The sequence below is a fragment of the Medicago sativa genome, chromosome 7, assembly GCF_051527215.1.
Source record: "Medicago sativa cultivar Bolivia chromosome 7, Bolivia_mono, whole genome shotgun sequence".
Lineage (NCBI taxonomy): Eukaryota > Viridiplantae > Streptophyta > Magnoliopsida > Fabales > Fabaceae > Medicago > Medicago sativa.
Genome location: NC_140755.1, coordinates 77,713,601 through 77,782,493, shown reverse-complemented (window position 1 = coordinate 77,782,493; position 68,893 = coordinate 77,713,601). Strand labels below are relative to the sequence as shown.

General features: G+C 35.0%; 1 protein-coding gene, 2 long non-coding RNA genes and 1 pseudogene across 3 annotated transcripts; 3 read left to right on the top strand and 1 right to left on the bottom strand.

The window, feature by feature from the left end:
• The first annotated feature begins 12,187 nt into the window (after positions 1-12,187).
• Positions 12,188-13,656, top strand: LOC146908768 (uncharacterized). The gene is made up of 2 exons (XR_015020492.1): positions 12,188-12,404; positions 13,216-13,656. It is a non-coding gene; the product is annotated as an uncharacterized LOC146908768 (long non-coding RNA).
• A 3,683-nt stretch (positions 13,657-17,339) lies between these two features.
• On the top strand, positions 17,340-18,586 carry LOC146908767 (non-specific lipid-transfer protein-like). Its single transcript, XM_085727104.1, has 2 exons — positions 17,340-17,760; positions 18,335-18,586. The coding sequence occupies exons 1-2, from the start codon at positions 17,402-17,404 to the stop codon at positions 18,342-18,344; spliced, it is 369 nt and encodes a 122-aa protein (XP_085583230.1). The 5' UTR covers positions 17,340-17,401; the 3' UTR covers positions 18,345-18,586.
• Positions 18,587-22,060: 3,474 nt separating this feature from the next.
• Positions 22,061-26,570, top strand: LOC146908766 (uncharacterized). The gene is made up of 3 exons (XR_015019220.1): positions 22,061-22,510; positions 23,150-23,789; positions 26,025-26,570. It is a non-coding gene; the product is annotated as an uncharacterized LOC146908766 (long non-coding RNA).
• Positions 26,571-58,804: 32,234 nt separating this feature from the next.
• Positions 58,805-60,142, bottom strand: LOC146908765 (uncharacterized; annotated as a pseudogene).
• Positions 60,143-68,893: the final 8,751 nt, after the last annotated feature.

Genomic DNA, 68,893 nt, shown 5'->3' with positions numbered 1-68,893 from the left:
TAATTTCATAGTTTTATGTTAGTTTCACTTCTTTGTTTTAGCTTTTGTTTATGTTAAGGGTGTTTTTGTGACCTTTTAAGGTTCGTTATGTTAAAGGACTTTTGCTAAGTTGTTGTGTCTTTATGTGGATTTGGTTATTTGTTGTTCTTCTTTGAAGAGATAGAATATTTTGTGCAAGAGTTTTAATTAGTACTTATTGTCCATTCCCATCTATCTCTTTTCACAATCACTCGTTTTCTTCTTTTTTTATTACATATGGTATATATAATATGGGTCTTGCTAACCACTGCCCTCAGGGCAATGGTTAAGGATTTAGAAATGGAAATAATTTATAAATTTTATGTAAAAAGTTACTTTTTAAACTTTCAATGTCTTGAATACATCATTTCCAAGACAAAACTTCCTTTTTAGACTTCTTAACCATTGCCCTCAGGGCAATGGTTAGCATTTCCCATATTCATTTATTAACAGGGTTGGAAGGAATGAACATAATATATAACTTTGGCAATGGTTAGGTAGGTCAATTTGGTTGTAACATTCCATTATTCATTTATTAACATTCCATTATTCACAATTCACATGCATTTTCAAGGGTACGAAGCAATTGAGGAAAAAATGTATGATATTTGATATTGCTTTTGGTTAAAGCAACTTCTTTATTTTAAACAATATTTTAATTATTCAAGTTTTTGTCCACACTTCCCTAAAAAAAAAAGTTTTTGTCCACACTATATTTTTGTTGTACACATTCTCACCACCATTCTCTTTCCTCCATATCCTTCACTCATCGACCAGCTCTCATCAGTCATAAAAGTATAAGGTAGTGGATATTTGATGTCCATGTATAACTTTTGTTGTAACAAAGAATACATAAAATTGGACGCATCTTATGGTCCAATTTAATTTGCTTCATCATAATAATACTAGTAGACACAATTTAAGAAATAGAGAGGACCCTACTTCGCCAAATATCACGAAATAGAATTTTTAAAAGTTAAATATTGTATTAACTTGGTAAAATAAACAAGTTAAATATTGTATGAAATATTTAAAAACCATTCATATAAAAAGTAACATGTTCGAATAAAATAATTAATTAAAAACTAAATCACTTTTAGCACTAATTTCTACAAAATTTGGAATTTGTCTTATAAACAAAACAGATGTCGTCATGCTAATCAAAGAAGAATTGAAAACCACAATTTTAGATGGCTTTTTTTGTCGTCGACAAATCAAAAGTTTTTCTAGGATAACGGTCAAAGTCACTCGTCCCACCTAGCGGCACCTTGATTACGTTTAACTCGAGCAGGATTAAGTCATGAAGGTCCACTTTTATATTTTCAAATGGTGACAACATATCACGTCATTATGAGAATTATTTTATTTTAGTGGGGTTTATTTGGATGAGCATAGAATTAATTTGGCAGTTTGTACGAAAAGAAAAAGAATTTGAGTTGACAATTGCCAGCAGCTTGCCTTTATTACGTCAGCTTTTTAATTTGGTGAAGATTATTTGACTTCCTTATTAATTCATTGATGACTGGGGATTAAGCCATCAAGTAATGGAATGTGGCATTTGAAACTAAAAGTGATTGTGTAGTTACTAATGAGTTTGATTAATGGCGAATCGTTATTGAGAATTCGAGTATGAAACATGTTTAGGACGATTATCGATAGAATCTCGGATTATCAGGACTTTTTTCATGAAAATTGGAAGATTAAAACAAAAGAAGAAGTCTTGTGAAAAGAAAAAGAAAACAAGACATTTTAATTTTAAATATGGCAATGATTGCGAATTTGTTCCTATTTATTTTTTATCCGGAGAAGATCATAAGTGAAGATCAAAGGCGTGATGCACCAATATGTGGTGGTTTTGTGCTGAAGCACAGTGGATCCTCACTGTAGCAACTTTGTTCTTCATCGGAGTGGGATGGTGTAACTATAAAGACACTACAACACTCTGGTCAGTGAGGTCTTCAATGTGCTTTGAAGTTTTACTCAAAATGATTGTGTGTACATATTTTAGTGGTGGAACGCTCTATTTATAAAATTTTGATCGTGCCACGCAGACATAAACAATATGGGATTTTGCATCGTTTACGGCGCATGGCCGAGAGACCGTTTGATTGTTTTGATACCTTAGATTGGCTCCAAATATTTGATCAGTTAGAGAGCATAACTCTTCGTTGGCGTATGTGGTATGTCTTGGACTCAACGACGCAACTATGGATTACGATGGGGATAGCTTTGGCTACCACAAAAATTATTTCTTTTACATGTTTAGCGATTCCAATAAAATATATTTAACTATTCCAAATAATTTTATTTGTTAAAAGATAGGAGAAATAAAATACTCAAAAGACTATGACTTCAATTGTAATATTCTAAGTATGGGACACATACTAGAAAAGGGCTTCTCAATGCAAATGAAATATGATTATATAGAGATTCTTAACTCAAATGGTAGAAGGAGCTTGAAAGGAACCTCTATCACAAAACATAACTTTTTAAATCCAAATCCATGTTTCGGATGCATAGTGCTTCTCTGCAGAATTGTTTGATGATGAATCATGGATACGACATTTGAGATTTGGTCATCTAAATTTCAAAAGCTTGAGTCAATTGAAGAATAAAGGTATGGTGTATGGACTTCCCTCCATTAAAATTACAAAGAAGATATGTGAAGATTGCTTTATCAACAAGATGCATAGAAGTTATACACTTTGATGTGTGTGGCCATTTTGAGAAATCATCACTCAGTGCAAGCCATTATTTTGTTTCATTTGTAGATAAATTTAGTAGAATGATTTTTGGAGGGGAATTCGCTCAATTTTTAGAAAATTCAAACTACTTGTAGTGAAATAATATAGAAAAATTATAAGATAAAGTGAGCATAAGAAGTTTGGTCAGGAAGGAAGCTACTAGTAAAACACTGTAGAATCTTTGGCTCACTATGCTACATGCATTTACTTGATGAGAATAGAAAGAAGCTATAAGATAAGAGTGAGCCAATATTTTTGTTGGATATCATTTTGTTTGGGTCATACAGACTTTATAATCCAAAGAAAAACAAAATTGTGATCAATAGAGATTTGGTTTTTGATGAAAACAACAATTGGAACTGAGGCAAGCAACCTAGTCATCAAGAGAGAGTACTTTAACACGGAATCATATATGATTGCTGCAAAAAGGAAGTCTGAGATATCTAAAAGGTACTCCCTCCGTCCCAATTTATAAGCGAAAAATACAAATTCACACTTATTAAGAAAACAAAAATATAGTAGTTTGAGGTATAATTTTTTGTGTTCTTCTTGGAATAAGTTTCATGGAAAGATGTAAAAACAATTCTTATTGGCTAATGATTATGGAGAGAAGTAGAAAGGAGAACAAATTGAATGCAATTTGCATTTAATTTTACTTTGGAAAAGATGATTTTCTTGAAATAACATAAAAGTTGGTCTTTTTTGCTTATATTTTAGGATAAAGAAAATGAGATTTTTTTGCTTATAATTTAGGACGGAGGGAGTACTTCATAATTTGGTTTGTTAAGTAGTGTGAATATGAATTGATAGGTGTAGCAGACTCATATTGGCGTGGAGATAAGGTTGATAGAAGAATAACAATGGGTATGCATTCTAATTTCTTGGTGCTCAAGGAATTGTGGTGCTACTCTCCTCACGTGAAACACTTGTAATAAGATCAAAGGTGTAATATAGATTAGAGATGATAGGAGTAGGTGGGTGGTATGGGACAACACATAATGTCGTCAAAATAACGTAAGTTTTTTTTTCATAGTTTTCAATATTTTTTCTATTGTTGTGGATTGTTCATTTTTTGTCGTAGATAATTTATATTTTAATAAAGTTTATATAATTTTTTAATTGATAATTTAAATAATATTATAAAAATGATAAAATAGTTTAATTAAAGGGTAAAAGTGGAAGAAAAACCTAAGTTCAAAAGAGTTGTCCCCGTTATATATTGTTATAAACAAAAATATATTTTATTGAATTGAAAATTTGAAGAATTAAATCTATAAAATATGATGATAATTTTTTGGGTTAAATATGTTTTTGTTCCCTAAAAATATACCAACTTTTTGTTTTAGTCGCTCTAAATTTTTCTTCAACTTTTAATCCCTATATAATTTTCAAGAACCAGTTTTGGTCCCTCTTTTTAAGTCAACTAATGTGTAGCTTTTATATTTTTTTAATGAAATTGTGCATAAATATGTAGAATATTGTAAAAATCTCTCCAAAAAAATAGATTTTTTAAACAAGATATGAATTAGATATAAATTTTTAACCGCCAAAAATATAAAAATTCATATAATGTTAAAAAGTTCTATTTTTTTGGAGAGATTCTTATAATATTATAAACTTTTTTGAAAAATTTTAATCAAAAATATGAACTTTTCATATGATTTTTTCAAAAGGATAGACCAAAAGTGAAGATGGAAATTTTTTAAGGTTAAAAATGATAAGTTGATATATTATAGAGATAAAAAATACATTTAACCCTAATTTTTTTTTTTTTTTGAGAGCGCCCATGTTTATTCGGTTTCGAGAAAAAGGAAGTGTTACCCGTAACAAAGGAGGCAATATTTTACTACTAAAAAAAAAGAGACAATATTTTAGTAAAAACAAAAAAAAGCTACACTGTTCCTTAAAAAAGTAAAAAACAATACTGTCAAATGTTTTGTTGTAATTGCTCAAAAAAAAAAAAAAGTTTTGTTGTAAATATAATGCTGAAGAATTTGGCGGCTGCAAAATACGACCTTTGTGGGGTCACCAAATCTAAGTACATTGTCGTGATTATTATGGTCATGTTCATAGGAATATAAACCTCAGAGTCAGCATGTCGGGGTATTGGGAAGAAAATCTATGTGGGCCCCAACAACTCGCGTATGTCATCATCATTGACGTGATTAACAACTTTTATGTATGAAACATGTTAACTTGTGCCTAAGGACACGTGTTAAGGAACCTGAAAGAGTATTTTTGCATTGGAAAACATAGTATTTTAATGGGTAGTGTTAACTTATGTCTTCGTGGCACATGTTAAGAATCTAAAAATGGAATTAAATAATAAATTTTGTCTTGAAAAGATAAGATTTTAAATTTCAAGAATATTGAATGCACAATTTCCAACAAAATATTTCCATTTTTGGCTACTTAACTTGTGCCTTGAGGGCACAAGATAACATTTTCATATTTTAATTTATAGAAGTTAATTGTACGACTTTTGATATGTACTAGTTTAGAGACCCGGCGTTGCCCGGGTTAGATATTGAATAAGTTTTATAAGTTTGTGTGCACGAATACACGTGTCTGTATATTAGATTGAATTTATTTAAATTTACAATTATAATAATATCATAAAAATAAATATAAATGATGAGATGAATGTTCAATGCAAGAATAAAAAGTATAACAAAATCAATAATGAATTAGTTCAAGTGGTAAAAGTTTTGGGTCCCTTTAAACATGTGGTCATGGGTTTGTTTCGTGGCCCATACGTATGAGAGAAAAAAATCGATTGAAAGAGAATAAAATTGGTGTTTGGCAAACCTGAAAAAGGAAAAATGTTAGATGAAAAGAATGTTTGGGGTTTCTGCTTGTGCTCAAAATATATAAATACGTGATTAACAAAAATTTATTTATTTATAATTAACATTTGCATTAGAATATGCTGCTAAAAGATAACATAATAACTAATCGAACCTTTTTTTTTATCAAAAATAAAAACTAATCGAACCCTTTTTTTCCTCAAACATAAAAACTAATTGAATGATACAGTGCTAAAAAATTAATAATAACTAATTGAAGTTTCTTTTCCTAAAAACAAATAAACAAATTGAAGTCTTTTAATCATAAAATAAGTGAAGTCTTTTAATCATAAAATAAGATCATACATGTAAACATTGTTGAAAGTATTTTGTGTAGTTTGTTGAAATATTTCTGCTACATAAAATATTAGAAATTCAAAAAAAAATTAAAGAAAATATTGAATGGATAAGATCAAAATGTTGTTGAGATATTTATGTTAAATAAAATATTAGTTTTTAAAAATAGAAAAAATAATAAAAATATTGAGAATGAATGTGGAAGTGGCACGTGACATAAAAAACCTTACTTTATATATATATACTATTGATTGATTGATGTGTAGTTTGTTGAGATATTTCTCCTACATAAAATATTAGAAATTCAATAAAAATTTAAAGAAAATATTGAATGCATAAGATCAAAAGTTTGTTGAGATATTTATGTTAAATAAAATATTGGTTTTTAATAATAGAAAAAATAATAAAAATATTGAGAATGAATGTGGAAGTGAACGTGGCATAAAAAACCTTACTTTATATGTATAGTATTGATACTATTGATTGATTGATGATTGATTGATTGATTGACGTGTAGTTTGTTGAGATATTTCTGCTACATAAAATATTAGAAATTAAATAAAAATAAAAATAAATACTGAGTGCATAAGATCAAAAGTTTGTTGCGATATTTATGTTAAATAAAATATTGGTTTTTTTTGACAAAAAATAAAATATTGGTTTTTTAAAAATAGAAAAAATAATAAAAATATTGAGAATGAATGTGGAAGTGACACGTGGCATAACAAACCTTACTTTATATATATACTATTGATTTAGAAATAAGGACATGAAATGATAGTATAGGTGTTATCATAAAATGATAGTATAGGTGATTAATAATATTAAAACGCTACTGGTGAAATAATAATATTTTAGGACCTGAAATATTATTATTAAAATCAAAATGCTACTGATTAATAATATTGAAACGAAAAGGACCTGAAAAATTAGTATATGTGATAATAGTATAGGTGATTAATAATATTAAAACGCTACTGTTGAATTGAAAAGAGAAAAAAAAAAGTATAGGTGTTAATTCAAGGACGTGAAACAGAAACAATAGTATAGGTGTTAGTTCAAGCACCTGAAACTTGTAGGTGTTTGTAATGGATGCCAAGAATAATAGTTCAAGGACCTGCAAAAAAAAAAAAACAATCAGTAAACTCACTCGTAGGTGTTAGTTCCCTCTTATATTATATATAAAAATAAAAATCTAAGCATAAGTAAAAGTAAAAGAAACAATAGTATAGGTGTTTGTCAAACCTGAAGAAAGAAAAATCTTAGATCAAAAGAAGGTTTGAGTTTCAGTTTCTGCTCAAAATATGTGATTACGTGATTAAAAAATTATCCTTTATTTATAGTTAAAAAAAAACAAACCGAAGCCTTTTTTTCCTCAATGAAAAAAACTAATTGAATAATATGGTGCTAAAAGAGATAGTAACTAATTGAAACTTCTTTTCCTAAAAAAAAGAAATCTTTAATGGATAGTATTGAAAGTATTATATATAGTTTGTTGATACATTTTGGCTACATAAAATATTAGAAATTAAATATAAAATTAAATAAAAATATTTCAGGTCCTGAAATATTATTATTAAAATAAAACGCTACTGATTAATAATATTAAAACGAAAAGGACCTGAAAAATAGTATAGGTGATTAATAATATTAAAACGCTACTGTTGAAACGAAAAGGAAAAAAAAATAGTATAGGTGTTAGTTCAAGGACTTGAAACAGAAACAATAGTATAGGTGTTAGTTCAAGGACCTGAAACTCGTAGGTGTTTGTAATGGATGCCGGCAACAATAGTTCAAGGACCTGAAAGAAAGAAAAAACAATCGGTAAACTCACTCCTAGGTGTTAGTTCCCTCTCATATTATATATAAAAATAAAAATCTAAGCATAAGTAAAAGAAACAATAGTATAGATGTTTGTCAAACCTAAAGAAAGGAAAAGCTTAGACCAAAAGAAGGTTTGAGTTTCAGTTTCTGCTCAAAATATGTGTTTACGTGATTAAAAAATTCTCCTTTATTTATAGTTAAAAAAAATCAAATCGAAGCCTTTTTTTCCTCAATGAAAAAAACTAATAGAAACATCTTTTCCTAAAAAAAAGAAAGAAAAAAATAAAGGAAGATTTAATGGATAGTATTGAAAGTATTATATATAGTTTGTTGAGATATTTTGGCTACACAAAACATTTGGAATTAAATATAAAATTAAATAAAATATTTAGTGAATAAGATCAAAAGTTTGCTGAGATTTTTATGTCAAATAAAATATAGAAAAAAATATAAAAATATTGAGAATGAATGTGGAAGTGACACGTGGCATAAAAAACCTTACTTTATATATATACTATTGATATATATATATATATATATATATATATATATATATATATATATATACACACACACACACACACTATTGATTATATATACTATTGATATATATATATATATATATATATATATATATATATATATACACACACACACACACACACTATTGATTGATTGATATTGATTGATTGATTGATTGATGTGTAGTTTGTTGAGATATTTCTGCTACATATAATATGAAGAAATATTTGATTGATATTGATTGATTGATTGATTGATGTGTAGTTTGTTGAGATATTTCTGCTACATAAAAACTCTTAATGTATCAATAGCACATGTGCATAAAAATAAATAAAAAGTAAATTATATGAAACATATAAAAATTTACTCTTTATTTGAAAAAACTCTTAATGTATCAATAGGACATGTGCATAAAAAATAAATTAAAAAATAAATTTAAAAGTTCAACCTCTGTTAAAAATTTGGTATAATATTTTAAAATCAATTACAATATGTATTAACTTTAAAATCCTAACTAAATTATAATATTTTTGGTAGAATGAATTTTTTAGTGGATATGATGAAAATTCAAAGAAATATTTGAAAATTCGAAGAAAAAAATCAGTTTTAAAAAAATAGCAATTTTATAAATTTGAAAACTGATAAAAAAATTAAATTTATTGGAAAAAAATTCTAAAATTGAAGTAGATATTAACTAATTAAAATAAATATTTAAAAAGTAAAGTGAAGTATTTAATTCCCTAAAAAAAAGTGAAAATTCAACGGACATGATTGAAAGTATTATATTTTTTTCTTTGAAAGGACGATTGAAAGTATTATATGTAGTTTGTTGAGATATTTTTGTTACAGAAAATATTTGGAATTCGTTTAAAAAAAATAAAAATATTAAGAATTCAATAAAAATTTAAATAAAATATTTAGTGGATAAGATCAAAAATTTGTTGAGATATTTATGTCAAATAAAATATTAGTTTTAAAAAATAAAAAATAATAAAAATATTGAGAATAAACGTGGAAGCGACACGTGGCATAAAAACCTTACTTTATATATATACTATTGATATTTCTATAATGAGTTCCTTAACATGTGCCCTTAACATGTGCCCTTGAACAGAGATGGATACATGAGAATATGGCAGGCCCATCGAAATATGCAAGGCCTTGGTCCAGGGCATCAAACTTTTCCATTTGGTTTTTCTCATTTCTACCTCGAATTTTCTTAATTAACTCCCGTTACCTTATCACATTTTTTAAATTTCACAAAACTCAATCTTTAAAGTTCTCTCAAATCATTCAACATCAAATTTCTTTAAATACAAATCAGTCATCACTCCAATAATAAGTAAGTTTTCATAACTCATTGCCATTGACATTTTATGTTTATATGTTACATTTTTCCTTTTAAATTAAAAATATTTTAGCTATAAGGTAATGTAAATTTTGATTCTTTTGTAGTAAATGTTTTCATTTTTATGCTATGAATCCTTTTTTTTTTATGACAAGTATGTTATGAATCCTTGTTAGACTACATTTATGTTGATTAAATATTTACATGTTTATGTTTTAGTTTTTTTATTTTAGCGTTTATGTATATTTTGCACTTTAAGTGTTTGATGAAATGTTTGAATGAATTTTTCATTGATTGTTTTTAATTTTTTATGGTGTAGATCTGCACCAATATACAATTATTCAGTAGATCCGAACACGAAGTTAGATGCAGTATGCTACAACGGTGGAAAGCTCAATTTGTTCAGGGTTCGGGTCAATGTCACATTAGTAGATCTTAAGGATTAGTTGGATCAAATCAACAGATGACTCGACCATAGAGACATAAGGAGGGTGGACAGTGTTGGGTATCAACATCCATCGATCGACTCAGTCAGGATATTGCAGTTCAGGCAGATAATGCTCAAGAACGACGACGACGTGAGGAGCATGTTCTCGGTATTTGATCAGCATAGCATGTTATCAACATCGAGTTAGATATTTCGTTGCAGAGATATTCTAAAGAGTTTGATTCAGCCAAATGAAGATGTTAGGTTGTATTAAATTGTATTATTATGTAGTGTCATTATTTTGTTGGAATTGATTTTAATTCAAGGTATAGTTTGCTGAAGAAGTTTGCATCAAAGTGTATTATATTTAGTGCCATGGTTTGTCAATGTCTTTGAAAACCCAAAAGAATGGATAGAACACATGTTGTATTCTACCGAATCAACTATATAGGTTCTCACATCAAATTCCTTCGTATAAGATGAGTGTGAAAAACGAGAATGCATTTTTAAGATGTTGTTTTCAGCTTGATCATGCTTCTATGTCAATTGAAACTTGTCAATTGGCAGGGTAGTAGAAATAATTCCAAAAGAATATATTGGATTGTATTCCTTTTTGTCACAACTCATCTTATATGAGGGAATTCATGTGAGAACCAATGTAGTTGATTCAATAGAATACAAAATGTGTTCTCTTCATTCTTTTAAGTTTTCAAAGACTTTGACAAATTTTTACACTAAGACTTTATTTGGGAGTTTGGAGAGGAGGGGAAGGGAATACTTTGGAGGGTAGGAAATATAGGAGAAAATGGTAAAATCTTTCACATTTTTTGAAAGAGTAAATTTTTAAAAAATGATAAATTAATGTTTATGATTAATATATTTTTAATTTTAAGAATATTATAACTACATAGATTAAATTTGAAGAAATCATGTAACTCCTCCATTACAATTTTTGAGTTCCCCCAAATGAGAAGAATTTTGATTGTGAAGAAAAATAAACCCCCAAAGCATTCCCCTCTCAATGTCATCTATTTCTTCTACTTGCTTCTTCCTTTTTGTCCTAACCCCTCCCCTCTCTTCCCTTCCAAACTCGCAAACAAAGCCTAAGTATAAGACACTTCAATGCCAACATTTTGAGCAAACAACCCTGAATTTAATTTTAATCCAACATCATGATGATATAACATCCTTAGGGAGAATTTAATGTAATACAACACTTCGTTTATTGCCTGATTTGAACGGAGATGAAATTAAGCAGTAAATGTTAATTTATCGTATTCTATTGTTTTTGAATTGATTTTGCGTACTTGTGTATTTTTAGTTAGAATTTATTTTGAAAATGAATGAATTGGTCTTTCTAAAACATACTTACCATTGAGCAAATGAACGTGTTTAAAAAATGCAGTGAATGAATGTAGTGGTAGCCAATGATTCCAATGATTGATATTATGAAAAATGCACGTTTATGTGCTTAAGAAAACAACAATTCTGCCTAAAATTGTTGTTCTGTTATCATACCTAAAACTGACACATGTTAATTGTTGTTGGATGTCAGCGACAGTTAACTCCTACTGGGTACCAACACAAGTTAGCTCACGTTGGCTACCAAGCGACAGTTAACTGCCGCTGAGGTTAATTAGGAAAATTTGGGGTGGGTTTTGGATAAAAACTAAAGGGAGAAGATCAATTTTCAACTTAGAGAGGCCATATAATTAAAAAAAAAAACTTGAAAACTAAAGGGAAGATGTTTTATTAGAATATATAGTGCGAAAAAATAAATCCCCTATTACTTACAACTTGAAACTAAAAAAAAAAATTGAAGGGTTGCAATTTCTTTCGTCTTAAACAAATCCTAGTTAGGATAAGAGAATATAAAAAGATAACTTTTTCTCACCCTAAGGTCTTCTTGCACACTCTTTTTATTCTCATTTCACCTTCGATCGGATTTTATAATGCAAAACGTATTTGACATTTTTCATATTATAAATTTTGATATGTATTTTTCTCTTAAAAACTACTTTGTATTATACCAAAACCAGTGTTTCCACCTTCAAATCCAAAATTCCCTATATACGTTTTCCAAAATCATACATCACCTCATCACCTTTCATGTCTTCCACTCGAATATATACCTCCAAAAACACCCTCATTTTGGCGAACGTGATTTGATACACCATTCTTAGCACCAACGCACTCGATACACACTATTTTTGTTTGATTGTAAAGATAATATGACCTTGAAAGCATTCTCGCTTAATTTCTAATCATTTTTGTTTTAATATCAAGCTCACTGGAAGAGGATGCGACTGAAGGATGATAATGTTGTTGAGGAAGGCCAATCATATATATCTCTTCATCCAAAGTGAGATTTGGCTCAGGTCTGATATTTCATGTATCTCTGCATTTTATTCTATATATTACTGGGACATTTCGAATATCTAATCTGAATCATTCCACAGATTTGAATTTTATAATGTGAAATGGGTAGTTTCCCACCCTCTTATGCGTATGCCAACATGTTTATTGGGCATGGAGTTAGGAACATTTCAAATTATATAATCAGAATTAGACATAAAACACATTGAGATTATATAATTCAAATTGAGCATTTTCCACCCCCTTGTTTGTATACCAGTATGCTCATTTTGAATGGTGATGGGGTGTTTCAGATTTCATAATCCAAACTATGTTAGATTTATTAAGATTACATAGTCTGAAATTCCCCAATAGCAAACCAAAATATTCTTGTTTTTACCATGATCCTGATTCCTGACATAAGATTACACATTGCATATGCATGATTTTAACGTTGTTGATTACAATATGAACATGCATATCAGATAACAGATTTAGCAATTTGTTTTACCATAAACAACCTATATGTGTTTACCCCCCAAAAAAGTTTAATTCAAAATATGTACCAAGGAAGGTGGATTGTTTCGTACACTCAACCTATATGTCTCTATTTTCTTGAGAACTCATGCTTTATATTATCCTTTCATATTATATTTTCATTACTATCAACAAATGAAAATGGAATTCAATCAATGCATAATCAAATATTAATAACAAGTTTTCATTCTATGGTTGTACATGTGACGTTCATTCTTATCTGCATGTGAATATGAATTTTCAAAATATTAAAATGTATATTAGCATGAAAGAATTAAATTCATTCCTCCATTTCAGGCGCATGTATTCTAATGGACCCTGATTTTAGCAATTTGTCTGATTTGCAATGCTTAATTGTGAGTATTAATGCAATGATGAATATTCAATATTTACCAAATGCAAGAGATAAAACATATAACGTAGTTGACAAAAAGTTTTACCAAAGACCAAGACGAGTCCCTTTAGTTGTGACTCATTGACCTTATTTTGATTCTTTTAATAAACTCAAATACAATATGTATCTTAGGTGATAAAGGGAACACTGGTCAATGGATATTTGGATATATCTACTCAATCAACCAATTGTTGTGTATTTCTACAATGGCCAAGGGTAACATAGGTCATGTACTTTTTTTCTTTTTTATTACAACATAGATCATGTACGTTATATGACAAATAGAAAAATGTGTCATGTTTGAATCAAGCCATTGATATTGATGAGAGCTTTTACATTTTTTTCAACAATTTTTCACTAGAATTTCCAATTGAGTTGGACAACTTTACTCTTTATGGAAGAAGTGGTGAGTTAGTTTGAACAGTGGACTTCCATACACGTTAGTCTACCAATATATTTTGCAGTGCTAAATGAACTACATATAACAGTAAATGAAAGGCAAATGGAGGGTGTTCATGGGAGCATTTTCGTCATTAGCGCCACTACAACAATGTCTGTAGTCTTTGCAACAACGACTATCCAGTTATCTATTATACCGACAGTGACAAATCTAGCTGAAATTTTATTACGGGTATAATATATAGAAAATATAAAATATATTTGTAGAAATCTTATCTTTACATTTTTTGTTGTTAACAAAACTCTGTGTTTAGTTACTATAGAGATTAAAAGTGTGAAAACAAGAAAAATAAATAAACTCATGAAAAAAATTGCCTTTCATATTTCTACTAATGCTTTTCACAAACAAACTTAATTGGGCTAACTAAAACTATATTTTTTTTATGAACTAAACTATATTATTAGAGTAGCTAAAATAAAAATAAACTAACTAATAAAAAAATTAAAGAAAATTGGGTAGTCAATGCCACCCCAACGTGCCAATACCCTCTGCCCATGTATACGCTATAGGACTACACAATTCTAATGTGATTTGGACGCAGATAGAGGATTGGTCGTAACCTTCACTAGAATGTTGCAAGTAAACCTTAATTGGAAGATTATATTTATGAACAATGATATGATGAATTTGGTTAGATGTCTTCTTTTCTCTCTACTCATTGTTGTACTTTTGAATACCTATGACCATTTCGTTAGTATCCCTAAATTCTGATATAAGTCTATTATTGGTGTGTCTTTCAATGATGCTAATGATGGTGCAACTTTGCTTTCTTTACATCATACATTTTTTATTGTTGTTATTTTTTATTTAATAAAATTTTCAACTTTTTTTTAACCTAACACATGATTTTAGTAGTAAAAACTTACGAGTTTATGATGTAACATCTGTTATTAAAATGTGGTTATGCCATTTAATAATTACTTTACTCTTACTAGAAGTACGATAGGTAAAGTTTTTTTTGAACCTACAATTAATTAGGGATCTGAGAGATACATATTTGAATTGATTATAATATACAATCTTGAATATTTGTTAAAAAATTAATCTCAAGGATTGGCAAAGAATATTTCAGCTCCACTTTTGTTTGTAAATCAAATGAAAACAATGATAACCATGGAGAATCATTTACTAATGAGTTTTTGAATGACAATCAAGTGTTCAGGTGTTTCAAACCAAAAGTCGAGGCTTAAAAAACGATGCTCATGTTAATGAGTTTTTGAATGACAAACCACAAGTTGAGGCTTAAAAAAACATGTCCTATGCTAATGTGTTTTTGAGTTATATAAAGTGTTCAAGTATTCCAAACCATAAGTTAAGGCTAAAAAAATGATGTCCTACAACGCTAATGAAAAAATTGATCAAAGAGTTTGGTTATGCAATAGAACAAAGGTAGCAGTAAGTGATTCGGCAAGTATCAGAGAAACTATCATTCCGGGTATAACCACGAGCAATATAATTCTCATAACTAGAATGTATATGGTACAAAGTGATCCGGTATTAGAAAACAATTTTGTTTGAATTCGGATTGAATATTGTATTTTATTTGGGTACATCCATATGCAAGTTCTTCGACGGGCATAATGTGATCATAATCAATTTCATACATCTTATACAATTCTACAACAGATTTGCATGTATTAACCGGTAATTGACAAGTTGCATAACATCGTAAAACTATCCAATTCATTATTAATCAATTTCATACATGTTGTACAATTCTACAACAGATTTGCATGTATTAACCGGTAATTGACAAGTTGCATAACATCATAAAACTATGAGTAATGATATTTTGACATCCATTTAATGACAACTTTGTTGACAATCTTGTTTTTCTCACTTCTTATTGGTCAAAAACAATGGAGAGAGAAAAAGGAAGAGAGAGGATAACAACATCATGTGAGTATGAGAGAGAAAGTTGTCCAAAAGTTGTCAAAAAGTGGCTGTCAAAATATCATTTCTCTAAAACTATCCAATTCATTATTTCTTTACATATCCATACTTTCAATTTTAAACAATTCACGAAAACTCGGTTGCCATCGTTCAAATATATTTGAGTTGGTTATACAACCCTGTTTTGTTTTTGAAACAAAATTTGAGCATGATTTCTTTCACACCATACACTTGTCTCAACTACAATTGTACCTCATTATGACCCAAATAACCCTCAAATATTTTCCATTGATTAAATACTTCTCAAAATACATTGTATTTTTTATTTTTTTTATAACAATGGTCCATGTTAGCTAAATTTTTTTAAAAAAAAATGCAAATAAAAATATTTACCCATGCTTGGCACGGGCTCCATACTAGTTATGTATCAAAGGAGTTGATGATGACAATTGTTTGTTATACCTATTATAGAAGGAAATGCAAAATTAAATTAAAATACACACAAACATTTATTCCCTTTGTCATTTTTTATCAAAGGAATTGATATGACAATTGATTGTTTTACTTATTATATAAGGAAATGCAAAATTAAATTAAAATACTAAGGGTCATGTTAACCAGTGCCCTGGTTAAGGAAGTTAAAAGAGAAAGTTTTAAATTAAAAATGTCACATTTTATACTTTTATGACCTTGAATGTATAAGTTCCAATTACTACATTTGGCTTCCTTAACCAGTGCCCGGAGGCACGGGTTAACACTTCCCAAATACTAATACTAATCGACATAAATACAAAAAAGACAACTTCTTCAAGCTTTGACGTGAGAGCTTCTCTTTCCTCAGCCACTTATATTTCCATATATTTTTAAAAATGAGTTATTCTTGGAAGAAAGTAAGTAATTATACATTTTGTGGTAAACTAAATATGAGATGAAAGAGTTTGTGTTATATGATTTTCAAAAAACTCAAATTCAACTCGAAAATATCTAAGTTACCATTTCGAGTTTTTTTTTTTTTTTTTTTTTGAGATTTGACTTTTTGAGTATATTTCTGCATTAGTCTTTGATAAAAAACAAGGAAAACCATTTAGTCTTCGAAAAAAGGAAAAATATATCAAATTTGGTTTTGATGAATCACAAAAATGAATGAAAGTAGTCTTTCTTTTTCCTTCAGAAAAGTCCCTATTTGGAAACTAAGCATTTGCCCAATTTTTTTTTACCAATTAATTAAACTCAAGTAGTTAATGAGTTTTACTCAAAGACAAATTATTTGGAAGAATTTGAATCATATAACTGAAATATTATTTTACTTTCTTTTTTTTTGAAAGAGAAATATTATTTTACTTAGTTGGTGCATAATGTAGCGTGTTATAAATTTTAAAGTAGCAAATTTGGTTCCTACCAATAAAAAATAGATGAGTTTGGTCGTGTTGGATATTTACTCAATATTTTTTTTTGTCGAGAGTTTAATGGTTAAAATTTTACCTTTAAAGGTGAATAGGTGGGAAATCCGGCTCAAACTCCGATACCTTCATATATAATGTAATATTGCTACCAATTAAGCTATACTGACAGAGACATTTACTAAGATTATGATGGGTATTAAAACTCTCTTAAGTAGCCATATATTCTATATAAATAGTCCTCAGATATGCACCATAACATAATCATTCACCTCCATACACACTAATTGCATTTCCCCTAAAAAAAAATTGAATTGCATCCAAATTTTCGAAATCATGGCTAGCTCAATGCTTGTTAAGGTTATTTGTTTGTATATGATATGCTTGGTTTTGGGCATTCCCTTAGCCAATGCGGCCCTTTCATGTCCTCAAGTTGAACACATTTTACAATTCAGCCTTGAATACGCTAGGATCCCACCTGGTGGTCGTCCACCTCTGCCTGAACAATGTTGCAATGAATTTAGGACTCTAAATGATGAAACCCAAACTACCCCTGATCGTCAAAATGTTTGCAGGTGCTTAAAATTACTTATAACCCACATACCTGATATCAATATTCCCGTCCTTGCTTCCATCCCTTCCCAGTGTGGTGTCGACTTGCACTATGAGATTAGCTCTAACATGGACTGTGACAAGTATATATCTCCATCAACCCTCTTTTTCTATTTCTAACATACATTTTCCCTTTATATTTTGTTGATAAATACCCTAAATTAATTTTCAACAAATAACATGAAAATAATATGCATTCCCTAACATATTATAAGTATTCCATAAAATATATGGTAATTTGTCATGTTGTTATACATTTACAATATTTTAGGGCCAATATGACATGAATTATATGTTACAAAAAGTATTATGAATTACATTACAAATTATTTTTAGATATTTTAGGAACTAGAAGAAAGTGATCCTTGAGAAACTATAATATTTGGATTCTTGTTACTTTCTCGGGTAAAATCTTATTATTTTGTTTTAGTCCCTATTATATTTGGATTATGTTGAATTAGTTTCTATAAGATATATAGTAATACATATTTAAGGGACTAATGTAAAAAAAAAGTAATAACGAGAAACAAATAATGAAAATTTTACTCGAAACAAAAAAAGAAGTTACATAAAAAATGATTAAGAATATTTGAAAGATCATCATTTATTTTTTTATCAAAGAAAAAATAATGACATTTCAATAATTACTCATTGCAGGGTAAATTAGTATTGAGGAGCTTGCAAGGCTTGCACTGGATGAATAAATAAGTACTTTGTTTGTGGTTACAACCAAGACAAACAGAATAAACGAGATGGCTTTACTATCACAAAAGAAAATAAAATAGGATGCTTTGATTATATATATATATAATAAATATATATCTCTGATTGTTATTGAATCCCCATTAGGGACCAATGTACTATGAATTTCAGTAAATAAAATAAAATCTGAAATGTTTCAGCTCAAAATATTCATTATGTCACATTTGTATTCACAATCATTTGTATTTTTTTCAATTAAACAACGATTTATTTTTTTATCAACCAAGCCAAAAGTCCAGCCTGCTCAAGGAGAACAAAGCTAGACAAACAACTATCAAGAGGGGTCGTATATATGCGGAAAAACCCTAGACCTAAGCAACACCCGCTATAAGCCAGGCCACTCCCAAAACCTTCACAAACGCTGCCTTAACAAAGAAAAATCAAACAGGACCAAAACCGTTGCTACCCAACATAAAACACCTTAACAGTCAAGGCAGTCACTCCACCAAAATCCCAAGCATAAAAAACCCATATCCTTTTTGTAAACCATTACCAAGGTTCCAACACCACTCATAATACATCCACGTGGAACTTTTGGCTTGGCTCAAACTCCATCGCCACGAGACCACCTTAACATCATCTATCAAATCCTCCACAACTAAACTTTAATCTTTGAAAATCTTATCATTTCTAAATTTCAAAATTACTCAAATTATAACATTACTAATCATCAAGAAACCTTTGCGAAGTTTGTTCCTGTTTGTTTGCTTCCCCACTCAACACTCCAAATGATGAAACAAGTTGGGCGGTGTGATAAAGTTGAAACCTAGCCAATTCATAATCCCCCGCCAAACCAAAGAAATGATGTTACAATGCAAGAAAAGATGAGTTGACGTTTCTTTGGAAGCTTCGTGTAACAAACGTTTTTTGTTAGAATTATTTTATTTATTTATTTTATGTGTGATCATATGTGCTTATTTGTTTATGGGTAGTGTTAACTTGTGCCCTTAGGGCACATGTTAAGAAACCTAAAAGAAGAAACCTTCTCTAAAATTTTGTGCATTTAAATGATTAAAAAGTTAAATATTAAATGCAATGCACACATTCCAATAAATTCTTTCTATATTTAAATCTTTAACTTGTGCCTTGAGGGCACAAGTTAACATTTCCCTTTGTTTATATGTGTATTTGGATTGAGATTAGTGGATTTTTATCCTAGAAGGGTATTTTAGTCATTTTGGGGGCAAATGGTATTTTGGTAATTTGGTGAGTAAGGGTAAATTAGTAATTTTATTTAGAAGTTTATTTTACCCTTAAATAGGCCAGACAAGGCCAAGAAAAACGGCCTATGATAGGCCATATGCCAGACTTAGGCTTGTAACTTTTTTCGTAGTCCAGGCTCAGGCCTATCAAAGTCTGGCCTGACTTGGCCTATTCCCACCCCTATGGGTATGTTGAATTTTATGGAATTGATGTGTTTATATGCTCAAGGTTATACTTATATGTTCTTCTACGCCAAGTTATGGAAATGGAAATGAAGCAGAGCACATTGTGTCCTAATACAAATCTGTTATAGCCCAAATTCTAATATATATAATCAATCTTCCTTAAAATATATATATATATATATATATATATATATATATATATATATATATATATATATATAATCTATCTATCTATCTTCTTGAATAGAAAGATATTTGAGAATCATTGTGCTTGATGAATTATTAGCATATTTATTTGCTGGTAGTGTTGTTGTTCAACTTGTCTTTAGAATCATGAACGTAGAAAGATATTTTATTTTCTTTTGTGAAGCGAACAAAGAAAGATGCGGGGATGCATTGGACTGTCAATTTTAGTAGAGTGTTCAATTTTTGTATTAAAATACCTGTCCAACATAAGTAGGAAACTGAACACTTTTTCAAAAGGATATCTGTCTGTTGTGGATTTTCAAACTTATGCCTTCCATTTAAACTTTTGTAATTACAATTTATCATTTTTCATAATATTATTTAAATCTTTAATTGAAAAATTAGTAAAATCCCTTTGTAATGGAAACAATTCAGCTACAATAGGAACATTATAAGTTAAATCTTTATCTGATTGTGGTATATTCCAAAAAATTTATAACCAAATACGATGAAATAAAAATAAAATTAAACACAATAGAACAGCAGAATTTGGGGTGATATCTGATGTTGGGTTTGGGGTATAAGCAATGCAAAAAAAAATAAAAAAAAATAAAAAAATACAATATGAAAGTTAAATCTTTGTCCGTTTACACTACATAAATTTATTACTGGACGACGTACCTGTCAAAGAGGGAAAAACATTGTTCCTTTGCACCAACCCTCTCTACATTGTTCTCTCTCTCATCTTATCTTATCTATTATTATTCATTTTCATAATTCTCTCATAAAATATAGAAAAATGCACTATAGTCATGATGACTATACACGCACAAACATTAATTTCCTTTGTCATTTTGTATCAAAGGGGTTGATAGTGACAAATTGTTTGTTTTACCTATTATATAAAAAAATGAAAAAATAAATTAAAATACCCACGCAAACATTTATTTCCTTTGTCATATTATATCAAAGGAATTGATAATGACAATTGTTTGTTTTGCCTGTTAGATAAGGAAATGCAAAATTAAATTAAAATACTAATGCTAATCAACATAAATACAAAAAAGACAACTTCCTAAAGCTTTAACGTGAGAGCCTCTCTTTCCTCAGCCACGATTTAAATTTCCATATATCTTTACAAATGAAGAAAGTGAGTAACTCTACATTTTGTGGTAAACTAAATATAAGATGAAAGAGTTTGTGCTATATGATTTTCAAAAAACTCAAATTCAACTCGAAAATATCCAACTTACCATTTCAATTGTAGTTTTTTTTTGTTTTGTTTTGAGATTTGACTTTTTGAGTAAATTTCGGCATTACTCTTTGATAAAAATAAATAAATAAGGAAACCCATTTAGTGTTTGAAAAAAGAAAAAATATATCAAATTTGGTTTTGAAGAATCACAAAAATGAATAAAATTAGTCTTTCTTTATTTTCTTCAGAAAAGTCCCTATTTGGAAACTAAATATTTGGCTAATTTTTTTACCAATTAATTAAACTCAAGTAGTTAATGAATTTTACTTAAGACAAATTATTCGGAAGAATCTGAATCATATAACTAAAATATTATTTTACTTAAGATAGCAAATGTGGTTCCTACCAATAAAAAATGAGAAATGCTATATGGTGTGAAACATTTAACCCACGACAACATGTGATAAAACGTGGCAGTGTTATTATAGTTTTTAAATAAACAAAAGCAAGGCATGGCTAACAGTAAAATCCAATCTGATGGTTGTTGAGCGTTCGCCGTTTTTCGTTGCCACTTCATTCGCACCACCAAGCTTTTTCCAGAAAAAATAGATATGACTTTTTGTCATGTTGGATATTTACTTGAGATTTTTTTTGTCAAGTAGTTTAATGGTTACCTTTAAAGGTGAATGAGTGGAGAATCTAGCTCAAACTCCGATCCTTACATATATAATATTGTAATATTACTACCAATTAAGCTATACTGACAAAGACATTTACTAAGATTATGATGGGTATTAAAACTCTCTTAAGGAGCCATATATTCTCTATAAATAGTCCTCAGATATGCACCATAACATAATCATTCACCTCCATACACACTCATTAAAACACTTGAATTGCATTTCCCCTAAAAAAAAACTAGAATTGCATCCAAAATTTCGAAATCATGGCTACCTCAATGCTTGTTAAGGTTAGTTGTTTATATATGATATGCTTGGTTTTGGTCATTCCGCTAGCCAATGCGGCCCTTTCATGTCCTCAAGTGGAACACACTTTACAATTAAGCCTTCAATACGCTATGACCCCACCTGGTCGTCCACCTCTGCCTGAACAATGTTGCAATGAAATTAGGACTCTAGATAATGAAACCCAAACTACCCCTGATCGTCAAAATGTTTGCAAGTGCTTCAAATTACTTATGGTCGAGCTACCTGATATCGATATTCCTGTCCTTGCTTCCATCCCTTCCCAGTGTGGTGTCGACTTGCACTATAAGATTAGTTCTAACATGGACTGTGACAAGTATATCTCATCAACCCTCTTTTTCTATTTTTAACATACATTTACCCTTTATATTTTGTTGACAGGTACTCTAAATAAATAAAATGAAAATAATATGCATTCCTTAACGTATTATAAGTATTCCATAAAATATAGGGTAATTTGTCATCTTGTTATACATTTACAATATATTAGGGACAATCTGACATGAATTATATGTTACATAAAGTGTTATGAATTACATTACCTATTATTTTTAGATATTTTAAGAACTAGAAGAAGGTGATCCTTGAGAAACTATAATATTTGGATTCTTGTTATTTTATTGGGTAAAATCTCATTATTTTGTTTTAGTCCCTATTATATTTGGATTATGTTGAATTAGTTTCTATATGATATATAGTAATGACATATTTAAGGGACTAATGTAAAAAAAAAAAAGTAATAACGAGAAATAAAATAATGAAGATTTTACTCAAAACAAAAAAAGAAGTCAAATAAAAAATGATTAAGAATATTTGAAAGATCATCATTTATTTTTTTATCAAAGGAAAAATAATGACATTACTACAATTCTTATTTTTTTTATTATCCTTCAAAAAAAAATTTATTACATTGCCACTAAATTGTAATCGAAAGATCATTTATTACTTATTGCAGGGTAAACTAGTATTGAGGAGCTTGCAAGCCTTGCACTGGATGAATAAATTAGTAGTTTGTTTGTAACCACAATCAAGACAAACAAAATACACTGGTTACAACCAGATGGGTTTACTATCACAAATAAAAATAAAATAGGCAGCTTTAATTATATTTCTCTGGTTGTAATTGAATCCCCACTAGGGACCACTTGTACTATGAATTTCAATAAATAAAATAAAATCTGAAACATTTCTGCTCAACATTATGACTCCATTAGGAAAAAGATTCATGTACCACTCTTTTGGTACACCCTTTTGGTACACCCATGACATGGCAATAAAATATAATTAAAATAAGAAATAGATTTGGCAAATTGAAAAGAAAAAAAAGGGGAAAAAAATAAGGAAAAAGGAGATCTTTGTTTCAGATCTTTGTTTGTCTCTCTCTCTTCACTCACGCCATCCTTTTGTCCATCGCTCTCCGCCTGTTGCTCCGACGACCACCAACTATCTCTCCAATTCTCTCCGACGGCTCCATCTCAACCCTCTCTCCGATGGCTCCATCTCCTTACCCATTCTTAGGCGACGGATCTCTCCATCTCTGCCTCAACCCTCTGGCGACGGCCACCAGCTATCCTTTCTCGCAGTAAACTCTCACAGTAAGTTGCTTATTGAATTTCTGTTTTTTTACAGTTTATGCTTTATGGGTTTTCGTTTTTGAATCATTTAGGCCAATAGTTTTCATATTTGTGTAAATTGGTTTAGATGATGTTTTAATCTGGTTTAGATGAGTTGTACTAAGTCTCATGTGAGTATGTTGAGGATTGAATATGTGAATATGTTGAAAATAATTAAGTTATTTTGAGGATTGAGTATGTGAATATGATAATTTCTAAGATTTTTTGTACAAAGCCATACTCTTAAATGTTGCTGCAATGGATTAGAATGCAGTTTTTGTGGTTATGATATAGTTGTACAGGAAATGGATTAGAATGCAGTGTGTTTAGTTTTCTTATTTGATCTTTTGATTTTGGTTTATGTGTATGAATTGATACCATCTTGTTTTGATTTAAACTGCATAATCAAGGTAAAAAATATTCTGTTGTGCTGTGAAAATATCAACTGATACAATTTCTATGTGGTTGCTGTATTTTTCATACACATCAGTTGAAAGAATTCACACTCTGCAAAGTATACAATGGAAAAAAATTACTGTGAAAATGACACATAGACTTGATACGTATAGAATATAGAATATAGATACATTTGATCTTGTGTTTCCTTTTTCAGTGATTATATAGTAAATAGTGTACTTTATATAGATAGTGATTAATGCTAAATGTTATCAGTTTGGTATATGGATTAAATAGGGAACTTTATATAGATGGTGATTACTATGCACACTTTCTTATAGATTTATAGCAACATGGTCCATCATGATTGTAGGTATCAGGACTACAAATCATAACCATTTTTTAACAACTATTGAATGTGATTCATTCTGTTTCCAATTCTTATAATAAAAATGATAAACATCTTTGTTGTATTATGTAAGGATTGAAAATTGAGTATGTTGAAGAATTTGTTTCATACATATCCAGTAAAAAAATGAAGACTTTTTACTGCTTTGTACATATCCATAAATAGTATTGCTAAACTCCCTGCAATTTCATGATCACATATCTGTTTTTTTGTGCCTTCATCGTTACTACTTTGATCTTTGTTCATCTTCCTCTTTAAATGTGTATTCCAAAAAAAATTTATGTCATTGTCTGTCCTTTGTGGAAGATATGAAGCTATAGCAGCCCATCTGATGCAATCATCACATATAAATATATAGTTTCGTGCTATTATTTGCAGCACACCTGATCTTTATTGTTTTGTAGGTTATTATTTCATCATGATACACTATACTATATATTGTGATTTGAAAATATGTTAATTATAGTTAGATATACACATATATATATATATATATATATATATATATATATATATATGATTATATTCAAATAAATTAGTTAAAGGAAAGTAAGATGTAGGAAGGTGTGAGAGGAATGAATTAGGTATAACCTGTTGCTCAAAAGTGCTTGGAGGTGAACAATCATTTTCTCTTCATGATCTGTGAAGTTACCTCGTTTGATACGTGGTCGAAGATAGTTTGTCCATCTAAGTCTGCAGCTCTTACTACATCTCATCAAACGTATTTAGTATAAAAACAAATTAAATCAAATGAATTAGGTTTAGATGTATTATTGGAAGAGTGAAATGGCTAGTCCATCTTTTTGTGTGTTGAACTTATAGTGTATTAGTGTATTGATTTGGGACAGACAAAGAACATGGACTGAGATTGCCCGAAGATCCATTTTATGAGCAGATGGCTGCTGAGTTTTCCAAGTACCAAAACTCAATAAATGTGTATGCATTCAGTGATAAGTACACTGACATAGCCTCCTTAGGTGTTTTATTTTCCTTCAATTTCTATGTATTTTATTTTCCTTCAATTTCTATGTATTTTGTTATGCCATTCTATTTTTAAACCTGTTACTCTTGATTAGAATCTGGAAGATTTCTGATTGATATATTTGATGATTCTTCAATTGTGGCAGTGTTTTATGATTGCTTCATGACATGAGTTTATGGGCTTCAACTATGATTTGATTATAAACTGTTACTCTAACTCATTGATCTATTTGACTATGAACTGGTCTGTAGATGCTCAAAAAGAATTCAAAAGTTCTGTGTTGATTGTAGTAGCTATATCTGTAAACAATCAATGTATCCTCGTGTCCTGATGTAATTCTGTCAGCATTTGCGGTCTTCTAAGCATATAGTCTTGCGTGTTGATGATCTTATACTTGAAGTAAATTATGTTTTTTTTCCTGTCTGTGTAGGAACTCTGGCAAAGTACGATGTTGGTCAAGTGTATTACTATCCAGCTTTCCAATCAGCCATAGGAGAGACCTCACAAGAGAGACTGCATGGGAAGCATGGATCATATGCATTGCAGAGATACTTAGTAACTAGTTATCTATGCTGGATTGATAGAGTTTTTCGGTGATTAATGATGATCTAGCTGTCTACAAGGCCAAATAAATTCGCAAAGCATGGATCACAAATGGAATAACACCTATGTTTTTCTTGAGCATGAGGATTTAATTTCTTGTAGATAATATGCATTGCTACAATTAATTTGAAATGTTGTTAGGTGTTTCTATAGAATTGGTTTATGCAAGGTAGAGGTTGAAGTAGCTTTGCAAACAATGTTGTTAGTTTAAGTACTTGTCTTGTTGTATTTTAGCATTACATGTGTACTAGAGGTTACTTCTATATGGTGTATTAGCATACTAGAAAGTGTAACCATGTATTATTAGCTCGAATTAGGAGCTTGTTTAATGACATACTTAGTAAACAGTCTCAATCGGTAAATAGTCCTATTATCTTTCTTGTGTGTTTAGGTTTATTTTAATGTTATGAGGTGGGTAAATAATCACAATCAATAATTTTAGTCAAACGTACAAGATACTTCACCTCCCACTTTATTAACATCAGTCTACTCACAAGTGTGTCCAAATATATTATCTTCCCTAATATCACATAATGAGAAAGACAAATTGGTTAGGGAAAGAAATTGTGGTTACGCCTTTGATATTTAGGGTGTGTTTGGATTGAGGGTTTAGGAGGGGAAGGGAGGGGAGGGCTCAGTTTTATTTTTTAAATTACGAACAATGTAAAAGATTTTTTTAAAATAAATTAAGTGTTTTTGAAGTATTATATGATCATTTATCAAGTTGTTAATTCAATTTTCTAAAAATCATTTTATAATGTCCGTAATTTAAAAAAGAAAAGTAAGCCCTCCCCTCCCTTCCCCTCCTAAACCCTCCATCACAAACACACCCTTAGTGGTTAACTACATCAGAAATATGGCTAGTCTTCCAAAAGACTGTCATGGATATAAAATAATTCACATAAGTCATGGTTAGCAGTCGTTAATCACTTATGTTAATGGTCCAACATACCTAATCTAATTTGATCACTGCACTAAAAGTATTTCTAACAATAAATAACTTCTTTTACAATCTACGAGTTTATCACGCCTAAAGACGGACAAGTTCTATTTTCTGAAAAAATAATGGTCACGCACCTTAAACAATGTGGTCACACAAACCATATATTTGGCTAGTTTTTCTTTCCCAGGTATAAATAATCTCATTTTAGGCGAATCGAACACAAAATCTCATTTGATCACTGCACTAAAAGCCTTTCCCACCATAAATAACATCCTACACAATCTGCGAGTTTATCACGCCTAAAGACGTACAAGTTCTAATTTATGAAAAAATAGTGGTCACGCATTTGTAAAAATGTGGTCATACGGACCATATATTTGGCTAGTTTTTCTTTCCCAGGTATAAATAATCCCATTTTAGGCGAATCGAACACAAAATCTCATTTGATCACTGCACTAAAAGCATTTCCCACCATAAATAACATCCTACACAATCTGCGAGTTTATCACGCCTAAAGACGTACAAGTTCTAATTTATGAAAAAATAGTGTTCACACATTTGTAAAAATGTGGTCATACGGACCATATATTTGACTAGTTTTTCTTTCCCAGGTATAAATAATCCCATTTTAGGCGAATCGAACACAAAATCTCATTTGATCACTGCACTAAAAGCCTTTCCCACCATAAATAACATCCTACACAATCTGCGAGTTTATCACGCCTAAAGACGTACAAGTTCTAATTTATGAAAAATAGTGGTCACACATCTGTAAAAATGTGGTCATACAGACCATATATTTGGCTAGTTTTTCTTTCCCAGGTGTAAATAATATCATTTTAGGCGAATCGAACGCACGATCTCATTTGATCACTGCACTAACAGCCTTTCCAACCATAAATAACCTTATTTACAATCGGCGAGATTATCACGCCTAAAGGCGGACAAATTCTAATTTATGAAAAAATAGTGGTCATGTATTTGTAAAAATGTGGTCATACAGACCATATATATTTGGCTAGTTTATATTTCCCAGATGTAAATAATTTCGTTTTAGGCGAATCGAACGCATGATCTCATTTCATCACTGCATTAAAAGCCTTTCAAACGATAAATAACTTCTTTTACAATCTGCAAGTTTATCATGCCTAAAGACGGACAAGTTCTAATTTCTAAAAAAATAGTGGGCACGCACCTTAAAATATGTGGTCACACAAAACATATATTTAGCTAGTTTATATTTCCCATGTATAAATAATCTTGTTTTATGCGAATCAAACACATAATTTAATTTGATCACTACACTAAAAGCAATTCCAACAATAAATAACTTATTTTACATTTTACGAGTTTATCACGCCTAATGACGGACAAGTTCTAATTTCTGAAAAAATAGTGGTCACACATATTAAAAAATGTGGTCACACATACCATATATTTGGCTAGTTTATCTTTACCAGATATAAATAATCTTGTTTTAGGCAAATCAAACACACAATCTAATTTGACCACTGCACTAACAGCAATTCCTACAATAAATAACTTATTTTACAATCTGCGAGTTGATCATACCTAAAGACAGACAAGTTCTAATTTCTGAAAAAAATAGTGGTCACGCACCTTAAAATATGTGGTCACACAAAACATATTCATATTCATACTCTCTAGATATCTATCTTAAGAACCATAAAACCATACATAGTGCGATTAGAAGGAATAGTACATTACAAGCTTAGTGAGTACCATACTATAGTATTGTTCAAGAATGTTAGTAACATGGTCCTGGTAAATTTAAAAGAGCATACAAAAATTTACATTAAATTTTGATTACGCCTGTTATACCCTAATTTTGGACCTAAAAATACTAGTCAATTTTTTCTTTTCTTGCATTATAAGTCATTTGAACTGTCTCTGATCAATTGCATCCTTCTCTGCATTTTATTTCAATGTTGTCTGCAAAACTCACATGTAAGGGCATTTTAGTCATTTCCTATGTCAAAGTTTCTTTCAATCTTTTAAAAATTTGTTTGAGTCCTCTCAAGTAGTTTGAATAAGTCCCTGTTTCATTCTATGTCAAAATCCATTTCCAAAATTTGCATTTGAAGTCATTTTGAGTCAGTTTTGCCCCTAGGGGCATTTTGGTCATTTCAAAGTGTCAAGTTACTGTTTAAATCCTAAAAATTGTCTCTGAGTCTTTTTAATTTTGCTTGTATGAGTCTTTGATTCAATTTCTGTTAAAAATCCATTTTTTAACTGCATCTGAGTCTTTTTTAGTCGTTTTCGGCCCCAGGGGCATTTTGGTCATTTCACACGGAATTTCGGCAGAGAGGTTACTTTAAAGTACCTCATTTAGGCCATTGGTTCGTTTTAGTCCGTTTTGTCAAATTTTAGACGTTTCACTTTACGTTATTTTCCAATTACCAATTTTAATTCAATTTTATTTTAATTTTAGTCCTAAATTTCTAATATTTGCATTATAGTCCATTTTTTGTCCAAGTCATCAGGTCTGTACATGTGTCAGTTTCTTATTGGTCCATTTGTCCAGGAGTTTGTTACAAGGTCCAGCGCCACGTGGCAGTATTCTATTGGTCCAGAAGCTACACTTGGCAGCCTATAAAAGGCTCCAATCATTGCAGTGCCATTCAGATGCTAACAACTCAGCAAAAAATCAAAAACAGAATCTGCATTCTCTCTCCACCACCAACGCAGATCAAACACAAAAAAATCAGAAGAACTCATTGAAGATTCATCAAGAACTTCAACAAGTTCCTCAAAACCTCCATCATAACCGTCCCTGTAACTAACTCAGACCACCGTAACAAACCACAAAACCACCACAAACCGCCGTAACTAACAGCCACGGCCACCACTAAACCACCACAGACATCAAAATTCCAGAACACATTCAGATTCATCAACCGTTTCACAAACTCAGAGGAAATCGGAAAAATCATCAAGAAATCAATTCGAATCCAGCACTGATCATCACAAACAGTGACGAATTCGAATTCTCATCACAAATCTACAACAATCACAGTCGAACAAATCAACTCAGCACAACACAAAGATCGAATCCAAGCCACAACGAATTCGAGTCAGTTTGGAAGCAAGAAGTAAGAAACAAGGAAACGTGAAAGAGAAGGAGGATCGAAGCCAGAGAGAGAGGAAGCAGAACCGTTCGTATTCTTCTCTTTTTCGGTAATTTTCGTTCGTAACTTCTCTCTTAGATCTACGTCCAGTTGTTGATTACTTGTGAAAACCGTTTGCATATTCGAAGAGAGAAGGGAAAGAGGAACGTTTTGATATAAAAATTTTCAAAAAAAAGAGCAAAAAAAAACTCCGGTGCGGCGGCGCTAGGGCCAACCACCGCACCGGAGGGTTTCCGGCCGCCTCTCTCTCTTCTTCTCCGGCCAGCAGGTCTGTCAGAGCTTCTCTCTCATCTTTGCGTTTAGAGAGAGGAAGTATGGGAAAGAATGAGCCTGAAACCGGTTCAGGCTTTCTTATAGTGCCACTGAACCGGGTCGGACCATCCTTAGACCCATGCCCATACCAGCTCCAAGCCCAATATTCTATGCCTGCGTGATATTCTGCTACTCACACCCCCTGTTCCTGCGTTCTTGCTGTAAAAAACTGCTACATACACCCCTGCATGTTTATTTTTGTGCCATAAAACTCCATAAATTTTTTCATGAGTCCTTGATGTTTTCTTAAACCTTTTTGTGATATTTCTACATGTTAAATTTTGATAAAAAGATGTGTGGTATTTTCTTGATAATTCTTTACTATTTTGGTTAAAATTTGTGAAGTTTTGCATGTTCTTGAGTCTAAAAATCTTTAAAAAATTCTAAACATTTTCATAAGCATTTCTTGATATTTTTGTAGCATGTTGTGATAATTCTTACATGATAAAATTGGTGAAAAATAAGGTGTTAATTTTCTTGTTATTTTTGTCATATTTTGTGCTAAAAATAAGTGGAACTTTGCTTGATTTCAATCCAAATTGCTTGATGAATTTTGGTGACCTACACCATTTGATCTCATGGAAGTTTAGCCACTGTTTGTGCTTAATTTTGTTGCATAATTGTGAATTTTGGTAGGTTACTTAGCTTACAAGTCATTAAGTAGTTAAATAATGTAAATATGCTTCAAATTTGTTTTAAAATGTCAAGTAAATCATGTAGCCTTAATTCCCATTCCAAAACTTGTTTCTAAACCTTTAAAATGTAATTGGAATGTGAGAATTATAGGTCACTTGGTTCTTGCATTTTATAAACAAATTTTAGCCATGTTTGCATTTATTTTCTATCTTTTATATTCTAGTATTTCTCTTACTTCACTTCTTTGATATTGTCATGTCCTACTAACTCCTTTCATTTCATGTTTCATCATTTCATAAGCATCTCCATTTCATCCCATATTCGTCTCTATTTCTTTCTTGCAATTTAATTTGTACCAAAGTTAGAATGTAAACACTTAGGAGTTCTTGTAATATTTTACTTTCATGTCATTTTAATTTCTTGGCAAAGAGGCCATAGAATGTATCTAGGGTATGATGTAAAGGACAATGGACTCTAATAATGTACACCGACACGAGCACCGACACACGCACACACATCACTATATAGCTAGAATATGCATGTTTAGATGTATGTTTAGGATTGTATGTTTAGATGAATGCCTAGGACTCATACTTAGAAAAAACCAATTTTCCAAAACAAATATGAACAACTTCACTCAAAGCTTTTCCAAATAAACCTTGGGATCCAACATCCCATTGAATTTTCCTTTTGTTTTCTTAATCAAAAATCCAATGAAAATAATCATACTTTGACCATATTTTGCAATTCACTAATTCAACCTCACTATTTCCTAATCTCATGCCCTTGAGGCCTCTTTCTATTCTTCAAACTCCATTTTCGAACTTAAAATCAACCAACAAAAACAAAAACATTTTTGAGAGAGAACTACGGTGGATTTGATCCCTTAATCGGGTACGTAGGCAAGGAACAAAATTCCTTCAATTCAATTAAAATAAAAATTCAAACGCATTCTTCTCCCTCCAATTCTTCACTTAGAAACTCTTAGGTTTAAATAAATACTTTTAAATAGCATTTAAAAATAAAGCGCGCGCGTAGAAATTAAAGACGGTTCCTATAGGTTACTATAGTCGTTATGGGTGCCTAACACCTTCCCGTAGCAAAAACAACTCCCGGACCTCGATTCTCAAGGGTTTTGCTTACTTTTTCCCTTCCCAAGAAAAAATAAGATATCACCGGTTTAAAAGGTTCAAACGTAATCAATGTTTGACACCCGAAAACCAAGATAAAACAGTTGGCGACTTCACTGGGGAGATTCGAGAGTTACGCCTAGTTTTTATTTCCACGTTTGCGCTTGTATTTTTACTTGCTTCTTTTACTTGCTTTCTTATGTGAATAAATGTTTAATTTCTTGCAAACGTGTGGGGTGAGAATATCAAAAGTCCTGCACTCGGGCTGAGTGAACTTAGGATTTAGGAGGGATATAATCGACAATTCATTCCGGGGGTTGCCTCGTGTTTTGGATTATGCGATCAATCCCACATAGCTGAGGCATTTTGGGGGTGATGTTGTCGGCGCGAGTTGTCGCGTTTAGGCACTTTGCTTCTAATTGTTCTATGACGCTTTGAACCGTAGATAACCAAACCCATCCATGGCCATTTTCTAGGATGTAGTGCGGAGGCTAAACCGGGTGTTGTCTCGAGTTTTAGTCGTCACGCGATACTACACTCAAGTTAGACCTTCCACGTATAATCATGGAGCGAGGGTTGTCTCGTGACACCATGAGATACGTCGGAGAGGTTGCAACTTGGGAACCTTTTTAGAACCCGGTTACTATTATCCTAAAACCCTAGTTTCACCGGACACCGTGTCCACCCATGACTCCTCGACTTTGAACTTCAAACCCACCATGTTTTCTCCGAATTTGAACATAATCATGCATTCATGCATACATGCATACATGCATAAACTTTTTGTCATGCATTGTTATCGAAGGGCTTAGACAAGTTGAAATTGTAAACATTGTAGGGATGAAGATGACTAAATCCTACAAGTTCAAGGAAGTGGATTTGGCTAGTTTGAGGGATTTGGCACTCAAGATTGAGGATCCGACTGGTTTCCGACGCCGTTACGGGGCTTTACTTCCTATTCTCCATACTAATGTGGATGAGAAGCTTGTGCACACTCTAGTGCAATTCTATGATCCGGGGTATCGGTGCTTCACTTCTCCAGACTTTCAGTTGGTGCCCACTCTAGAGGCTTATTCTTCCTTGACAGGTCTATCTATTGCTAAGGGAATACCTTTCTCAGGACCTGAAAATCCTCTTCCTCCATTGGTTATTGCTAAAGATCTCTATCTCAAGACCACCGATGTCTCCAAGAATCTTGTTACTAAAGCACATATCCGAGGGTTCACTTCAGAGTATCTTCTTGGGAAAGCCAACCTCAATACCACTTGTCAGGACACTCTTGAGGCTATTCTTGCACTTCTCATCTATGGGCTTATTCTCTTTCCGAATCTTGATGGCTTCGTGGACATGAATGCTATTATGATCTTCCACTCCAAGAATCCGGTTCCTACTTTGCTAGCTGACACATACCATGCTATCCACGATCGTTCCAGCAAAGGTCGTGGATACATTCTTTGTTGTGTGCCTCTCCTCTATAGGTGGTTTATTTCGCACCTTCCGCAGTCTTTCCACGACAATCCGAGGAATTGGTCTATTTCACAGAGGATTATGGCTCTCACTCCTAATGAAGTGGTTTGGCTCACTCCCGCTTCTAGGGTCAAGGAAATCATCTTTGGTGGTGGAAAGTTTCTTAATGTACCTCTTCTTGGTACCCGGGGTGGAATCAACTACAACCCAGAGCTTGCTTTGCGACAATTTGGTTTTCCGATGAAAGATAAGCCCATCAATCTTGCTACAGCTCCTTACTTCTTTCACTACTCCAGTGCTCCCACAGGCATTAGAGAAGATTTCATGCAAGCTTGGACCAAGCTTCGGAAGAAAGAGGTAAAGCATATGGGTGTGAGGTCCGGTATCGCTCATGAGGCCTATACACAGTGGGTGATAAACCGAGCTGAGGAGGCTGGTACGCCTTACCCCTCTATGAGATATGTGTCTGCATTTGTCCCTACCATGCCTTTGCCTCTACTCCCACCTACCCAGGAGATGTATCAGGAGCACCTAGCTATGGAGAGTCGGGAGAAGCATCAGTGGAGAGCTAGATACTATGAGGCTGAGAATTTGATCATGACTTTGGATGGGAAGGATGAGCAGAAGACTCATGAGGTCTTGACACTGAAGAAAGAGTTAGCTAGGGCTAGGAGAGAGATTGAGGAGAAAGATAGGCTGCTTATGAGGGACTCCAAGAGAGCTAGGGGTGCCCGTGACTTCTACGCACGATACTGCGACTATGAGTCCGACTCTGAGGACGACGCTTCCACTTCCTATGCTTGAGGATTTCCATTTCCTGTTGTTATTTCCATTTGTTCATGTTGGATTTGTCTTGTAAAACTATATGTTAGTTGTTTGATTCCCGTTTATGTTAATTGTTGTTTAGTAATGTTTACGAGTTCATAATTTGTCTAAAACCCTTCGATAACCTAAAAAGAGGCTTTTTTGCATATGCATTAACGCATTTCATGCATCATATGCATTCATTGGTCACAAAAACTTCTCTCGTGCTCATTGCCTCCTGGTTTTGTCCGCCGCAGTCTGAAAAGTGGCTCGTGTTCGCAAAGTCTACCAACCAGATAGAATTCATCAGACAAGATTTCACAAGAGAAGGATAATGGCTAACTTTGAAGAAGAAAATGCTCAGCTCCGTGCCGAATTGGCTGCTATGAAAGAAGACTTGGCTAAGGCTCATGACGCTATGTCCGCTATGATGGCTGCACAGGAACAACCAGCCACTTCTGTTCCAGTTACTGCTGAGGTGATTCCTTCTATCCCACTGTCTACTGTGGCTACTGATGCTCGTTTTGTTATGCCCAACGGCCGTCCTTATGGCCTCTCAGCTTACTATTCTCCTAATACTGCTGCTGGTGTCTCTGGTTTTGCTGGTCAAGGACAGATTCCTGTGTCTACTGCTATGCCTCAAGTAACTACTGTTGTTACCGATCCTATTGTACACACTGTGTAACAGGTAATTGATGTTGATACCCCGCGTGGACAAGATCCCGCAATGGAAGCTATGAAGAAACAGTTGAGGGAGTTGGCTGGAGAACTCCGTGAGGTCAAGGCTAGCCGGGGAAACAATGGTGCTCCTGCTAAAGCTCGTGATCTGTGCTTAGTATCCCGATTTGAGGTTCCTAAGAAATTCAAAGAGCCAGAATTTGACAAGTACAATGGGACTTCTTGCCCACATAACCATGTTATCCGGTATGTCCGAAAGATGGCTAACTACGCCGACAATGATGCACTGATGATCCACTGCTTTCAGAGTAGCTTGACAGATGATGCAGCAGATTGGTACACTAGTCTGAGCAAAGATAACATTCATACCTTTGAGGAACTCGCTGCTGCTTTTGAAGGTCAATATGAGTTCAACACCCGTCTGAGGCCAAACAGGGACTCTCTCAAAGCCCTATCTCAGAAATCAGATGAAACATTCCGTGAATATGCTCAAAGGTGGAGAGGGGCAGCTGCCCGTGTTTCTCCTCGACTTGATGAGGAAGAGTTAACGCAGACATTCCTGAAGACTCTAAAGAAGGAATATAAGGAGAGAATGATAGTCTCTGCCCCAAACAACTTCTCTGATATGGTTACAATGGGAACGCGTCTAGAGGAGGCCGTCCGAGATGGTATTATTGTCCTAGAAAAAGGTGAATCTTCAAACAGTGCACCAAAGAAGTACGGTAACAGACACCACAAGAGAAAAGAATCTGACGTAGGAATGGTGTCTGGTAACCCATCTGCAGCTGCTACACAATTACCTCTACCTTATCACTACATGCAATACTCTCAACACCCTTTCTTCCCACCATTTTATCAGCAATATCCTCTACCACCGGGTCAACCACCAATGCCCGTCAATGCTATCCCTCAGCAAACACAACAACAGCCTCCTGCTCAACAACAACGGCAGCAACAACAGGGTCCCCGACCCAAACCTTCTTTTCCAACAATACCAATGCGGTACGGTGAGCTACTCCCAACTCTACTGGCCAAGGGACACTGCGTCACCAGACCAGGCAAGCCTCCGCCTAATCCATTGCCTCCCAGGTTCCGTCAGGACCTAACATGTGAATTCCATCAGGGTGCTCAAGGCCATGATGTTGAAGGTTGTTTTGCTCTGAAATATATTGTGAAAGATCTGATAGAAAAGGGACGGTTGACTTTTGAGAACAGTGTTCCTCATGTCCTTGACAATCCGCTTCCGAACCATGCTGCTGTCAATATGATTGAGGCTTTTGAAAGGATTCCCGTTCCTCAAGAGGATCCCATGTTGGATGTCCGCAATGTCGTTACTCCCTTGGTGCCATTGCATGTCAAGCTTTGCCAGGCTTCTCTGTTCAAACATGATCATGATTCTTGTTCAGAATGTCTGCAGAATCCTATGGGCTGTTGTGTTGTGCAAAATGATATCCAGAGCCTGATGGATGACAAGTACTTGATTGCCAGTGATGTATGTGTGATTGTGCCAGTGTTCCATGACTCTCCTGTTGAAAGCGTATCTCAGGTAAAGAATGTTGGGCCTTTGGTGATCAGGCTACCTGGTCCGGTATCTTATACCTCTACCAAAGCAATTCCCTACAAATACAATGCAACCATGATTGAGAATAGGGTGGAGGTGCCTCTGGTATCCCCAGCTACAGTTGATAATGTTGCCAGTGAAGTTACAGCTCTGAGAAGTGGGAAAGTCCGTCCACCCTTGTTTCAGAAGAAAGTGGTGACACCTATTGCCACGATAACTCCACCAGTTGCCCCTCCTGTTGACAAGAACACCGGCCCAGCAGGACAATCCATTGAAGAGTCCAATCTGGACGAAATCCCGAGACTTATCAAGAAAAGTGACTATAAGATTGTTGACCAGCTGCTACAGACTCCTTCAAAGATATCCATCCTGTCTCTGCTCATGAGCTCTGAGGCTCATAGGAAGGTGTTAATGAAGATACTCGAGCAAGCTTATGTTGACCACGAGGTCTCTGTGGATCAGTTTGATGGGATAGTGAGTAATATTACTGCCTGCAACAACTTGGGGTTCGGTGACGATGAGCTCCCCGAAGCAGGGAAACGCCACAACTTGGCTCTACATATTTCAGTACATTGTGGATCTGACCTGATATCCAACGTATTGGTAGACACTGGATCATCTCTGAATGTAATGCCCAAATCCACGCTAAGGCAATTGAGCCATCATGGAATTTCTCTGAGGGGTAGCAGCTATCTGGTTAAAGCTTTCGATGGATCCCGCAAGGATGTTCTCGGGGAAGTGGATTTGCCAATTACCGTTGGACCCGAGACATTCCAAATAACCTTCCAAGTCAAGGATATCAATGCCTCTTACAGCTGTCTCCTTGGAAGACCATGGATCCACGACGCCGGAGCAGTCACATCCACTTTGCATCAGAAGCTCAAGTTTATGAGAAACGGTAAGGTTGTCACCGTATATGGTGAGGAGGCATTTCTGGTTAGCCAAATATCATCGTTCTCTTGTGTTGAAGCAGGGTCCGCAGAAGGGACGTCATTCCAAGGCTTGACTGTCGAGGGTGCAGAGCCCCGGAGGGCTGGTGCTAGCATGGCTTCACTCAAGGACGCCCAGAAGGCTGTTCAAGCAGGGCAAGCTGCTGGCTGGGGCAAGGTGATTCAGATCTTGGAAAACAAGCGTAAAGAGGGCCTTGGATTCTCCCCGACATCTGCTGTTTCAAAGGGAACTTTCTACAGTGCTGGGTTCATCAATGCTATTACTGAAGATGCTGCTGAAGGTGGTCACGTGCCTGCATTTGTTATACCAGGAGGCACTGTGAGAAATTGGGAAGCCATTGATGTTCCTTTAGTCATGCATGCTTCCATGTAATGTGTTTTGTTGCTCATGTTTCTTGTTTTCAAAATAACAATCCTTTCGCTCTGCCCAAGGCGAAAGTGATATCTTTGTAAGGGTGTGTTTGTTTCGGCATTGCCGTTGTCAATAAAAGTTGTCGTTTTTCTCACGACTCTTTGTTTTTACTTTTTTTAGTGCCTTTTTCTTGGAAATAATGGTAATGCCAGAAAAAACCAAAACATTTGTTATTTTCTTATTAATTTCAAAAATCTGCATGAAAAACATTTTTCTAAAATCATCCCAATCATATTATGCAGATTGAACCATAATAAACCCGTTGAACACAGTGACCCTATGGTTCCTCCAAATTTTGAATTCCCTGTATATGAAGCTGAAGATGAGGATGATAATGATGAAGAGATACCATATGAGATCACTCGACTGCTTGAGCAAGAAAGAAGAGCCATTCAGCCTCACCAGGAAGAGATTGAGCTTATCAACCTGGGTACTGAAGAAAACAAGCGAGAGATCAAGATTGGTGCTGCACTTGAGCCAGAAGTGAAAAGGAAAATCATTCAGCTTCTCCATGATTATCCAGGTGTCTTTGCATGGTCCTATGAAGATATGCCGGGTCTAGATCCCAAGATTGTGGAACATCGGATACCGACAAGACCTGAATGTCCTCCTGTCAAACAGAAATTGAGAAGGTCTCGTCCAGACATGGCTCTTAAGATCAAGGCTGAAGTGCAGATGCAAATTGATGCGGGCTTCCTCATGACAGCTGAATATCCTGAGTGGATTGCCAACATCGTACCAGTACCAAAGAAAGATGGGAAAGTTCGAATGTGCGTGGATTACAGAGATCTGAATAAAGCTAGTCCAAAAGATAACTTCCCATTGCCTCATATTGATGTGCTTGTTGACAGTACTGCTCAATCCAAAGTATTCTCCTTCATGGATGGTTTCTCTGGCTATAACCAGATACGAATGTCACCTGAAGATTGAGAAAAGACGTCCTTCATTACTCCGTGGGGAACATTCTGTTATAAAGTGATGCCCTTCGGCTTGATAAATGCTGGTGCTACCTATCAAAGGAGTATGACCACTCTGTTTCATGATATGATTCACAAAGAGATTGAAGTATATGTTGATGATATGATTGTGAAGTCAAGTGATGAAGAGCAGCATGTTGTGTATTTGAAAAAGATGTTTGAAAGACTGAGAAAGTACAAGTTGCGATTGAACCCTAACAAGTGCACATTTGGTGTAAGATCTGGAAAGTTGCTAGGCTTCATTGTCAGTCAAAGAGGCATTGAAGTTGATCTTGACAAAGTCCGAGCCATCAGAGAGATGCCGGTCCCTCAAACTGAGAAGCAAGTCAGAGGTTTCCTCGGACGTCTGAATTATATTTCAAGATTCATATCTCACATGACTACTACTTGTGGACCAATTTTCAAATTGCTCAGAAAGAATCAGCCTGTTGTATGGAATGATGAATGTCAGGAAGCTTTTGATAGCATTAAAGAATACCTGTTGGAACCACCTATCCTTGTCCCACCAGTGGAAGGAAGGCCTTTGATTATGTATCTGTCAGTGTTAGATGATTCAGTGGGATGTGTTCTCGGTCAGCAAGATGAGACTGGTAAGAAAGAGCATGCTATCTACTATCTGAGCAAGAAGTTCACCGACTGTGAGACTCGGTATACGATGCTTGAAAAGACTTGTTGTGCTTTAGCGTGGGCTGCCAAACGCCTGCGTCATTATATGGTGAATCATACCACTTGGTTGATATCCCGAATGGATCCAATCAAGTACATCTTTGAAAAGCCTGCTGTTACTGGAAAGATTGCACGTTGGCAAATGTTGTTGTCTGAATATGATATTGTGTACAAAGCTCAGAAAGCAATCAAAGGAAGCGTCCTTGCTGAGCATCTTGCTTGTCAACCTCTTGATGATTACCAGCCAATTAAGTTTGATTTCCCTGATGAAGAGATTATGTATCTGAAAGCAAAAGACTGTGAAGAACCACTGATCAATGAAGGGCCGGACCCCAACAGCAAATGGGGATTGGTGTTTGATGGTGCTGTTAATGCTTACGGTAAAGGAATTGGAGCTATCATTGTGACTCCGCAGGGGCACCACATTCCTTTCACCGCTCGAATAACCTTTGACTGCACAAACAACATAGCTGAATATGAAGCATGCATCTTGGGCATTGAAGAAGCCCTTGACTTGAGAATCAAACACCTTGACATCTATGGAGATTCTGCACTTGTTATTAATCAGATAAAAGGTGAATGGGAGACTCATCATGAGAAGCTAATCCCATACCGTGACTATGCAAGACGTCTATTGACATACTTTACCAAGGTTGAGCTGCACCACATCCCTCGGGATGAAAATCAAATGGCTGACGCTCTTGCTACTCTGTCCTCCATGTTTCGTGTCAATCACTGGAATGATGTGCCCGTAATCAAAGTGCAGCGCCTTGATAGACCCGCTCATGTGTTTACTATTGAAAATATGCCAGATCGAGCTGATGAGGTCGTGAATGATAAAAAGCCTTGGTATTACAACATCAAACAATTCTTGCAGAATCGTGAATATCCACCTGGTGCTTCCAACAGGGATAAGAAGACTTTGAGACGATGGGCTAGTAGATTCCTTCTGGACGGGGAAATCCTATACAAGAGGAACTACGACATGGTCTTGTTGAGATGTGTTGACAAACAAGAAGCTGAGAAGTTGATGCATGATGTACATGATGGTACCTTTGGGACCCACGCTTCGGGTCACGCTATGTCGAGGAAACTGTTAAGAGCCGGCTATTACTGGATAACAATGGAACGTGACTGCAACAAACATGCCAAAAGATGCCACAAATGTCAAGTTTATGCTGACAAGATTCATGTGCCTCCGCATGCTCTCAATGTTATATCTTCCCCATGGCCTTTCTCTATGTGGGGCATTGACATGATCGGAAGAATTGAACCGAAGGCTTCCAATGGACACCGTTTCATTCTGGTGGCAATTGACTATTTCACCAAGTGGGTTGAAGCTGCCTCCTATGCCAATGTGACCAAGCAAGTGGTTGTCAAGTTTATCAAGAATAACATCATCTGTCGATATGGTGTTCCCAACAAGATCATCACTGACAATGGTTCCAATCTGAACAATAACATGGTGCAAGCTCTATGTGAAGAATTCAAAATTGAACATCATAACTCTTCTCCTTATAGACCTCAGATGAATGGTGCAGTTGAGGCCGCTAACAAGAACATCAAGAAGATTGTTCAGAAGATGGTCACTACTTACAAAGACTGGCATGAAATGCTACCTTTTGCCCTGCATGGTTACCGTACTACAGTGCGCAGTTCAACCGGGGCAACTCCTTTCTCTCTTGTATATGGTATGGAAGCAGTTCTCCCTCTGGAAGTGGAGATTCCATCTCTTCGAGTAATCATGGAAGCAAAACTAACTGAGGCTGAATGGTGTCAAAGTCGGTATGATCAATTGAATCTGATTGAAGAGAAACGTATGGATGCTATGGCTCATGGACAGTTGTATCAAGTTCGAATGAAGAATGCTTTTGACAAGAAAGTCCGACCTCGAGAATTCAAGGAAGGCGAACTTGTATTGAAAAGAAGGATAAGTCAGCAACCCGACCCAAGGGGCAAGTGGACACCTAACTATGAAGGTCCTTATGTCGTCAAGAAGGCTTTCTCTGGTGGTGCTTTGATTCTTACACACATGGATGGTGTTGAGCTTCCAAATCCTGTTAATGCCGATATAGTCAAGAAATACTTTGTCTAAAAAGAAAAGAACAGCGTGGTAGGTCGAAAACCCGAAAGGGCGGCCTAGGCAAAAATGCGCTTCCCGGTGGATCGAAAACCCGAAAGGGCGATCCAGGCAAAATTAGGGACAAAAAAAATGAATATGAAGAAGCTCGCTAAGATTGTACGCAACTCAGGCAAGAATGAGCGCCTCGATGAGCCGAAAACCCGAAAGGGCGGTTCATGCAAAAATGAGGTTAACAATAAAAGACGAGTAACTATATCTGGCAAATCACCATCACCCCTTGGGGCATCTGCAACTGTCAATGGTCATCTTCATCAGAGGATTCTGTACTTGTGAATTCAAAATTTCTATGAAATGTAGCGGTCATCGTGTTCAATGTATCACCAACCAATAAAATTACCATTTTCCAAGCTTTGTAAATCCGTGAAGTCATGCCTTTGGCTGACTCTCACTCCTCTACATCAATTTGAGCCTTTCTACTGTTTGAAACTCTATTTTTCTTCCTACTTTCAATGCTATATACAAAATATTTTCTTTCTATTTGATAATGTCAATATCTGAAACAAACATTTTTGAAAATTGAAAAATCTTTTTCTGTCTATTTTGAAAGCAAACCTGAGCAATAAAGTACATTTCAATGAAACATGCATGAATGAATGAATGTCAATGTCTATTTCAATACATGTTACAAGCAGGTTACTCCCCAGGATGATCTGTGGTCAATAGCAAGAATGAAAAAAAACAGAATGAAAATGAAAAATGAAAAAATGAGAATAAAAAGCTCGCTAAGTTGAAAACCCGAAAGGGCGGCTTAGGCAAAAATGAGCACCCCGCTGATTGACAACCTATGAAGGCAATTCAGGCAAAAATGGGGCAATGAAAAGAATCTTTACTCCCCGGTGAATCGAAAAACCGAAAGGGCGGTTCAGGCAAAAATGGGGTTTGAAAATGAAAAATGGAAAGAATGAAATATTGAAAAAGCATTGACCACAGATGCGAACATCCAATGTTTACCCAGCACTGACACGCCTAGCAATGGCGACCTGTATCCAAGAACCTACCAAGGGTCCCTCCTTTACAAGTTTTATTGCCCTCAGCCATGGTATTGATACGTCTCCCCAAACGACGGTCTCTCCAAAGAGGTTTTTCCCCTGTGAATATGTCGCAGCACGAGCCACTACGTGCCCAATCTTCCAATGTTTCGTCTGCCTTTGTGAAACTTCTCTGTCAAACTGCCAATCAATCATGCATTTCAAGCATTCATACATGCATAATCATGCATTTTATGTGCTCATACATCCAATAATCTTGCTATACCATACATACATGTTGCATATCCAACTTTCAACTGCCAAATTCAATGCAAGTTTCCACTCTCCAACTCCAATTCCAATCATGTCAACTGTCAAATTCGAAGCAATTTCCAATCTCCAATGTCAATCCTAACCTCAATTTCAATGTCAAACTGTCAAATTCAACTCAATGTCAATTGTCAAATTCGATGCAATCTCAACCTTCCAATCTCAATTTCAAAACCATGTCAAATGTCAAATTCGAAGCAATCTCAACTTCAATAACCATGTCAATGTCAACATCCAATGGCAATGTCAATGTCAACATCCAATGGCAATGTCAATGTTGACATCCAATGACAATGTCAATGTCAATCTCCAATTCCAATGTTGACATCCAATGACAATGTCAATGTCAACCTCCAATTCCAATTCCAATGCCAATCTCCAATTCCAATTCCAATGCTAATCTCTAATTCCAATTCCAATGCCAATTTCAATTCCAATTTCAATGTCAATGTCAAATGTCAAATGTCAATATCCAATGTCAATGTCAAATGTAAATGTCAAATGTCAAATGTCAAATGTCAATGTCAAATGTCAATGTCAAATATCCAATGTCAAATGTCAATGTCAAGTATCCAATGTCAAATGTCAATGTCAAATGTCAATGTCAAATATCCAATGTCAAATGTCAAATGTCAATGTCAATGTCAATGTCAAATGTCAATGTCAAATATCCAATGCCAATGTCAATGTCAATGTCAATGTCAATTTCAATTGCCAAGCCAATGTCAATGTGAATGTCAATGTCAATGTCGATGTCAATTCTCAATTCAAATCAATGTCAATTTACTCTTGGGCCAACAAAAATGGTCATGTCTACTTTCAAATTAAGTCAATAACAATTTACCCTCAATTGGTATCTTGTTAAACCAGACTTTCAATTTGTATCTTGTTACTGGTCAAGCGCCAGGTTCGATCCAAAAAAGAACCACTTGTGCCTGCTTATATACCTATGCTTCCGGACAAACGGCAAGTTCGATAGAACAGTTTGTACCCAGCTTATGTTCTATTATCGGTCAAACGGCAAGTTCGATAGAACAGTTTGTACCCAGCTTATGCTTTGTTATCAGTCAGACGGCAAGTTCAATCTGAAGAACAGTTTGTACCCAGCTTATGCTTTGTTATCGGTCAAACGACAAGTTCGATCTAAGAGAACAGTCTGCACTCTCCCACATGATGTGGTGATAATCCAACAAGCAAGTTCGATCCAAAGAAACAGCTTGTATCAACCCTTTTGTCTATGTCTCCAGCCAAACAGCCAGTTCAATCCAAAAGAACAGTTTGTGTCTGCCTATCTGTTTGTATCTTCAACCAAGTGTCAAGTTCGATCCAAAGAACAGCTTGTATCTGCCTATATGTTTATGCTTCCGATCAAGTGTCAAGTTCGATCCAAAGAACAGCTTGTATCTGCCTATATGTCTATGTTTCCGGTCAAGTGCCAAGTTCGATCCCAAGAGCAGCTTGTACCTGTCTATTTGTTGCCCGTTCTTTCTACCTTGATGTCTATAAATCCCTTGGTGGTGTGACACAACCCGTAGATTCCGGTTCGATTGTCTTGCATTCATAAATGAAATGTTGCATGGCATTCGTGTTTGTTTGAAAAATCTGAAAGTGTATTTTTATGTCCAAAAGCAGTGCAAATGTTAATATTTAAGTATCTTCGTCCCGTCAACTCAAAGACTTCGTCTCTTGACCCTCCGGACAAAGAAACTTAAATAGGGGCAGCTGTTATACCCTAATTTTGGACCTAAAAATACTTGCATTGTAAGTCATTTGATATGTCTCTGATTAATTGCATCTTTCTCTGCATTTTATTTCAATGTTATTTGCAAAATTTACATGCAAGGGTATTTTAGTCATTTCCTATGTCAAAAATGTCTCTCAGTCTTTCAAAATTTTGTTTGAGTCTTTCCAAGTGGTGTGAATAAGTCTCTGTTTCATTCTATGTCAAAATCCATTTTAAAAAATTGCGTTTGAAGTCATTTTAAGTCAGTTTTGCCCCTAGGGGCATTTTGGTCTTTTTACATGTTAAAACCCTGTTTAAATTCTAAAAATTGTCTCTGAGTCTTTTAATTTTGCTTGTATGAGTCTTTGCTTCAATTTCTTGTAAGAATCCATTTTAAAATTTGTATCTGAGTCATTTTTAGTCGTTTTAAGCCTCCAGGGGCATTTTGGTCATTTCACGTAAAATCTCTTATCTGCTTTATTGTTTTTAATCGTCTCGCTTTACGTTAATTTTCAATTTACTTTTTCAATTCAATTTTAGTTTTAATTTTCATATTTGTCCTTGTACTTTTGTTATTTTGCATTTTAATCCTTTTTAAAGTTTGTTAGAGTCAAAGTCAAGGTTTGTTACAAGTCAAGTGCCACATGGCAGTCCATCATTGGTCCAAGCATTCCCACATCATCTATAAATAAGTCCAAGTCAAGGTCAAAGTCTCAACACACTAATCATTTTTTTTACTAATTATTTTTCAATCATTTTCACAAAAAACACAAAGCTTTTTCTCTCAATTTTTTTTCCTCCCACTTTCATCTTCAACAACCTCCATCACCACCCTAACAAACTCTAACCACCTCCATCACCACCCTAACAAACTCTAACCACCTCTTCTCTCACCTCTAACTAACTTCCTCCACCCTCAACCACCTCTTCTAACCAATTTCCACCACCACAAACCACCACTATCTTCATCATTCAACTTCCATAACCACCACACTTCCACAATAACTATCGCACCTCCACCATAATCCACGGTTACCGGTCCGTTTCGCCACCATATTCAACGTCACAAAACTACAATTCACAACCGATTCATCCACCAATCTTAGCCTCAAATTCACTCGCGGATTCATCACCAAACGACTCAAATTTTGTCCGAAATTGAATGTTCACATTCTTCACTCTCTTTCTTCCAAAACTGTTACAACTTTGTTCACTCTTTTCATCATTCTCCGATTCAACGACGACGGATTCCGAGAAAGACACGGTGCCAGCTTCACCGGCGGCCACACTTGAATCACGTGAGGAAGAAAGGAGGGAACAAGAAAACCGCACCTGTACAACAACAACAACGTCGCAAAATCACAATGTGCAAGCTCAAGGGAATGAGGTCGTGAAGGAAGTGCTGCAATCGAATGTGAAGACAGAAGAAAAGGAGGTCACACGAAGCTCGAATCCAGAACTGAAGCAGAGTTGAAGGTGAATCCGAGTCCGAAGCAGTAAATCCAACCTTCTCCGATTTGAAACGAGGTAATTCTTCCCTTTTTGAGTGCTGTGTTTAATCTCCGATCTAGACCAATTTGAACTGGATTTCGAATTTTTAAGGCCGAATTCATATAGAGGAGGAAGAAAGCTTTAATTTGGTGTAAAAAAATTCAGAAAAGGAGGAGTTTAAAAACTCCGACGCGGTGGTGCCACCACCGGCCACCGCGTCGGAAAATCTGTGCTCGCCTGAGAAGAAGGTGGGGGGGCGGCGCTGTAACTTGAGGGAGAAGAGGGGACTGCTTCACGTTTTTCTTTAGTTGGTAACAAATGGTTTTCTTTAGCAACCCAATCTTTATATACTCAACCCAATTACCCATGGTTTTGACCCGTTTCTGTTCTGGATCTTACCTGCTCCAGCTCAACCCAAGCCCAATTGTGTGTGTTCTGCTTGTTTCCTGCCATTCCTGCTTGCTGCATTTTCCCCCCCTGTGCTACTCTTTACACCCCTGCGCATGATTTTGCCATAATAAAATTCCCAAAAATCTTCTATTGATTTTCTTGATGTTTTTTCGATTGTTTCTCGATGTTTCGTGCATGATAAATCTTGATCAAAATATGTGGAAATATGTTGTGTTCTTGTTAATGCATTTGTGTTAATTTTTGCGTGCATTTTTGTTTAAAAATTTTTCTAGGTCTTTGCAAACCTTTCTTGTGGTAATCTTGGCCTTGTAAACCTATCTTTTGGGATGTGGTTTCATGCCAAAATGCACTCCAAGAGTATGTGTGTTTTTGTCTTGCTTTTAGTTCACTTTTTGAAGAATTTTGTGAAGTTTTAATGTGATGTTGACCTTGAAATTTTGGTATAAAGTTGTGACATTTAGACATATAATTTTGTGGAATAAATTAACCTACTAATGTGGTATATGCTTGCTGCTTTGGGTTAGATTTTTTGTGAACTTGGTGTTGTTAAATAATGTGAAGCATACTTGTGAATTGAAGCGGATAAAGAAAGAACTTGCGACCTTTATATTCTTTGGTATAGTTAATGACCTTAATTCTCATGTTTTATCCTCTTGAACTAAGTCACTCAAAATTTCTCTAATACCATGAGGATTTAGGCCTTTAACCTCACCTTAGAATGGCATCAAAAGTCAAGTTTCTTTTGCCACTTTTAGTTAATGTTGCTTGTTACTTCATTTTCAAGTTACATTTACTTTACTATGCCTTTAGTATATTGGTTCTATTTCATTCATGCTACTAACCTTTTCTTGTTTCATGTTTCATTTCCATAGCATTTCATATCATATTTTCACCTCTTATTTCTTGCACTTTCATTTCTTGCAATTTAATTTTTACCAAAGCTTAGAATGTAAAAACTTAGGAATTTTTGTAACCTTTTACTTTATGCCTTTTAAATTCTTGCAAGACCATAGAATGTATCTAGGGCATGATGTAACAAGGACAATGGACTCTAATAATGTACACCGACACAAGCACCGACACATGCACACACATCACTAAGTAGCTAGAATATGCATGTTTAGATGTATGTTTAGGATTGTATGCTTAGATGTATGTTTAGGCTTTATACTTAGAAAAACCAATTTTCCAAACAAAGGTGAACAACTTCACTCAAACCTTTTCCAAATAAACCTTGGGATCCAATATCCCATTGTATTTTCCTTTTCCATTTTCTTAATCAAAAATTCAATGAACTCTAATCCTACTTTGACCATATTTTGCAATTCACTAATCCAACCTCACTATTTCCTAATCTCATGCCCTTGAGGCCTCTTTCTATTCTTCCAAAATCCATTTTCAAACTTAAAATCAACCAACAAAAACAAAAACATTTTTTGAAAGAGAACTACGGTGGATTTGATCCCTTAAACGGGTACGTAGGCAAGGAACAAAATTCCTTCAATTCAACTAAAATAAAAATCCAAAAACATTCTTCTCCCTCCAATTCCTCACTTAGCAAATTTTAGGTGTAAATAACATTTTCAAATAGCATTTAAAAATAAAGCGCGCGCGTAGAAATTAAAGACGGTTCCTATAGGTTACTATAGTCGTTATGGGTGCCTAACACCTTCCCGTAGCGAAAACAACTCCCGGACCTCGATTCTCAAGGGTTTTGCTTACTTTTTCCCTTCCCAAGAAAAAATAAGATATCACCGGTTTAAAAGGTTCAAACGTAATCAATGTTTGACACCCGAAGACCAAGATAAAACAGATAGCATTAAAGAATACCTGTTAGAACCACCTATCCTTGTCCCGCCAGTGGAAGGGAGGCCTTTGATTATGTATCTGTCAGTGTTAGACGATTCAGTGGGTTGTGTTCTCGGTCAACAAGATGAGACTGGTAAGAAAGAGCATGCTATCTACTATCTGAGCAAGAAGTTCACCGACTGTGAGACTCGGTATACAATGCTTGAAAAGACTTGTTGTGCTTTAGCCTGGGCTGCCAAACGCCTGCGTCATTACATGGTGAATCATACAACTTGGTTGATATCCCGAATGGATCCAATCAAGTACATCTTTGAAAAGCCTGCTGTTACTGGAAAGATCGCACGTTGGCAGATGTTGTTGTCTGAATATGACATTGTATACAAAGCTCAGAAAGTAATCAAAGGAAGTGTCCTTGCTGAGCATCTTGCTTGCCAACCTCTTGATGATTACCAGCCAATTAAGTTTGATTTCCCTGATGAAGAGATTATGTATCTGAAAGCAAAAGACTGTGAAGAACCATTGATCAATGAAGGGCCAGATCCCAATAGCAAATGGGGATTGGTGTTTGATGGTGCTGTTAATGCTTACGGTAAAGGAATTGGAGCCATCATTGTAACTCCGCAGGGGCACCACATTCCTTTCACTGCTCGAATAACTTTTGAATGCACCAACAACATAGCTGAATATGAAGCATGTATCTTGGGTATTGAAGAAGCCTTTGATCTGAGGATTAAGCACCTTGACATCTATGGAGATTCTGCACTTGTCATTAATCAGATAAAAGGTGAATGGGAGACTCATCATGAGAAGCTAATCCCTTACCGTGACTATGCAAGACGTCTGTTGACATACTTTACAAAGGTTGAGCTGCACCACATCCCTCGGGATGAAAATCAGATGGTTGACGCTCTTGCTACTTTGTCCTCCATGTTTCGTGTGAACCATTGGAATGACGTGCCTGTGATCAAAGTGCAGCGTCTTGATAGACCCGCTCATGTGTTTACCATTGAAAATATGCCAGATCAAACTGGCGAAGATGTGAATGACAAAAAGCCTTGGTATCACAACATCAAACAATTCTTGCAGAATCATGAATATCCACCTGGTGCTTCCAACAGAGATAAAAAGACCTTGAGACGATGGGCTAGCAGATTCTTTCTGGACGGAGAAATCCTATACAAAAGGAACTATGACATGGTCTTGTTGAGATGTGTTGACAAACAAGAAGCTGAGAAATTGATGCATGATCTACACGATGGTACCTTTGGGACCCATGCTTCGGGTCACACCATGTCAAGGAAACTGTTAAGAGCCGGCTATTACTGGATAACTATGGAGCGTGATTGCCACAAACATGCCAAGAGATGCCACAAATGTCAAATTTATGCTGACAAGATTCATGTGCCTCCACATGCTCTCAATGTTATCTCTTCCCCGTGGCCTTTCTCTATGTGGGGCATTGACATGATCGGAAGAATTGAACCGAAGGCTTCCAATGGACATCGTTTCATTCTGGTGGCAATTGACTACTTCACCAAGTGGGTCGAAGCTGCTTCCTATGCAAATGTGACCAAGCAAGTGGTTGTCAAGTTTATCAAGAATAACATCATCTGTCGATATGGTGTTCCCAACAAAATTATCACTGACAATGGTTCTAATCTGAACAATAGCATGATGCAAGATTTATGTGAAGAATTCAAGATTGAACATCACAACTCTTCTCCTTATAGACCTCAGATGAATGGTGCAGTTGAGGCCGCTAACAAGAACATCAAGAAGATCGTTCAGAAGATGGTCACTACTTACAAAGATTGGCATGAGATGCTACCATTTGCCTTGCATGGTTACCGTACTACGGTACGCAGCTCAACCAGGGCAACTCCTTTCTCTCTGGTATATGGCATGGAAGCAGTTCTCCCTCTGGAAGTGGAGATTCCATCTCTTCGAGTAATCATGGAAGCAAAATTAACCGAGGCTGAATGGTGTCAAAGTCGGTATGATCAATTGAATCTAATTGAAGAGAAACGTATGAATGCTATGACTCATGGACAGTTGTATCAAGTGCGAATGAAGAATGCTTTTGACAAGAAAGTCCGACCTCGAGAATTCAAGGAAGGCGAACTTGTATTGAAAAGAAGGATAAGTCAGCAACCCGACCCAAGGGGCAAGTGGACACCTAACTATGAAGGTCCTTATGTTGTCAAAAAGGCTTTCTCTGGTGGTGCTTTGATTCTTACACACATGGATGGTGTTGAACTCCCAAATCCTGTTAATGTCGATATAGTCAAGAAATACTTTGTCTAGAAAGAAAAGAACAGCGTGGTAGGTCGAAAACCCGAAAGGGCGGCCTAGGCAAAAATGCGCTTCCCGGTGGATCGAAAACCCGAAAGGGCGATCCAGGCAAAAGTTAGGGACAAAAAAAATGAATATGAAAGAGCTCGCTGAGATTGTACGCAACTCAGGCAAGAATGAGCGCCTCGATGAGCCGAAATCCCGAAAGGGCGGTTCATGCAAAAATGAGGTTGACAATAAAAGACAAGTAACTATATCCGGCAAATCACCATCACCCCTTGGGGCATCTGCAACTGTCAATGATTTTCTTCATCAGAAGCTTCTGTACTTGTGAATTCAAAATTTCTATGAAATGTAGCGGTCATCGTGTTCAATGTATCACCAACCAATAAAATTACCATTTTCCAAGCTTTGTAAATCCGTGGAGTCATGCCTTTGGCTGACTATCACTCTTCTACATCAATTTGAGCCTTTCTATTGTTTGAAACTCTATTTTCTTTCTACTTTCAATGCTATATACAAAACATTTTCTTTCTATTTGATAATGTTAATGTCTGAAACAAACATTTTTGAAAATTGAAAACTCTTTTCCTGTCTATTTTGAAAACAAACCTGAGCAATAGGGTACATTGCAATGAAACATGCATGAATAAATGAGTGTCAATGTCTATTTCAATACATGTTACAAGCAGGTTACTCCCCAGGATGATCTGTGGTCAATGGCAAGAATGAAAAAACAGAATGAAAATGAAAAATGAAAAATGAAAATGAAAAGCTCGCTAAGCTGAAAACCCGAGAGGGCGGTTTAGGCAAAAATGAGCACCCCGCTGATCGACAACCTGTGAAGGCAAATCAGGCAAAAATGGGGCAATGAAAAGAATCTATTCCCCGGTGAATCGAAAACCCGAAAGGGCGGTTCAGGCAAAAGTGGGGTTTGAAAATGAAAAATGAAAAGAATATTGAAAAGCATTGACCACAGATGCAGACATCCAATGTTTACCCAGCACTGACACGCCTAGCGACGGCGACCTGTATCCAAGAACCTTCCAAGGGTCCTCCTCTACAAGTTTTATTGCCCTCAGCCATGGTTTTGATACGTCTCCCAATGACGGTCTCTCCAAAGAGGTTTTCCCCTGTGAATATGTTGCAGCACGAGCCACTACGTGCCCAATCTTCCAATGTCTTGTCCATCTCTGTGAAACTTTCTCTGTCCAACTGCCAGCCAATCATGCATTTCAAGCATTCATACATGCATAATCATACATTCTATGTGCTCATACATCCAATAATCTTGCTATACCATACATACATGTTGCATATCCAACTTTCAACTGTCAACTGTCGAATTCAATCCAAATTCCAACTGTCAAATTCAATTTCAATTTCAATTTCAATTCCAATTCCAAATTCAATCCAATTTCAACCTGTCAAATTCGAAGCAATTTCCAATTTCAATGTCAAACTGTCAAATTCGAAGCAATTTCCAATCTCAATTTCAATTTCAACTGTCAAATTCGAAGCAATCTCATTTCCAATTCCAATGTCAGTATCCAATGACAATGCCAAATTTCCAATCTCCAATTCCAATTCCAATTCCAATTTCAATGTCAATCTCCAATTTCAATTCCAATTTCAATGTCAATCTCCAATGACAATCTCCAATGTCAATATCCAATGTCAATTTCAGTGTCAATGTCAAATGTCAATGTCAAATGTCAATATCCAATGTCGATGTCAATGTCAATGTCAAATGTCGATATCCAATGCCAATGTCAATTTCAATGTCAATGTCAAATGTCAATGTCAAATGTCAATGTCAATTTCAATTTCCAAGCCAATGTCAATGTCAATGCCAATTTCAACTTTCAATGTCAATTTTCAATTCAAATCAATGTCAATTCACTCTCAATTTACTCTTGGGCCAACAAAAATGGTCATGTCTACTTTCAAATCAAGTCAATGACAATTTACCCTCAATTGGTATCTTGTTAAACCAGACTTTCAATTTGTATCTTGTTACTGGTCAAGTGCCAGGTTCGATCCAAAAAAGAACCACTTGTACCTGCTTATATACCTATGCTTCCGGTCAAACGGCAAGTTCGATAGAACCGTTTGTACCCAGCTTATGCTTTGTTATTGGTCAAATGGCAAGTTCGATTTGAAGAACAGTTTGTACCCAGCTCATGCTTTGTTATCAGTCAGACGACAAGTTCAATCTGAAGAACAGTTTGTACCCAGCTTATGCTTCGTCATCGGTCAAACGACAAGTTCGATCTAAGAGAACAGTCTGTACTTTCCCACATGATGTGGTGATAATCCAACAAGCAAGTTCGATCCAAAGAAACAGCTTGTATCAATCCTTTTGTCTATGTCTCCGGCCAAACAGCCAGTTCAATCCAAAAGAACAGTTTGTGTCTGCCTATCTGTTTGTATCTCCAATCAAGTGTCAAGTTCGATCCAAAGAACCACTTGTATCTGCCTATATGTCTATGTTTCCGGTCAAGTGCCAAGTTCAATCCCAAGAACAGCTTGCACCTATCTCTTGTTTTGTATTCCTTGGTCAAGTGACTAGTTCGACCCAAAGAACGACTTGTACCCTATTTTCTACTCTCTGGTTTGTCTACCCTGTCAATGTCCACCTGAATCCCCAGTGACATGATAGGTTCCATAGACTCCAGTTGTTTGTCTTGCATTCATAATCAAATATTGCATAGCATTCATAATTTTGAAAGTCTGAAAGCGTATTTTTACGTCCAAAAACAGTGCAAATGTTAATATTTAAGTATCTTCGTCCCGTCAACTCTAAGACTTCGTCTCTTGACTCTCCGGACAAAGAAACTTAAATAGGGGCAGCTGTTATACCCTAATTTTGGACCTCTTGACTCTCTTGACCTCTCAACTCTAAGACTTCGTCTCTTGACTCTCTTGACCACTGCACTAACAGCAATTCCTACAATAAATAACTTATTTTACAATCTGCGAGTTGATCATACCTAAAGACAGACAAGTTCTAATTTCTGAAAAAAATAGTGGTCACGCACCTTAAAATATGTGGTCACACAAAACATATTCATATTCATACTCTCTCAATATCTATCTTAAGAACCATAAAACCATACATAGTGCGATTAGAAGGAATAGTACATTACAAGCTTAGTGAGTACCATACTATAGTATTGTTCAAGAATGTTAGTAACATGGTCCTGGTAAATTTAAAAGAGCATACAAAAATTTACATTAAATTTTGATTACGCCTGTTATACCCTAATTTTGGACCTAAAAATACTAGTCAATTTTTTCTTTTCTTGCATTATAAGTCATTTGAACTGTCTCTGATCAATTGCATCCTTCTCTGCATTTTATTTCAATGTTGTCTGCAAAACTCACATGTAAGGGCATTTTAGTCATTTCCTATGTCAAAGTTTCTTTCAATCTTTTAAAAATTTGTTTGAGTCCTCTCAAGTAGTTTGAATAAGTCCCTGTTTCATTCTATGTCAAAATCCATTTCCAAAATTTGCATTTGAAGTCATTTTGAGTCAGTTTTGCCCCTAGGGGCATTTTGGTCATTTCAAAGTGTCAAGTTACTGTTTAAATCCTAAAAATTGTCTCTGAGTCTTTTTAATTTTGCTTGTATGAGTCTTTGATTCAATTTCTGTTAAAAATCCATTTTTTAACTGCATCTGAGTCTTTTTTAGTCGTTTTCGGCCCCAGGGGCATTTTGGTCATTTCACACGGAATTTCGGCAGAGAGGTTACTTTAAAGTACCTCATTTAGGCCATTGGTTCGTTTTAGTCCGTTTTGTCAAATTTTAGACGTTTCACTTTACGTTATTTTCCAATTACCAATTTTAATTCAATTTTATTTTAATTTTAGTCCTAAATTTCTAATATTTGCATTATAGTCCATTTTTTGTCCAAGTCATCAGGTCTGTACATGTGTCAGTTTCTTATTGGTCCATTTGTCCAGGAGTTTGTTACAAGGTCCAGCGCCACGTGGCAGTATTCTATTGGTCCAGAAGCTACACTTGGCAGCCTATAAAAGGCTCCAATCATTGCAGTGCCATTCAGATGCTAACAACTCAGCAAAAAATCAAAAACAGAATCTGCATTCTCTCTCCACCACCAACGCAGATCAAACACAAAAAAATCAGAAGAACTCATTGAAGATTCATCAAGAACTTCAACAAGTTCCTCAAAACCTCCATCATAACCGTCCCTGTAACTAACTCAGACCACCGTAACAAACCACAAAACCACCACAAACCGCCGTAACTAACAGCCACGGCCACCACTAAACCACCACAGACATCAAAATTCCAGAACACATTCAGATTCATCAACCGTTTCACAAACTCAGAGGAAATCGGAAAAATCATCAAGAAATCAATTCGAATCCAGCACTGATCATCACAAACAGTGACGAATTCGAATTCTCATCACAAATCTACAACAATCACAGTCGAACAAATCAACTCAGCACAACACAAAGATCGAATCCAAGCCACAACGAATTCGAGTCAGTTTGGAAGCAAGAAGTAAGAAACAAGGAAACGTGAAAGAGAAGGAGGATCGAAGCCAGAGAGAGAGGAAGCAGAACCGTTCGTATTCTTCTCTTTTTCGGTAATTTTCGTTCGTAACTTCTCTCTTAGATCTACGTCCAGTTGTTGATTACTTGTGAAAACCGTTTGCATATTCGAAGAGAGAAGGGAAAGAGGAACGTTTTGATATAAAAATTTTCAAAAAAAAGAGCAAAAAAAAACTCCGGTGCGGCGGCGCTAGGGCCAACCACCGCACCGGAGGGTTTCCGGCCGCCTCTCTCTCTTCTTCTCCGGCCAGCAGGTCTGTCAGAGCTTCTCTCTCATCTTTGCGTTTAGAGAGAGGAAGTATGGGAAAGAATGAGCCTGAAACCGGTTCAGGCTTTCTTATAGTGCCACTGAACCGGGTCGGACCATCCTTAGACCCATGCCCATACCAGCTCCAAGCCCAATATTCTATGCCTGCGTGATATTCTGCTACTCACACCCCCTGTTCCTGCGTTCTTGCTGTAAAAAACTGCTACATACACCCCTGCATGTTTATTTTTGTGCCATAAAACTCCATAAATTTTTTCATGAGTCCTTGATGTTTTCTTAAACCTTTTTGTGATATTTCTACATGTTAAATTTTGATAAAAAGATGTGTGGTATTTTCTTGATAATTCTTTACTATTTTGGTTAAAATTTGTGAAGTTTTGCATGTTCTTGAGTCTAAAAATCTTTAAAAAATTCTAAACATTTTCATAAGCATTTCTTGATATTTTTGTAGCATGTTGTGATAATTCTTACATGATAAAATTGGTGAAAAATAAGGTGTTAATTTTCTTGTTATTTTTGTCATATTTTGTGCTAAAAATAAGTGGAACTTTGCTTGATTTCAATCCAAATTGCTTGATGAATTTTGGTGACCTACACCATTTGATCTCATGGAAGTTTAGCCACTGTTTGTGCTTAATTTTGTTGCATAATTGTGAATTTTGGTAGGTTACTTAGCTTACAAGTCATTAAGTAGTTAAATAATGTAAATATGCTTCAAATTTGTTTTAAAATGTCAAGTAAATCATGTAGCCTTAATTCCCATTCCAAAACTTGTTTCTAAACCTTTAAAATGTAATTGGAATGTGAGAATTATAGGTCACTTGGTTCTTGCATTTTATAAACAAATTTTAGCCATGTTTGCATTTATTTTCTATCTTTTATATTCTAGTATTTCTCTTACTTCACTTCTTTGATATTGTCATGTCCTACTAACTCCTTTCATTTCATGTTTCATCATTTCATAAGCATCTCCATTTCATCCCATATTCGTCTCTATTTCTTTCTTGCAATTTAATTTGTACCAAAGTTAGAATGTAAACACTTAGGAGTTCTTGTAATATTTTACTTTCATGTCATTTTAATTTCTTGGCAAAGAGGCCATAGAATGTATCTAGGGTATGATGTAAAGGACAATGGACTCTAATAATGTACACCGACACGAGCACCGACACACGCACACACATCACTATATAGCTAGAATATGCATGTTTAGATGTATGTTTAGGATTGTATGTTTAGATGAATGCCTAGGACTCATACTTAGAAAAAACCAATTTTCCAAAACAAATATGAACAACTTCACTCAAAGCTTTTCCAAATAAACCTTGGGATCCAACATCCCATTGAATTTTCCTTTTGTTTTCTTAATCAAAAATCCAATGAAAATAATCATACTTTGACCATATTTTGCAATTCACTAATTCAACCTCACTATTTCCTAATCTCATGCCCTTGAGGCCTCTTTCTATTCTTCAAACTCCATTTTCGAACTTAAAATCAACCAACAAAAACAAAAACATTTTTGAGAGAGAACTACGGTGGATTTGATCCCTTAATCGGGTACGTAGGCAAGGAACAAAATTCCTTCAATTCAATTAAAATAAAAATTCAAACGCATTCTTCTCCCTCCAATTCTTCACTTAGAAACTCTTAGGTTTAAATAAATACTTTTAAATAGCATTTAAAAATAAAGCGCGCGCGTAGAAATTAAAGACGGTTCCTATAGGATACTATAGTCGTTATGGGTGCCTAACACCTTCCCGTAGCGAAAACAACTCCCGGACCTCGATTCTCAAGGGTTTTGCTTACTTTTTCCCTTCCCAAGAAAAAATAAGATATCACCGGTTAAAAAGGTTCAAACGTAATCAATGTTTGACACCCGAAAACCAAGATAAAACAACGCCACTACACTATTTTTATTCTTCCTCGTATCACTCTTCACCCACGGTGTTCCAAGAACCCCGCTCTTGACACAATTTCTTGACTTGTCTTTTATTCGAGTGAACACGGTTGATGCTTGGTGATCTTCATCATCTGATACATTTGATGATCTTCATCATGTGGATACCCGAACCTTTGCTTGGTAAGTATTTTTCAGAGATACCATATGTATCTGATAGTCTGTTACACATACTATAGCTGTTTGGAAAGTATTTTTCAGAGATAGCATGCATAGTTGTCAGAAACTAATTTTGAGATTCAAGAATCATCGATCACATGATGCTGTTTCATTCCATAAATTGAAACGCACCAGTTCCTAAAAACATGCAACAACAACAACAACCAAGCTTTATCCCACTAAGTGGGGTCGGCTACATGGATCAAATGACGCCATAGTGTTCTATCAAAAACCATATTTGGATCCAACTCATTGACCTCTAGAAACATGGCACTACACTAATTAGAAACGGCTTCCTTAAGCCATTATGGGCGCGTTTGGAAGAGTTTATTTAAAACTTATTTGGACTTAGCTTATGGCAAAAGCACCTGTGTGAGTGTTTTAGAGAGCTAATAGAAACAACTAATGTCATTTCAATAAAAATTCTAAGCTTATTTTAATAAGCTATCTATGATAGCCTATCAAAACAACTTAAAACTTATATAAAACAATTTAACCACATTTCATCTTTAGTTATAAAGATAGGTTACACGTAAAACACTTAATTAAGCTTAAAATGATAATTCAAAGCATAAAATAGCCTATGATAGCCTTTTGATTAGTTTTTTTTCTATCTTCTCTCTTTGTAGTCTCGAACATACAGAAAATGCAGATCCTTTGCATAATATATTTCTGCTAGCATTCCCCAACCCCCCCCCCCCCCCCCCCCCCTCTCCAAAAAAAAATGCAAAACCATCCTTTAATTTATCCAACAATTCAACCTTAATAACACAGCTGGTATGTAGTGATTGAGCAACGCAACATTACCATATAAGTTCCATGTCCATTAGAAATTCTATAATATATATCTACGAATCACAGACACGGTACACAACACTGACACATTGACATAGCTAAGAATTTGAATTTCAAAAAACAAATTAATTGAATGTAATCACATGTGTCGGTGCTACAAATATATACATTACTTATGAGTTATTTCTACAAAAGAACTATTAACAGCCATTAATAAGATACTAAAGTATACCTTGGTACAATCGGCCACCGCTTTTTTATACTCTCCAACTTCTTTATAACAAGAAGCTCTGCACGACAAAACCTCCACCGTACCAGCACCATCCCCAGCTTTCTCTAGAAGAATAAGAGCCCATGAAAGCCATTTAATAGCATCAACAAATTGTCCCTGTTTGTAATTATCCATCCCTTTGCCTTTAGCAGAAGAACCTGATATCCCAGCAGGAGGAGGTGGAAGCCCATCAAGCTCAGTGGTTGTCCCACCAACATCATGGTTTCCTCCTCCAAACTCAGTACCTCAATCATCAATTTCAGAAGATGCCGCCGCACCTCCACCACCACCACCTCCAGATGATGGAGTGGTAGATGTGAAAAACATATCCATTGGATCACCCCCAGAAGCTTGAACTGGTGTTGGATTCGAAAAAGCCGAAGATCCAGTAAAATCAACATCAATTCCAACACTACCACCACTTGATGGAAATGCATTGGTGCTTGGTTTTGTAGCATTCTGAAAATCTCCAAAACCATCATCTTGTGAATCAATCTTTGAAGGTTTAGCAGCTGAATTAAGACTAGAAGATGGCTTAGATCCAAAACCAGCCAATGAACTAAAAGGATCTTTATTACTAGATGCAGCAACACCAACACCGCTTTGAATGGAAGGACCTCCAAGATTGGGACTTCTATTAGAATTCAAATTAAAACCACTCCCAGAAGATGATCCCAAAGAAGAACCACTTTGCGGCGTATTCGAAGTTTTAGGCAAAGAATTAGCCATATTTGACATTGAAAAAGAGGGTTTGTTAGGTGCTGGAGTTGCATTTTTAAGAGGAACATTGTTTGAAGAAGAAGAAGAACCTTGACCCAATGCAGAGGTAACCAAATCCCCAAACAAATTAGGGTTTTTATTAACGATACCAATGCTAGCACCCGTAGGTTGAGTTGATCCCCAACTTTTCCCGAAGATATCACCGACCATCGACGGTGGTGCACCGGGTAACCCCGCCGGAGTTTGAACGGGTTGGTGGGTCCATTTTTTGGGCTGTGCTGATGAATACGAAGGAGTTGAATAGGAATTTGAAGGAAACAGAGGGAGTGGTGGTGGTTAAGGAGTGTGGTGGTGAGATAGAGAGAAGTGAGAGAGATCTGTTTGGAGATGAAAAGAGAGTGGTTGTGTGATGAAATTTCTAAAATGTCCCTTGCCACATGTCATTTTTTTATGTGGGTGTAGGAGTGGTATTGCCACCTATGGTGGTACACCTATCAGGACTCTTATCATTATGTCACATTTGTATTCACAATCATCTCGTTTTTTTTAAGGAAAATGCTAACAAGTGCCCTAAGGACATTGTTTAAGCATCTAAAAGTAGCAACTTTTGCATTTGAAACTGTACGGTTATGACTTTAACATGTGTTTGACTTGTATTTTCAAGACATAATTTCTATTTGTGGGTTCCTTAAACAATGCCCTTAGGGCACTTGTTAGCAATACCCTTTTTTTAAACAACCAAATATTATTAAAGTCTGGCCCGCAGCAGTCACTCTACCAAAACCCGAAGCATAAAAAAACCCTTATTCTTTTTTTAAACAATCACCAGGGTTCCAACACCACTCATAATACAACCACGCGGAGGTTTTGGCTTGGCTCAAATTCCACCGCCACGATACCCAACCTGACATCATCCACCAAATCCTCCACCACTAAACTTTAATCTTTGAATATCTTATCATTTCTAAATTTTCAAAATTACTCAAATCGTCGAATGACAAATTATCAAAAACCCTTTGCGAAGTATCTTCCTGTTTGCTTCCCCACTCAACACTCCAAATGATGAAACAAGCTGGGTGGTGTGATAAAGTTGAAACTTAGCCAATTCATAATCCCCTGCCAAACCAAAGAAATGATGTTACAATGCAAGAAAAGATGAGTCAATGTTTCTTTGGAAGCTTCGCAATACACTATTCAACAATTTTTCCGGATTGAAAACAATTTTTAAAGCAAGGTTGCATCTTGTTGGGATTAGATCATGGAGTAGCTTCCAAGAGAAATGCCACCACCTTAGAGGAAGCTGGACTCAACCATAAGTAACCATACACTTTCTCTTGTAAGGGAAACAAATTTCTATCTACTATAAACAACCTTACCAACGCCTCGCACATTGACTTTACCGTAAACACCCAAACTCCTCCGGAAGGCACACCCGCTTATCCTCCTCTTGGACAACCCTCTACCAACCAACAACATCAAAAGACTATTAAATAAATTCATATCCCAAAGAAACATACCTCTGCTCCATGGAAAAGACCACCTCTACAAACCTTGTATATATTTCCCAATTTCACTAAGAATACACTCCTTTTGAGACAAAAACGAATATAAATGAGGAAAGCGATTACGAAAATAAATGCCTTCCACCCACCCATCGTTCCAAAAACTAGTACTCTCTCCGTTACCCACTTTTTTTTTTCTTCCACTTCCTTACCAACCAAATATCCTTCCACTATCTAGAAGCAAAACTTGGCCATATGTCACATTCCCCCTCACCCCCGTTTTAGAAATGTGACTCCAATATTTATCCACAAGCACCTCCGTCCAAAGCGAATTCTCTCCATCTAGCAACCTCCACTTTACCAAAAGACTCAAATTAACGAACCTAATGTCTCTCACACCAAGACCTCCCTTACTCTTCAACTTACAAATAGTCTTCCACTTCATGACTATGTCTCTTTATAAAAAATCGATTGAATGGTTCATTATATCTTGGTTTTGACCCAAAAGTGAAAAATAGAATTAGTGACTCAAAACAGATATTTCAGTAAAAAATACAGAGAAGAATTGGATCTGAGTTTGAAATTTGACACGCAGTATACGCATAGTATAAGGATTCTCTGTGCCAAAACATAGATTGATTAAGCTAAATAGGTAGTTCCACATCTGTATGTAAGGATTCTTTCTGTAACAAAGACAGGAGGTGTCTGGATGCATGATTGTTAGTGGAGTATTGAATCTTTGTCCAACAAAAGTGGAAATAGAACACTTGTTTAAATCATAATACATCTAAGCTAAATAGGTAATGTATCCGTTTTCAAAAAATAAATGCCAATTGGGGTTTCTCAAATTTTTATTTATAATGCCAAGGACATGAATCATAGTTGAATCTAGATAATAGTTGTTAACTTTGTAATATCTATATATTAAAATTGGAAATTTATTTTGCTCTTGAACAGGAAAACAGGAAACATTTGGAGAAATGGAATAGAATATAGAGACACATATTGTCAAATGGTACCATTGCTTCTTACTGAGGATGGTTATGTGTTGTTAATGTTTAACATCTATTACCAACAACGATATACATTTGCATCTCTATATAATTGGAGAGAAAACCTTGAAACTGCATAGATCATAGTTAGAGAGCTACATTTTGTCACAATTTGTATATGAGCGCTAAGAATTATCTGTTTAATTTTTTTTTAAGAAGCATTTATTCTAAATTTAATTATAAAATAGAAACTGCATTCAAGCACATCTGTGAGGGGGAAGAGAAACCCTAATTTCTAGGGGAAGAGAATTGGAACTCCGTTCCCCTTGAAGTTTGAATATATATATATATATATATATATATATATATATATATATATATATATATATATATATATATATATATATATATATATTATGTTCTTTCATCATCTGAAACCCTCATCTCTGAGGTAGGTTATTGTTTAGCAACTTTTTTCCATTTGATTCTTGGTTTCATTGCTTAGCTTTCTTCTTGTATGAAAACTTTAAAATATGCTCTTTCTTTGGCTATTTTGCCATTATACTCATATTCCTTATATGATTTTGAATAAATGAAAGATACAATAAAAAAATTTATTGAGAAAGAAAATTGTGTTTTGTTCTTAGTCATTAAACAATAATATAGTAGAGGGAAACCAGTAAATAAACACATGATAAAAGTTATTTTCTTCTTCTTTTGTCATTGAATGGATTCAAAGGAGGTTTCTCATTTTCCAAATAAGGAGGTTTTTCTTCCTTGGATGCCTCGAAGATCTCTTACATGGTTTATCACCCCTTCCAATTTTAATTCTTGAGAATATCCCAGAGGATGATAGATTAAAATCTTTTATTTCTTTGATTGATACATTATATTTGCACTTTAAGATTCTTCTGATTGTTATTGGAATATTGGCTATCTCTAGACTCAAAAAAATTATAGAGTATGAAGCAAGAATAGTGACATAGTGTGATCAAAGCATAAAACACACTTTACATATTAGTGTTCAAGTAACAGCAAGCGAAAATCACCGTGCCATCTTGAGTGTAATCGTCGTCTTGCCCTTTTTCTTCAACCACTTCCATGATTCCCTAACTAAGGTAGAAACCTTACTAATGCAATAATTGAGTTTACTCTTGTCAGAAAACTAAGGTAGAAATCAACGGAGGCAAGGCAAAACCCAGATTGAACCCAAATTACCCAGAATGCTCTCTCAATCGATCCAATCACAAACCCCCAAATCACTTTCTGAATAAAAACCCCCAAATCTATTGCTGCTCAAAACCCCCAAATCTATTACTGAACCCAAATCGTTTTCCACTTCCTCTTCTTCAAATCGATTCCCTCTTCCTCTTCTGCCAAAGCTAGTAAACACTCGACCTCTGTTCTCACTACCGTCTCGTCTCCGCCGCAGCTCTGTTTTGCTTCACCCGAGGTTAGTGTTTGTTCTGTTGAGGATGGTTTGTCCCTGGCCGTTTCTCGCTCCGTTGGAGACGACGGTGGCGCTGGATAAACCAGTGACGGTGGCACCGGAGATTTTGGGAAAAACTTTTGCTCAGGCCGTGGCTAAATCTGATGATTATCAGGTAACCCAACTACCTCCCAAAACAGTGATTGGTGATAAGGTTAAAATTAAAATTACACAAGAGGTTTATGCAACTGAGATGAGAGATTGCAGCACTCATCTCCATGGACGGGTTACTATGCAACAATCTGATACACCTTTTACAACACAAACCTTGAAGCTTAAATTGAAGAATTTCTGGTCTGGCCTTGGTGAGTGGTCTGTTACTCCATTGGGAAGGGGTTGCTTTGAGTTTACCTTTAATTCTGTTGATTACTCCCTCCGGTCCTTATTATAAGAAAAAGTTGACTTTTTAGGTTCATAGAATAATTCATGTATCTTATTGAATCACTTACACAATGAACCAAAAAAGTCAATTGTTTCTTATAATAAGGATCGGAGGGAGTATATGTGAAAGGTTTTAGCACAGGGAGTCATTAATTTGAAGCCGGGAATAATAAGGTTCTTTGGTTGGTTTCAAGATTTTAATGCTCAGTTTCAAATGAATACTCATGCTCAGATTTGGGTCCGATTGATGCATCTCCCCCAAGAATATTGGAGGAAGCAGACACTGTTTGAAATTGCCTCTGGTGTGGGAACCCCTTTGATAATAGACGAGGCAACACATTCTGGATTGTTTGGAATGTATGCTCGGATTCTTGTAAATGTTGATATGTCTAGTCATTTATTTGACTCAGTGATTGTGGAACGTGAAGGATATGCTTTCTCTGTGGAGGTTCAGTATGAAAAACGTCCCCCATTTTGCTCTCATTGCAAATTCTTAGGTCTTCCAATTCAACAATGCCGAAAACTAGCTGTCAAATGTGCAGAAGCATGCCCAAACTGAAAAGAACATTGCTAAGGTAGTCACTCATGCTACAACATCTCAAATGGATACGCAAGAAGCCACACAACATCTGATACCAAGGAACAACAATCAAACCAAAACACATATTGCCCAAACTATGATTACAGATTCCAAAGAACACACTCTTGCATTCTTACGAGCTCAATAAGCTTTGGAGGACCAAAGTCTTGAGCTTCATAAATCGTTTGATATTTTGGAAGCTGAGAATGACAAGGAAAATGGGGAGGTTGTGGTTTTGGATAATTTGGTTGTTCCTATTGACAAACTAGAAGATGTTAGGAAGCACCACTTAGAGATTGTGGAAAGCACCATTGATCAGCAGTTGAAGTTGAATGATGGGAGGCTGTCATTCCCCATCATTCCTTCAACCTCACCGATGCAGGATGAATATGCTGGGAGGTTGTCATTCCCTAGCGTCATAGCTACTTCAGTTAGAGTTGTGGCTCCAGACAGGTTGAAGGCTTGGGTAGATACTCCAGTGTTTACTCATATGCCACAACCTATAACAACCAACTATGCTAGTTTGACAACTAACAAGCTCCCTTCAAACCAAACTTTGGTTCCTGCTTCCAACTCCTCTCTTTCCATTGCAGCCCATAAGAATGTGCATATTCTTTCCAAATTTTGGGGGGATGAAGTAAAAGAGGTGATGGAGGACACTCCCAGCCATGGCAAGAGACTTGAGGTGGATGACCATGTTGATGCCACCTTATCAGACTTTAAGCAGCACTATCCATGTCTATCTGAAAGCACTAAGGCAGCGAGAAGGAAGAAGAAGCAAGAGAATAAAGTGAAGCCTTCTAGCTTTAACTCAGCCGAAATGAGGACTCGTGCACAAAAGCGTTCTTCCAAAGCTGCCCTGACAGATACAAAATAGTTGGTTCAATTGCATAAGAATATTTGCGACTTTCAATACTTTAGTCTTGGAGTAGTTGTTATCATAATTTGTGTAGTTTTTCTGTACCATGGTGGTCTTTGACACCTCTTTCCTTAGGACCTTTCCTTTATAGGGATATACCCGATTTTTCTTTTCATAGATTGTTCACATTGTGACTCTGCTGTATTGATTCAGGCCTCTCCTGTCTTTTATATTTTAGTGCTTTGATAAAAAAAACAGCAAGCGAAAAAAAAAACTAGAGTTCATTTACTGTCCACACTTCGCATGAGATGTTCAGATGAAATGATACGAATTACTTCTAACTCAACTAAAAAATGAAAAGTTATTCCTGACTAGTAGTTTTTCTAAAATATTTTTTTTCTAAAACAAGAAAAATCTTAAAAAAAATTCCAAATCTTATTTACCCAAAATCTATTTTTTTAAAGCCAAAACATACGCATCTTAAATAACTGAGATGTCTAGTTTATATTATTGATGAGCCTTTCAAAAAAAAAGTTTATATTATTGATGAGATACATTAGTTATTGAATAAATTTAAAATATAGTTTTTTGTTATAATAGTGATCGGAGGTGGAAGGAGTATTTCATTAGAGACGGATGAGGATTGTGGATGCTGACATGCTGGTGGATAGGGATGGGAATAGGTCAGGCCAGCCTACAGGGGCCTACGGCCTAGCCTATGACAGGCCAGACCAGGCTTTATTCTTAAACAGAGAAGGTCTAGATTTTTTTAGAAGTCTATTTAGCTTAAAAGGCCAGACCACATGCCATTCAAAATGCCTCTTAGACCTATTAGGCTGGCCTATTTAAGTAAATAAGAATAATATTATTTATTATTATATTATATTTTGTACTTTTTTTTTAAGCCAAAAGTGCAAAGGAGCTAACCAACCCAAAATATCAAAAAGAGAGAAAAATTACAAAGGGAAGGAACTGAGCCAAGACTCCCGAAACTTAAGAAGAAACCCTAAAATGCGGCCAACCAGTCTTATTGAGAATAAAACAAGGTTTAGCAAAATCAGGAACAACATTCCAAAAAACAATAGAACTCAAAGATAAACCATGGTTGTCTAAGGAATCAGGAACATTGTTTCCTTCTCTGAAAATGTGAGAAATCATACAATTCCAGCCTTGAAGGATAATCTTAGTATTGTTCCAACGGTTCCTTAAACACCAAGGAATTTGGTTAGAGTTTTTATAAGCCATAACAACTAAAGATGAATCAGTTTCTATCCAAATGTTGTTCCACCGGTTGAGGTGAATAGTTTCTATAGCCTTCATGAAGGCACATAATTTAGCATGATAAGCAGTGCAAATACCCAAAGGTTCAGAAAAACAAAGAATGACATTTGAATCGTGATCTCTAAAAATACCCCCACAAGCAGAGTTCCCAGGACTACCATTTGAAGCACCATCTATGTTGCATTTAGTCCAATTAACCTGAGGAGGTTGCCATAATACTTCTATGGAAACAGGAGGTTTGGGATGGTGAATAAAACAGTTGAAAGATTTCAGGATGGTAAAGTCCCTGATTGAGTTGTTTGAAACTTTGTTTGTATGATTTCCAGAAAGAGATGTGGAAGCGATAATCATGGAAATAGCAGACCTCCAGCTAATAGATTTGTTGTTAAATCTAGCTTGGTTTCTGACATACCAAATTGTATTGATAAGATTAACTAAAACCGCCTGTAACACAACCTTGCATTGAGGGGACCAAGCTTTATCACAAAGATTCCAAACGTCTTCCTTTGAAGTGAAAAGAAGAGGCAACCTGATAATATTAGCTAACCATGACCAAAGCTTAATTGCAAGATGGCATTCAAAGAAGAGATGAAAAGAGTTTTCAGAACATTTGAGATAGATGCTACACATTGAAGGAAGATTGCATCCCCTAATCATTAAATTCTCTTTGTACTTTCAATTAAAATAAAAATTTGTTAACTTTTTCAGTAATTTAAGCTTATTAGTATACATTAATTTTTTTCCCTATTTAAATGTATTATTATAAAAAAAATTGGTAGCCCATCCCTACTGGTGGATTTGCTAAAAATCTCTCTTCCATTCAAATTTCAAACCTAAATAATATATTTGTATTTATTTTATGATTTGGTCATCTAAATAATATAATGTCTTCGAACACTAATTAAACCCGACATTTGCATATTAAAATTGCGTATTAAATAAATTAAAAAATAAAGTTGCATATTAATAAAGGGGTAAAATGGTAAAGAGCAGAATTCTAAGTGTATATAAGAGCAAAAGTTAAATTTGAAATTCAAAAGTGTACGAAACTAATTTCTCTCTGTTCTAAATATCTTTCTCTTCTTCTCTTCTTCTCAAATTCTCAGAATGGTTTGTTTGTTTGATACACATTTTTTCTTCATTTTCATTTTCAATTATCATTTATCTCTTTATTTTGCTGTGTAGAAATGGAGTTTGTCCATGGCCTTGCATTGATCCTTCTCGTTCTCATTGCTCTGCTTTTGTTCTGTATAGTGACAAGGTAAATCAACGAAGACCAGCTCGATCTGTTTTTTTTTCGTTTTCTGTTTCATGTTTTTTATGAATTGAATGAACTGAAATTTTACAGGAATCGCAATCGCAAGCTGACTGCTGTTTTGATGATTGCGGTTATGTTGTCGGCGAGCGTCTAGGAAGTGATGCGTGATTGAAGAAAGTGATGCGTGATTGAATAAACAAAGCTCAAATCAGCATAGTGTCTTGTTTTGCTTTTTATTCTACTCCTTAGAAAAAGTAAAGTTTCATTCTAATCTATAGAAAATAAAAATAATATTTACTATGAATCAAAATACACAAAAATAAAAAATAAAAAAGGGTTAATAGTGTTTTACCCCCTGTAATATAGCTCATTTCCGGTTTTACCTCCTGTAAAATATTTTGTTTGTATTTCGTCCTTGTAATTTGAAGACTTTTGGTTTTGGACCTTCATGAATTTTGACTGTACAAAATCGAAGATATGACAGGGGGTAAACCGAAATTTGCTCAAATTAACGGGGGGTAAACCAAATTTTGCTCAAATTATAAGGGGGGTAAACCTGAATTTGCTCAAATTACAGGGGGTGAAATTTTCCATGAAGGTCCAAAACCAAAAAATCTTCAAATTACAAAGATGAAATTTTAAAAATATATTTTACAGGGTGGAAAACCGAAAATGACCTATATTACAGGGGGTAAAGCACCATTAACCCAATAAAAAATATTTAATTAGTGATAAGGAGTGTAGA

Coding starts and splice junctions, on each gene's coding strand:
- LOC146908767 (XM_085727104.1), top strand. CDS start 17,402: ATGGCTAGCTCAATGCTTGTTAAGGTTATTTGTTTGTATATGATATGC.